General features: G+C 39.3%; 3 protein-coding genes across 5 annotated transcripts; 2 read left to right on the top strand and 1 right to left on the bottom strand.

Annotated features, from left to right (window-relative positions):
* The first annotated feature begins 20,616 nt into the window (after positions 1 to 20,616).
* LOC147612936 (uncharacterized) lies at positions 20,617 to 26,850 on the top strand. Its single transcript, XM_086782126.1, has 3 exons — positions 20,617 to 20,852; positions 26,252 to 26,329; positions 26,427 to 26,850. The coding sequence occupies exons 1-3, from the start codon at positions 20,617 to 20,619 to the stop codon at positions 26,788 to 26,790; spliced, it is 678 nt and encodes a 225-aa protein (XP_086638252.1). The 3' UTR covers positions 26,791 to 26,850.
* A 5,241-nt stretch (positions 26,851 to 32,091) lies between these two features.
* Positions 32,092 to 52,056, bottom strand: LOC147612937 (uncharacterized). Its single transcript, XM_086782127.1, has 3 exons — positions 52,000 to 52,056; positions 32,638 to 32,778; positions 32,092 to 32,521 (listed from the first exon to the last, which is right to left on the bottom strand). Exons 1-3 carry the CDS (start codon positions 52,054 to 52,056, stop codon positions 32,204 to 32,206), a joined length of 516 nt encoding a protein of 171 aa, XP_086638253.1. The 3' UTR covers positions 32,092 to 32,203.
* On the top strand, positions 51,853 to 53,418 carry LOC147612938 (lachrymatory-factor synthase-like). 3 transcript variants are annotated; one of them, XM_086782214.1, is made up of 2 exons: positions 51,853 to 52,188; positions 52,727 to 53,418. In XM_086782214.1, the coding sequence occupies exon 2, from the start codon at positions 52,767 to 52,769 to the stop codon at positions 53,214 to 53,216; it is 450 nt and encodes a 149-aa protein (XP_086638340.1). In that variant the 5' UTR covers positions 51,853 to 52,188; positions 52,727 to 52,766; the 3' UTR covers positions 53,217 to 53,418. The 3 variants fall into 3 exon arrangements, with proteins under 3 accessions (XP_086638340.1, XP_086638341.1, XP_086638339.1); XM_086782215.1 differs by having other exon boundaries at positions 51,853 to 52,148; XM_086782213.1 differs by having other exon boundaries at positions 51,853 to 52,124.
* The last annotated feature ends 18,671 nt before the right edge of the window (positions 53,419 to 72,089 follow it).

A 72,089-nucleotide genomic window follows, 5' to 3' on the forward strand; every position in this document is an offset into this window, starting at 1 on the left:
CAACGATAGCTATTTCAGTCCATCATTCATCTACTAACTATACCACCTCCACACCCAATCCCCCATCTCCAAAAAAGGAACTAAAGATGAAAATGAAAAGTGAGTGCTCAAAGAAATTTAAGCTCAAAGAAATTATAGATCCCAATACCTGCAAGCTTTTACACGACGCTTCCATTGGCCACCTCCAACATTGAGTTCTTCCAATGGTTTGATCTATCTCTTGCGTAATCGAGCACCCAATGGCGTGTCTTTCAAATATTGCAATTTTCTATTGAACTTTTCAAGTTGTTTTCGAAGGTGTGCATTCTCACTCTCCAATGTGAAATTGTTGATTTCTCGAACTGCCAAAATTTTATCCTTCTCCTTAATAGTGTCCTGCATCTTACAAATAGTCTGCTGCAAATGATCAAACTCTTTTTGTAACCCAGCACAAACTTTTGCTTTGTCCTCGTTTGAAGCTTGCAAAGCTGTTGTGATCGATGCCAAGTAAAAATTCGCACCGTCAAGCATTTTTATTCTGGCATCTCTATCACTCAAATGTCTTTCAAAGATACTTTGACATTGGCCAAACAGTCTTTTGCAATATCCAAGCAATCCATTTTCACCCTCACACACAAACTTGAAGAAACTTGTCAACCCAAAGAATGATGGAGATTGAGAGGAGGTTGGATCTGGTGGGTAAATACTACCATCCAACCACCATAGGTCCATATTTTTCTTTCCTTCATTTCGAAGCTCAGTAATGTGGGCTTCGCATGCTGGCCTAGACCAATTTCTCTTACAGCAGGGAGCATAATCGGGTTCTACTTGGAAGTGGATGTCCACCTTTTTCTTCTTTTGCTTCACAGGTTCCATTGCATTGTTCTGTGCTTTAACAACACCAAAAAGCATCATGAACTCACACTTTAACCAAAAAAAACCAAAGATATTACACTTATCTCCCGTGAAGAAGATTGCTTCATTAAAACTAAAAGACAACATCACTAAATAATACCTCCTTGTCCATCAAACAAACTTGTTGGTATCCTGGATGAACCAAAATGTACAGAGTACTTGTAAGCACAACCCTCACTTGAAAAAGGTAAGAAATGGGATTGTTATTCATGCACAAGCAGGTATGGCGCATGAAGAACAAATACTTTTCCATCCTTTTTCAAAACTTGCCGCCTTGAGAAGAAGAGAAAATCAAAAACCTCCCGCTCAAAACAATTCGGATTTGGAGTGGTTGTGGTTGTGGAGTCGGGAAGACAATGAGGGAGACAATGCAAGATGATGGGTTGCAGGGACAAAGTTCGGTTCAAGTTTGGTTAGCAAAGTTGGCTTCGTTACATTCAAAAGTGTAATTAAGAAAGAGAGTGGTGTCTTTTTTCAATAAAATAAGGCACCATAGTGGGAATAAAAAACTATACTTAAGAGGCATTGTTTTGAATTAAAAAACACCCTACATGTCAGTTAATGGAATAAAGAACTCAAAAATGACGCATGTACCATCCAATATTATATGTGGGTTTATTGGCTTGCTTTGTCCACATCACCATCCCAAGGGATCTCTTACAAGGCCCCTTTTTGAGTCCAAATTTTCCCTAATGCTTGGTCCCTCATCCATCGTACCGGAAGCTCACCATTTAAATCGAACCGAGGCTGACCTCGGCCGACCTTGTTACCCGAGATGTCCTCCATTGACTCTCCGTCAGCTGTTGCAACTTTATCACTTAGGTCTCCATGACCTCATTCACAAGATGGTCAAAATGCTTCCCCAGCATTCTTGACATAAAACAGTCGTTTAAAAATAGGTCATAAATACAGTTTCTAACAAACTCTCATCTTTTCACATCGTTCCACATCAATCCACATTACTTAATCCACGTCTAATCATATGTATTCCCATCGTCCTTCATCCATTCTCATCCAATCACATCATATTCCATCTCATCCAATCACATCATATTCCATCGTCCTTTATCCATTCTCATCTAATCACATCATATTCCATCGTCCTTCATCCATTCTCATCCAATCACATCATATTCCATCTCATCACATCTATCCACATTTATCCTCATCCATTCTCATCCAATCACATCATATTCCATCTCATCACATCTATCCACATTTATCCTCATCCATTCGCATCTATCCATATCCACATCTCATCACATTCACATTCATTCACATTTTATCCATTCATATTTACCCCGATCCACATCACATCACATCACATCACATCCATTCACATCACATCACATCCATTCACGTCACATCTCATCCATTCACATCTATCTCGATTCACATCACATCACATTACATCCATTCACATCTTATTACATCCATTCACATCACATCTCATCTATTCACATCTATCCCGATTCACATCACATCACATCCATTCACATCACATCTCATCCATTCACATCTTTTTCGATTCTCATCACATTACATCGCATCACATCTATCTTAATTCACATCACATCACATTACATCCACATCACATCTCATCCATTCACATCTATCCCGATTCACATTACATCACATCACATCCACATCACATCTATCCTGATTCACATCACATCACATCACATCACATCCACATCACACCTCATCCATTCACATCTATCCCGATTCACATTACATCATATCGCATCCATTCACATTACATCATATCGCATCCATTCACATTACATTATATCACATCCATTCACATCTATTTACATCACGTCACATTCACATCCATTCACATCTCATCGCATCTATTCACATCCATCACATCCATTCACATCTCATCGCATCTATTCACATCCATCATATTCATTGTATTCCCATCCCATCACATACATTCTATCCACATCACATCCATACATTCACATTTACATCCACATATATTCACATCACATCACATTTCATCCATATCTCATCCATATTCCCATCCCATCACATACATTCTATCCACATCACATCCATACATTCACATTCACATCCACATTTATTCACATCACATTACATATATTCACATCACATCACATTTCATCCATATCTCATCACATTCACATCCACATCCCTTTACATAACATCACATCTCATCCACATCCACATCCACATCCATTTACATCACATCACATCCTTTCACATCCACATCCACATCCATTTACATCACATCACATCCTATCACATCCACATCCACATCCATTTACATCACATCACATCCTATCACATCAACATCCACATTCATTTACATCCTATCACATATTCTCACATATCTCATTCTCATCTATTCATTCATATCCACATCCATTTATATCACATCCTTTCACATATTCTCACATCTCATTCTCATCTCTTCATTCACATCCACATTCATTTATATCACATCCTTTCACATATCCTCACATCTCATTCTCATCTCTTCTTTCACATCCACATCGATTTCACATTTAGTAATATTTTCTATTTTTGATACCAATGGGACTTTTCTAATATTTCTGCCAATTGCTTGGCCTAGGTAAAGGTTCTTTTTCTCAATTGGATATTTTCATATTTTTTCTTAATTTTCTCAAGTGAAATATATTCAATATTATTCTTTTTGAGTGAAAGATTTATGGGATTTACAAAAATCAATTCTACCCATATTTCCCAATAATACTCAAAATTTCACTTTTGATAAATACTCATAATTTGAATTATGCTAAAAATTACTCTTTTCCCATTTAATTTCTTGGATCTCGAATATCATGGGAATTCCTCTTTTTACATTTAATTGATTGAATTCTAAATGTCATGGAAATTCTTGTTTTCTCATCAAACAAATTTATCTAAAATTCATCTTTTCTTTAATAAAAATATCCATTAATTCAATATACCAAGAATTCCAATTTTACTATTTAAATGATTAAATTCCAAATGTCATGGGAATTCCTCTTTTATCATTTAAATATTTCTCATGCATAAAATAAATTTATCTAAAATTTCTCTTTGAATTTTAATAAAAATATCCATTAATTCAATATGCTAAGAATTTCACTTTTCCCATTTAAATGATTGAATTCCAAATGTCATGGGAATTCCTCTTTTATCATTTAATTAAAATTACCACAATTTTATCTTTTCTTAATTATTTAATTATGCATAAACATTAAAAAATAGTTTTCCATTGAATGTGATGAAAACCATTCTTTTAGCATAGGATAACCAATCCTACAATATGGTAGGAAGTCCTCTTTTCACGTTATGCATAAGAATGAATTATGTATCAATTTCTTAAAAATTTTACCATAGCTCCGTCTCCTATTACTGATAATTTTTAATATTTTTGAAAAGAATAAACTTAGTAATACAATTATGATAGTATAACTATCTTTTAAACTTAAATCCAATTTATGGATTTAAATCATAAGATTATCATAATTTTAGAAGCATAAAAGTATAAAAAGCCACTTTCTTAACCTCTAGCTTCACAAGCCTAGAGTTTGGGTCATAGGAATGACCATTCTTTTGGGGAGAGAGAGATAAACATAAAAAGCATCCTAATTAAGCATAAATGTAAACTTTTCTTAATTATTCATTACAACTCTTAAAAGAAAAGCTTGATTTGCATTATAAACACTTAATTTAGAAACTTCGCAAGCTTGAGAGGGGTTGAGAAATGAAAACATTGAGAATAGTAGAGAAAAACATGAAATTACACCTTACCTCTTGACTTTGCTTGCTTCTCTATCTTAGAAGAAGCCCCCAACCAATCAATTGGTTAGTGTGATGAGAGGAAAGCTCCAAGGATGGTTAGTGTGATAAGAGGAAAGCTCCAAGGATGGTTGAAAAGAGAGAGAAGCTCCACTCTCTCCAAAAGTAGAGGATTTTTAAGGGATAACAGAAAATATGAGTATTTTAATGTAATACTGGCATGGTATAGCTCAAAGATGAGAATACAAAAGAATGAGGGTTTATTTATAAGTGAGGGAGGCCACTAACTGAGTCTAGCTAAGCTCTAGAATTTTCTAGCTTCAGTTTGACTAAATTTGGACAAGATTTGGACCAGTTTAGCTCCCTTTTTGATTTGGTTTGATCCAGGAGAGAGGAGAGATAAAAATATCACAATTTTTTTGAATTAAAAACTCATCCACACGTGTGAAATAGGAACTTACCTTAAAGGTCTCCCCTTCTTACCAAGGTGTCAAACATTCATCATTTCTCCAAAATATCTCATTTTTTAATAATATCTCATAGAACTTTTTTAACTAATAAACCTTGTACTTAGTCAACTCTTCATCTTATGTGAGCATTTACTCATTTTTGGGTATTTTCTTTTATTCTTTGGATTTATCTCATCCAAACACTTGGATTAATCTTATTGGCTCATAGGAACCTTAATTGAACCATAATCTAAAATTTTTTGAAAATCTTGACCCTTAGGCTAAGGTCCTTTATACACATTTTCAATTAATTCCAAATGCACACTGGAAAGTTCTTTTTGAATTTTGTTTCAGGGGAAACCATTTTAGACACTAGGAGGATTTTTATATCCAAAAATATCTCAATTTTAGATTACCTCTCTCTAGACATTTTCTCTCTCTAAGCTAAAATAGGGTAAAACAAGATCTTTCTTTTATTTCAGAGAGGGGAATAATTACAAGAACAGAAGGGGAGGTTCTTACACCTTTACACCTCAAAAGCTGGAGGGAGGAATCTTACATTTAGAAATAGAATGTCCAACAATGTCAAGGATTCTTTTAAACCAACCACAAACTCTCTTTTTCAACTATTGTTTATGAAATAACCATAGTGAAGACCAATGTTATATTAAGTGCAACCATCGGTAATAAGCTCAAGGGTTGCAAACTAATTATAACCTCATGGATAGAACAAATTCCACTCATGAGATATGCCCCCCACCATGACCTTTTATGCACAAGGATTGCATGTACAAGGGCAAACTCCATTACTTAGAACCTCATATCATAATAATAGTGGAATTATGCGGAAAGGTTCTCCTTTCAAAAGAAACTTTGGAAATCCTAGAAATAGTGGAATGGGTGGTAATCACTTTAGGCCACAAGGTCCCATAATATGCTATTGTTGTTGTCAACAAGAGGGGCATATAGCAACTTATGAGCCCAATGAAATGAAACATCAATATTATATTGCGTTATGTAGAGCTTGTAGTGGGGAAGGCCATTATGAACAAAATTGTCCACCACCACTGAAAACCAAGTCTTCAACTATTGAAGATAAGGGTAAATAAGTGGTAAGTGATAGGCCTTGCTCTTTAGTAAATCTTATAGAAATAGAGAGTGAGGACCCCTTCCAAGCTATTAAATTTAAATTCATGCCACACAAAGTAACCTTTGCAATGGAAAAAATGATTAGCATAGTGACTCATAGAACATGAGGTTTCTTCATGCTTCCAATGTTTAGGAGAGTGAGCTTAGTTATACCCTTTGTAGTGGTGGGATAGTCCAAGAAAAGCCTTGCGAGCTTCACATCTTCATCTCTTTTGGTTGTTTTCTGTTGGTCGTTATCTACCGATATCGAGGTGTTACTAGGCTTAACGTTTGCACCCAAACTTATGAGAAATATATGACTAGCTCATCTAGGGTTATAGTTCTCGTTTCTCTAGGCCTAATCTCTTTCTTAATGGTTCTTTGTCTTGGAGGTTATATGTTCCCCTCTTATTGGTTCTAACACAGAGGAAGCCTCTCCCTTTGGCTTTGGGACTCTCTTATTAGGTTATATGTTCCTCTCTTATTGGGTTAATGTGGAGGAACCCTCTCCCTTTGGCTTTAGTCTCCTCTTATTGGGTTATATGTTCCTCTCTTATTGGGTCCAACATGGAGGAATCATCTCCCTTCGGCTTTAGGCCTATGGTTTGTTTCCCCTTATCGAATATAATGAATTGTCCTCTTTCACCCACACAGGGTTTTCTAGTCTTGAAGTGGTTTCCTTAAGATAGTTCCCCACTTCACTTGGCCTCGAAGTCCTATGATCCAAGTTTATGCTAGATGGGAAAGCTCCCCCCTATCAAAACCTTTCCATCCCTCTCACTTCATCAGCCACTCTCCAGATGTATGTATCACCGTCCTCATTAACATATATTGTTTAATTGCCAGGGGAAAATAACGCATGTGAACTAAGGATATATTTGAAAATTTGGGATTCACATCCTGAGAGCATCCTCATCCCTTTGCGTGTTAGCAATACTGAAGAGGTTGCCTTGCACATCCTCATATAGGCAACCTCTTCAAATCTGGACGATTTCAAATCTGGACGATTTCAAATCGACATTGGTGATTTGAAAGGTATAGTTTGCTCTTATTTTAATGTCCTTTTTAGTAATATCTGGGGTCTTTACCCACCTTTATTCCCTTTTATAAGAGAATATATTTTGGTTATTTTGTCGACCCCTATAACTTTATGCTCAAGCATATGGCATTGAAGTCTATTTATTACATAAATTGATTCTTTTCAAGTGCTGAACAACGATCTGGATGCTTACGCAATGATCTAGATAAGGACGATCTGAATCTAGAGGATCTAGAAGTAAAAACCTATTCTAAAAACATAAACCTACTTAGTTACACAAACAACCATAATATACAGCTCCACTCCTACACTATATCACATTTCCTCAACAATTAACCAAGGACTTGCATCCCCGAGGGCAAGATAGAGTGGGAAAGAAAAGAAGATTATTGAATAGAAAGATAGCTCTACTCCCTTACCTCCTCCAAGATTAACTTGATCCCCGACAATGGCGCCATTTATTCAAGTCAGAAACCTTCTTGCTCTCTAGCAAAAGGAATCATAGTGCAAGTGGTTAGACTACCTATCTTGGATCATTGAAGTCCCTTTGGAAGGTTAAAGAATGTAAGAGGTGTGTTAATCCCTCTTTTTTAAGCCCTTTCTCTAGTCAGCCACTAATCAACTAAGAAATCCTTCCTAAGGTAATGGTTAATCTCGAAAGCTTGAGCTACTCTCCCTTTCTACAATCATGCTCAATCACTCTCTCACTCAAGCAAGTAAGCAAGCATACATTAATGTTAGCTTCCATTTGTTGGCCCAACTAGTAGTCCCTAGCCTTTTCAATTATTTTGCATAGGATATCTTTTAGTCTAAGATCAAGATGAAATCCACCACCAAATGCCATAAGCAGTGATGTCATCTAATGAATCAAGTTACATTAATGGCTATATAAGCACTATGTACAAGCTCATTGGATCAATGCAATCATATCCTTTTTTTAAATCATGAATGCCTCACTAGTATTCCCACCTAAGTTTCTAATATGGTATCAGAGCATAGGACTTTTTGTAAAAAACAAAAAAAAATCTTTAGCATTCAATTTTTCGGAGTTTTCTATCTTGGAGTCTTCCACTAAACAAACGCGTGGACCCATCTTTATTGCAGCCCCTCTCGCTAGCTTGCATAGCCCAAGTCATCACCTGCCAGCTACTACCACCCACTTGCATCTCCTCAACTTCCACCCATGGCCTGCCTTCTAACTCGGACCTTGAAGCATATTTAGCTTGTGTAGCGAAAGCTCCTTCAATTGTTTTTCATCTGCACATGTGCTTCACGCACCAACCTCAACATCGCTTGTCCACCTTCAACATCTACTGTGGGCAAGCCCGACCATGTGCCCATTCTGCATAGCGATATCTGCCCACCTCTCTATGCCAAAGCCAACCTACAGCAACTACACGAGATCATCAGCACGTCAGGGCAACCTCCCTCCTCAGGTCACGATGTCTAAAACGTGCACTGTATAGCACATTTTGTGTTTCCCCCAAATCAAGTCAGAATTGCTTCAAACATCAAATCCATGCTACTCCAACCAAATCACGGCTCAAGAGAGCTACCCTAGAGGTTTTGCCACATGCTGACCATGCCTATGCACTCGGATTTATACAAAATGGCACCTAGTAGTAGTTCCAAGCCTTAGGCACACTCAAAAAGCTCCCTTTTGGCTGTAGTGATTAATATTACTAATCTTGAGTTTATGGTGCTTAAAATAACTTAAATCCATTGCTATTTGATGCTTAATCATCCAATTGATCAAATCCCTTGAGCACTATTGAGATTTTGATGCTCAAAGCCACATTTATTTTCTACATGTTCTTGTTGGAGTAATTATGGTTTTCATATTTTTTAAGCAACCTCATTTCCAGAGCATTTGCATAATCTCATGAAGGGGGAAAGATTTAAGGATTAATTAGCTCATTGCAATTCATGTGTAAAGGCTTTTGACACTCCCCTTTAGAGTCTCAAGTGGTAAGATGAGCTGCATTGTTTCATAGCTTTCAAATCCAAGAGCTTCAAGTGTCTCCATGAGGACACCATCAGCACAAAAGTGGGCTTATCCACTAGCTAACTTTGTGCTAGTACTTCTCAGCTTCATGAAGGAATGGAACTTCTTAAGAGCATAGGAGACTTCTTCTTATGTTTGCAAAGAGGATTGTTGAAGATGTCAACAAAATGGTGATGATGATGGGGTGAGAAGATATCAGCAAATGGATTTCTCCGAACCTTATGAAGGTTCTCTACATGGTTCATGCCACCTATATGTATTGATTGTGTTCATGTTTGGTCCTAATTTTGATGATGAATACTATGGTTTCTAGTTCACTCAAGATTTCTTTTTGGGTTCTAAAACCTTGTCTTTTATCTTACATGACCTTGATTATATTCTGGAGAAGAGTACACACACCCAATGTCATTAAGGGGGGACTCTATCCCATTCTTATATCAAGGGGGATTACTTAGGTATAATCCCATGTATTGAGTGTCTTTCATAAGTTTGGCTTCTATTCTTGCACAACATGTGCAAGAATGGCACTAGGGCCATTCTTTCATGGCAACTAAAGCCACTATTTTGATATAAGGGCCTCAAAAAGCACCTCTGAGTTGCCCTAGGGTATGCAAGTATTTCCCTTGGGCCATTCTTGCATGATCCCAGGGCTATTCTCTAAGTCTAAGGCCACTATTTTGATATAAGGGCCTCAAAAAGCACCTCTGAGTTGCCCTAGGGCATGCAAGTATTTCCCTTGGGCCATTCTTGCATGATCCCAGGGCTATTCTCTAAGTCTAAGGCCATTCTTTCATCCTCTTTTGGTCTTAAGGTTGTGTTGGAATGGCCATGGGGCATCCAAGAATGGCCCTAGGGCCATTCTAGCATGGGCTTGGTGGAACACCCAACTTTCTTGCATGCTCATGGGCATCTAAGAATGGCCCCTAAGGCCATCCTTGCATTGAAAATAAAGTCCTCAAAGAACATGTAAGAATGGCCATGGGGAATCCTTGAATGGCCCCATGCCCATTCTTGCATGACCCGATGGCCTCATGGTCATGTTTGAGATGACCCAAGAATGGTCCTAGGGCTGTAAGATTCCTCCCTCCATCTTTTGAGGTGTAAAGGTGTAAGAACCTCCCCTTCTATTCTTGTAATTATTCCCCTCTCTGAAATAGAAGAAAGATCTTGTTTTACCCTGTTTTGACCTAGAGAGAGAAAATATCTAGAGAGAGATAATCCAAAATTGAGATATCTTTGGATATAAAAATCCTCCTAGTGTCTAAAATGGGTTCCCATGAAAGAGAAGTTCAAAATGAACTTTCCAATGTGCATTAGGAATCAATTAAAAATGATATAAGGGACCTTAGCCTAAGTGTCTAGATTTTCAGAATTTTTGAATTATGGTCCAATTAAGGTTCTTATGGGCCGATAGGATTAATCCAAGTGTCGGGATGAGATAAATCCAAATAATAAAAAAAATACCCAAAAATAAGTAAATGCTCACATAAGATGAAGAGTTGACTGAGTACAAGGATTATTAGTTGAAAATTAAGAGATATTACTAAAAAAATGAGATATTTTGGAGAAATGATGAATTTCTCACACCTTGGTAAGGAGGGGGAGACCTTTGAGGTAGGAGCCTATTTCACACATGTGGATGAATTTTTAATTCAAAAACATTGTGATATTTTTATCTCAAACCAAATAAAAAACCAAGCCAAATTGATCTAGATCTTGTCCAAATTCACTGAAGCTCGAAAATTCTAGAACTTAGTTGGACTCAGTTAGTGGCCTCCGTCACCTATAAATAGATCCTTAGTCTTTTGTAAAAAAATCTGTGAGCTATACCATGCCAGTATTACACTAAAATAATGATATTTTCTTCAAAATCCTCTACTTTTGGAGAGATTGGAGCTTCTCTCGCTCTTCAACAATCCTTGGAGCTTTCTTCTCAACATACTAAACCAATTTATTGGTTGTAGGCTTCCTTCTAAGATAAAGAAGCAAGCCAAATCAAGAGGTAAGAAGTCATTTCATGGTTTTCATTAATATTCTCAAAAGATTTCACTTCTCAACCCCTCTTAAGCTTGAGAAGTTTCTATTTAGTTGTTTTTAATGCAAATCAAGCTTTCTCTAAGAGTTTTAATGATTAATCACAAAAAAGTTAATCTTTATGCTTAATTAGAATGCTTTTTATGTATATCTCTCTCTCCCAAAAGAATAGTCATTCCTATCACTAATTCTTAAGCAAATGAATGCTTCTCATTGATAAATTCTTAATTCAAAATCAATCTCTAACCTATTTAAGCTAGAGGTTAAGAAAATGGCTTTTTATGCTTTAATGCTAATAAAATTATGGTAAACTTATGATTTAATTTCATAAATTGGATTTAAGTCTAAGGATAGTTATTCTATCATAATTGTATTACAAAGTCTAGTATTTATGCATAAATAATTAACTTAAGAAAAGAGGAATTTTTTGTTGGATAAATGTAATCCCAACTCCTTAGTCCAATTTAATATGTGGTTGATAGGCTAGTGGTCAGTGGTGGTTAGTGTGTAAAGCCTACAAATGGTTGGTGCATATGGTTCATGCAACTCATGCAACTAAAAATAGGGTAGAGGAGTCTCTAAATAAGGTACAAGTCGTGATCAAGTGATTATGTAAGTTTGGTTCATGTCTAATCACAATTAGTGTCTTCTTGTGTTAATCTCATATGCATATACCAATTTTTGTCCCTCATATTCATGATGTCTTGTACAATCTTTGATCCACCTTGAGTATGTTTTTGATCAATCTTCATAGCTTAGTTATCATATCCAACATTTGGTATCAGAGCTTGACTCAATTAGGTTTAGTTTATTAGCAAAAATCCTAATCAATTTCTTAATCACCATAGCCAGTTTTTCTCAGTTTGAACCACTTGCTGTAGTTTGCTTCCATGTATGCACCTGAGTTGATTCTAGCCCAAGATTTTGATATAGACTCTTAGATTTTCTCCCACGCTTGCTACAACTCGAAGCTCATCGCTCAATTTTGACGCAGCTGTGCGAATTTGTCATCGCCATCAGCGCAGGTCAATTCCTGTTCAGCACAGCAATTCGCCGTCGTCTGTACAAATTGAGCCAATTCCTTTGAGGTGGTGTAAGTCCATTATGTGAAGATTCAGCACACAAAATTTGGAGGCATATGGTCCACTATAGTAGCTACACGCATCGTTTTTTCAGTCACCTCTTTTCTGCAGTTTCTGCTCCAACTACATGGTGATACCTATTTTGATTTATATTGATGATATTTTTATTATTTGGGCTTAAATCATCTATGTGAGCAAGTTCTCAACATTAATCATCATATTTCATCATCATGAGTTCCAAATTTCTCGACAAATTCAACGGAACTGGGTTCCATACCTGGCAAATCAAGGTGAAGGGCTACCTCATGAAGAAAAATCTCTGGAGTACGGTCAAGCCACTTACTGAAGATGAAGCAGGTATTTCTGCTGCAGTTACAAGAGCTACAACGGCTGCACTTCAAGCAAAAGATGAACAAGCACTTGGTATTATCCTTACTACTTTAGAAGATGATTTTATTCATTATATTGATGATGTTGAGTCAGCTGGAAGCTTGGGAATTATTAGAACATACTTTTGGTGCAAAGGCAAAGCATTTACTCATTGTGTCAAGGAGGTTTGTTAGACTTGATTCATGTTTTGTAAGAAGTTGGTTTTAAGGGGGGATTGTTCCCAACTCCTTAGTCCAATTTAATATGTGGTTGATAGGCTAGTGGTGAGTGGTTGGTGTGTAAAGCCTACAAATGGTTTGTGCATATGGTTCATGCAACTCATGCAACTAAAAATAGGGTAGATGAGTCTCTAAATAAGGTACAAGTCGTGATCAAGTGATTATGTAAAATTGATTCATGTCTAATCACAATTAGTGTCTTCTTGTGTTAATCTCATATCAATTTTCTGCATATACCAATTTTTGTCTCTCATATTCATGATGTCTTGTACAATCTTTGATCCACCTTGAGTATGTTTTTGATCAATCTTCATAGCTTAGTTATCATATCCAACATTTTTGGTATTTTTTATTTTTATGCAAAAAGAGAAATTCCCATGATAATGGAGATCCATGTAATTAAATGGAAAAAGAGAAATTTTTGTATATTAAAATAATGAATATTTAATTTAAAGAGAAATTTTAGATAAATTTATTTTATGTATCAGAAAATTTAAATGGGTCCTCAATGGATGAGTCCATGGGTCTTTTATATGAATCTGTTGGTTTACCTTAGTGATCTTCAACAGAGAGTCCATCTGGATTTTTATAAGTGAATATATTTTTGGGTACTATGAGCTAGAAACTATTAAAAACACCCGTGAGTGGATAGGTGGTGACCGTTCTGGTTGCCAATGATGCCATAGGTACACCGATGAAAGAATGATTAGAAATTAGAATTCAACCAGATATTTTGGAGGATTATGAGTGATACTATGGTTTCATTAAAGACAGCTAAATCTGTGAAACACACAATTTCATATTGGGTGTGTAAGTGGTGTGACTATCTTGAAGTTTTCATGAAGCACCGGCTAGGGGGCCTGGAAACTCTTTTCCTAGGTACCCGGGGCAAAAAATAACCAAATTCCTAAATGGATCCTATCACTACAGTGGTTGGGTTGTTGGCTAACCCATGGGACTGGATGGGGTTAGGGTGGACTGATGGATCCCTAAAATGAGACTCAATTCTGTTATGTTACGATAGATGAAGTAAATCTCGGATAGTCCTTGTTCTATGGAAAAGAATCAACGGTTGTGCCTCTGATGAGGAAAAAAGCGTTGATCTCTATGATCCAAGTGCAAGTCTCTTCCTTGATCTGACCATGTGACTCTTGATAGTTTGGTTAGTTAAGACTCTTGACTACAATAGAATAAAAATATCCTAGAGGAATCACCTGTGCTTTTTGGGTGAGGGAAGTTTTTCCGGGTTTGGTTTTGGAATAAACTAAGGGATTAGTCTCTTGTTCGGATATCCGTGTGGTGGGTGAGGTCTCGAGTGAGAGGCTCTGCCCTACACAAGAAGTGCTACTTTCGCTCTGCTAACACCCTCGAATTCGTTGCGTGGAGGGCGTAGGGATCTTTTAGATGGTATCATAGCGAATTGGCTAAAGTGGATCAATCCAGAAGCCAGAAATGTCAAGAATTTATGAAGTGCTAGTAAAAGATTGTAATTTTATGATAAAATTCATACAAATTGATATTCAAAATAAAAATTCATAAATTGGTAATTGGGTCTTCACATGGAAGTACCGCAATTGTATGAAATCCCTGACTTATAACTCCAAGGACCGTGACTACGCGTATATACAGTGGGTATAATTGCAGCTCTTTACTAACAATATATACGAGTAAATCTGAGACCTTGAAGTTATAAGCAAAAATGCTATCCAGAGGATGAATTCGAATGCTGGTAAAATGTCTAGAGAGAGATAATCCAAAATTGAGATATCTTTGGATATAAAAATCCTCCTAGTGTCTAAAATGGGTTCCCCTGAAACAGAAGTTCAAAATTAACTTTCCAATGTGCATTAGGAATCAATTAAAAATGATATAAGGGACAATTAAAAATGATATAAGGGACCTTAGCCTAAGGATCTAGATTTTTAGAAATTTCTGGATTATGGTCCAATTAAGGTTTCTATGGGCCAATAGGATTAATCCAAGTGTTGGGATGAGATAAATCTAAATAATAAAATAAAATACCCAGAAATGAGTAAATGCTCACATAAGATGAAGAGTTGACTGAGTACAAGGTTTATTAGTTGAAAATTAAGAGATATTACTAAAAAATTGAAATATTTTGGAGAAATGATGAAATTTTGACACCTTGGTATAAGGAGGGGGAGACCTTTGAGGCAGGCACCTATTTCACACATGTGGATGAGTTTTTAATTCAAAAAAATTGTGATAATTTTATCACTCCTCTCTCTTGGATCAAACCAAATAAAAAAGGGAGCCAAATTGATCTAAATCTTGTCCAAATTAAGCTAAACTGAAGCTGGGAAATTCTAGAACTTAGTTGGACTTAGTTAGTGGCCTCCCTCACTTATAAATAGATCCTTAGTCTTTTGTAAAAAAATATGTGAGCTATACCATGCTAGTATTACATTAAAATATTGATATTTTCTATTATCCCTTAAAATTTCTCTACGTTTGGAGAGATTGGAGCTTCCTCTCTCTTCAACAATCCTTGGAGCTTTCTTCTCAACATACTAAACCAATTGATTGGTTTGAAGCTTTCTTCTAAGATAAAGAAGCAAGCCAAATCAAGAGGTAAGAAGGAATTTCATGGTTTTCATTAATATTCTCAAAAGATTTCACTTCTCAACCCCTCTCAAGCTTGAGAAGTTTCTATTTAGTTATTTTTAATGCAAATCAAGCTTTCTCTAAGAGTTTTATTGATTAACCATAAAAAAGTTAATCTTTATGCTTAATTAGAATGCTTTTTATGTATATCTCTCTCTCCCAAAAGAATAGTCATTCCTATGACTAATTCTTAAGCAAATGAATGCTTCTCATTGATAAATTCTTAATTCAAAATCCATTTCCAAGCTTGTTAAGCTAGAGGTTAAGAAAATGGCTTTTTATGCTAATAAAATTATGGTAAACTTATGATTTAATTCCATAAATTGGATTTAAGTCTAAGGATAGTTATTCTATCATAATTGTATTAAAAAGTCTTATTATTTCTAGAAATATTAAAAATTATCAGTAATAGCAGCAGCAGCGAAGCTATGGTAATTTTTTTAGAAATTAATACATAACTCATTTTTATGCATAATGTGAAAAGAGGACTTCCTACCATATTCTAGGATTGGACATCCTATGCTAAAAGAATGATTTTCATCATCAATTTCATGGAAAACTAATTTTTAGTATTTATGCATAAATAATTAAATTAAGAAAAGAGGAATTTTTGGTATTTTTATTTTTATGCAAAAAGAGAAATTCCCATGATGAATTTCCATGACATTTGGAATTCAATCATTTAAATGCAAAAAGAGGAATTCCCATGATATTTGAGATCCAAGAAATTAAATAGAAAAAGAGGAATTTTTAGCATAATTCAAATTATGAGTATTTATCAAAAGTGAAATTTTGAGCATTATTGAGAAATATGGGTAGAATTGATTTTTGTAAATCCCATGAATCTTTTACTCAAAAGAAGAATATTGAATATATTTCACTTGAGAAATTTGAGAAAGAATATGAAAATATTCGTCAAGAAAAAGTAACTTTAACTAGGCTAAGCAATTGCCAGAAATTTAGAAAAAGTCTCATCATCAGTATCGAAGTAGAAAAAGCTACTAAATGTGATATGTGAATGGATGTGATAAGATGTGAGTGGATGTGATAAGATGTGAATGGATGTGATAAGATGTGAGTGGATGTGATAAGATGTAAATGTGATGTAAATGGATGTGAATGTAAATGTGATGAGATTAGATTAAGATGTGATGATATGTGAAAGGAATGTGATGATATAAATGGATGAGAATGAGATGTGGACGTGATGTAATGTTGATAGGATGTATGTGATGTGATATGGATGTAATGAACGAGATGGATGTGAATGGATGACATGTGATGTGATGTAAATAGATGTGAATGGATGAGATGTGATGTGAATGGATGTGATGTGATGTGAATCGAGATAGATGTGAATGGATGAGATGCAATGTGAATGGATGTGATGTGATGTGATGTGATATGGATATGGATAGATGTGAATGGATGTGATGTGATGTGAATGGATGTGATGTGATGTGAAATGGATGTGATGTGAATCGGGATAGATGTGAATGGATGAGATGCAATGTGAATGGATGTGATGTGATGTGACATGGATATGGATAGATGTGAATGGATGAGATGTGATGTGAATGGATGTGATGTGATGTGAATGGATGTGATGTGATGTGAATTGGGATAGATGTGAATGGATGAGATGCAATGTGAATGGATGTGATGTGAATGGATGTGATGTGATGTGATATGGATATGAAAAGATGCACGGGGGAAGAGAGCTTGAGCTCTTGCAAGCACACACACACACTCACAAACCCTAATAGAGAACACACAAGGTGAGAGGCTGAAAATCTTCTTCTTCTCTACTCAACACTCAACACACCATATACAAGAATAAGAGTACTCACAATATGAAAGGTACTCAACCAAATACATGCACGGGTTCTCTATGGTGTGAACCCGACTAAATGAGCTGGTGCTATAACTATGCCAGTCTCTAGAATGGCTGTCACACAGCCTGTCATCCCACTGGCCGCATATCACCCAAGATCTCACCAACCATGCCAGTGGTGTAAGTGTGGGGCCTATCCCCCAGGCGGGTCATCAGTGGGCCACCGCCTCACTAGACGAGCTCGATATCTCAACACTCCCCCTCGAGCTCAACTCCATCTCATGTAAAGCTCTGAATCTGCGGAGCTTCTCTGTACCCAATGCTTTGGTGAAGATTCAGAGCTCAAGTAAAGCTCTGAATCTGCGGAGCTTCTCTGTACCCAATGCTTTGGTGAAGATGTCAGCTACCTGATCCTCTGTGCTGACATAAACAAGGTCAAGGTCTCCTGCTAAGACCTTCTCTCTGACGAAGTGGTAGTGAACCTCTATGTGCTTCGTACGAGCATGAAAGACTGGATTCCTGGCCAACTGTATACTGCTAATGTTGTCACAGAAAATAACAACTTGTCTATCCACTGATAGACCCAAATCTGCAAGTAGCTTTCTCAACCAAGATACCTCACATGTTGCCATAGCAGCTCCTCTGTACTCGATAGAGCAACCGTAGGCTGCTTCTTGCTGCTCCAAGTCACAGCAGCACTCCCCAAAGAAAACATAAAAGCCACTGGTAGATCTTCTATCTGAGATACTACCAGCCCAATCAGCATCTGTGTACCCATGTACACATATCTCTGTCCCAGTCTCTCATAGAATAGTCCACAATGCAAAGTAGACTTCACATACCTCAGTATGCATCTCACTGCATCCAAATGCGGTTTCCGTGGAACCTGCATAAACTGACTCACCAACCCAACAGCATAGCTCAAATCTAGTCTGGTGATCGTCATGTAGATCAAACTTCCTACTATGCTCCTGTACATAGTAGGATCCTCCAAGATCTCTCCTGAATCTGCACTCAACTTGCCATTCTGATCCAATGGCACAGAAATAGGCTTACAGCCTGTCATACCATACTTGGACAACATGTCCAAGCCATACTATCTCTGCAGTAATCCAATACCATGTGGTGACCTAATCACCTCAATGCCCAAGAAATATCTGAGCTCCCCCAGATCCTTCATCTCAAACTTCTGTCTAAGCAAGATCTTTACATCAAAGATCTCTGCATCATGGTCCCCCGTAATGATCAAGTCATCTACATAGATGACAACAAGCACAACTCCTCTATCACCATGTCTCACATACAGCGAGAAATCTACATTGGCTACATGAAGGCCAATAGTGACAAGATATTCAGAAATCTTGTCAGACCATGCTCTTGGTGCTTGCTTTAAGCCATACAAGGCTTTCTTCAACCTGCAAACATGCTCGGGGTGACCCACATCCTCATAACCAGGTGGCTGCAACATATACACCTCTTCTTGCAAATCCCCATGCAAGAATGCATTCTTTACATCCATCTGATGTAAAGACCATTGCTTTGACGCAGCCACTGCTATCACAACTCTCACCGTTGCCATCTTGGCAACTGGGCTGAAAGTTTCCTCATAATCAATCCCATATGTCTGCGTATATCCTTTGGCTACCAATCTAGCCTTGTACCTGTTTCTCAGCTCATCTGGCACATGCACATATGCAATGCATCCAAAGACTTTCAGATGAGACAAATCTGGTTTTCTGCCAGTAAACCTCTCCTCTGGAGTTACATCATGTATGGCTGCAGTTGGAGTCCTGTTCATGATGTATACTGCTGTAGAAACAGCCTCAGCCCAATAGCAATGCGGCATATTCTTCTCTTCCATCAATGCTCGCGCAATCTCAGCAATGTGCCTGTTTTTCCGCTCAGCAACTCCATTTTGCTGCGGAGTGTATCTGCATGTAAACTGTCTCCGAATACCATTCTTCTTTAAAAATTCAGAGAACTCATTGGAGAAGTACTCTCCCCCCCCTCCATCTGACCTTAGGCACTTTACATATTTCCCTGTTTGCTTTTCAACTAAAACTCTGAAATTCTGAAAGTGAGTGAACACCTCACTCTTCTCTTTCATGAAATATACCCACACTTTCCTTGTGTGGTCATCAATGAAAGTCACATAATACCTGCAGCCTCCCATAGATATGGTCTTCGTAGGACCCCATACATCTGAATGCACAATATCTAGTGCATTTCTGCTCACATATCTGTTACGTGGAAACACATGCTTTGTTTGCTTCCCAAATTGGCATGCTTCACATATTTTCTGCATACCTTCCACTTTAAATTTTGGCAACCCTGTCACAATTCCTTTTGTTTGCATAGACTTCAATCTCTGCACATTTACATGTCCAATCCTTTTATGCCAAATGTCTGTGTCTGCAACAATTCTTGAACCATTTGCAAACATCGCAGCACTCATTTCAGGCATGTCTACATTCAATGTAAACATTTTGCCCACTCTATTGCCTTTTGCAACCAACCTGCACTTGTCTTTAAAATCTTCAACATAACACCCATCAGGGTTAAACCGAACCTGCAAACCCTGCTCAATCATCTGGCCAACTGAAACCAGATTCTTTGTTATGTTCGGTACATGAAGTACATCTGCAAGGAGGCATCCATGTTGTCATACCAAGTACGCAATCAAGGTAGCATTCTAATAGTTATCACATTCTTGGTTTCTTTTCTATGTGCGAATAGATATTCTTGACATTACTTCTATTGCAGACAAAGCTACAGAAGATGATTGGGCATTGATGTACATGAAATGCTTGAAACTAAAGACACAAAACAAGGTAAGTTTGGTGGTTTTGCTTGACATCATTGGAGTTTGTGGAATATCCCTCTGTAATGTGCCAGCTAACGAAGGAGGGGAGTTCTCTTCTAATGCTTTTGTGCGGTTTTGTGCGGAGCATGGCATCAAGCGGGAGCTAGCCAATACAAGGTCGCCTTCAGAGAATGGAGTGGTTGAATGAAAGAACCGAATTGTGGTGGAGATCACGAGGATGATGTTGGAGCATCGCGACCTTCCTCATCCACTTTGGGGAGAGGCTGTGGCTACGGCTGTCCATATCCTCAACCGATCTCCGACGTGCACTGCCTAAAATGACTCCGTTAGAGGCTTATTTTGGCAGGAAACCAGATGTCTCCCGTTTCCGTGTTTTTGGAAGTAATGCCTATGTTCCAAATAAGCAGAGAGGGAAGGATACAGCTCTTGTTGCCACCGCTTGTAATGAGGAACCAATTTCTTACGTTGATGCACTGGAGGATGACCATTGGGTGGCAGCCATGTGTTCGGAGTTGGACTCCTTCCAACCTTCCGCCTCCAAAGAGACACCAAGGTCCCAACCACAAAATCTAGAGTTTGGAAGTTTCAGTAATAAAGGAAGACCTTTTTCTCAAAGCTCTTTCTCAGGAACTCTGGCTCTTTCAAGAATGCAGAGGGAAGAGCTTCGAAGTGAGAATAGGTGCTTCGGATGTCAAGGGTTTGGTCACCAGCTCAAGGATTGCCCATCTCCTTCTGTGGGCCAAGGAAGCTAGGGTCCCAGAATAGGTATGCATGGTTGCATAGTCAGCCAAAATGAACTCCCTTTTTCCCTAATGACCAGCCTCGGTTTGATTTAAATGGTGAGCTCCGATACGATGGATTAGCGACCAAGGAAGCGGCCTATGAGTGAAGGGCTAGGTGACTTGCGAAGGATCTAGAGGGTGCTGACTATACGGTGCTCGGGCTCTGGGTCGCCGAAGATACCCACGCGTGTGTCGAGGAAGATATTGGAACAAGGAGTAAGATTTGTTTGTTGCTGAATTCGGGCATGGATCTGGTTGATTGACCTTGCTAGTCCTCAATGGATGAGTCCATGGCTCTTTTATATGGATCTGTTGGTTGATCTTGCTGATCTTCAATGGAGAGTACATTTGGATTTTTATAAGTGAAAATATTTCCAGGTACCATGAGCTAGGAACTATCAAAAAGGCCCCTGAGTGGATAGGTGGTGAGCGTTCTGGTTGCTAATGATGCCATAGGTACACCGATGAAGGAATGATCAAAAATTAGAATTCAATCGGATATTTTGGAGGATTATGATCAGTGATACTTGTTGAAATATACAAGTGAATAGGGTGTGTGCAGGAACAAGCCCTTAGCTAGAGGCTATAACAGAGAATTTGTAAATGTGAAAAGGTGAGACGAATCTACTAGGAGAGAATAAAGGGTAGCATGAGAAGATTTAGGAGGTGTGGAGATATTCTAGGAGAGATGGAGAGAATCAAGCAAAAGAGGTGAGCAAAAGAGGTGGAGTGAATCAAGGAGAAATCAGTGGGATTAGATACTTGGATGTAAACTCTATAAATTGAGACATTGGCCTAATGAGAATTTGCTGGTTTTTGATTATCCATGCCTACATTAAGTTATTAGTTAATTACTCACTAATCATGTCTTAATTATCATCTAATCTCTTTGTTAATGATGTTGATTCTAGCATTTGATCCACCATAGCTCATCACATTGTTATAATTTTAACATGGTATCAAAGCCTAGCCTAGAATCCATCAATTTGTGAGCCCATTATCTTGCTAATCACCACGCTAATTAGGATAAGTAGATAATGAATAATTTTTCCTCTTTTTCAACTAACCCTCTACCCCCAGCTGGTGGAGGAGCTCTATCTCCTTACATGCATCAAATTAGCCCAAATGCTTCTAGCCCAACACAGCTAACTTAGTTTGCTTCAGCCCATCAAGATAGACCTGCAAACCGCCAATGCAAGGCTGCTGAAAATCGTGAATTAGGAGGCACCATTTTTCTGAGGAGAATTTGATATCTCTGCTGCTCCAGATCAAATGGGTCTAATTCCTCTTAGCCCTAGGGGTTTTCAAGCATGCTCTACAAGCTGGTGAAGTCAGAATTTAATTTGATCAAGTCTACAGTGAGATCCAAGCTCTTCATCAAATCTGCAGGTGAATTTGGTAAAACAGAGATTAAGCATTCAATATTTGGTCAAATCTTGTGTTTCTTGGCTTAATCCTCTACTAGACTAATTGCTATTGATGGCCTTGAAAGGATTTGCGCTCATTTGAACTCTAAGGCCTCAGATCTGGTCTCCCCGCATACTCTGTTTTTTACACACAAAATAGAGGATTGATTTGCTAATCAGTGTGATTAATCAATGCTAATCACTGTATTTTGGTACAATTGGGTGGTTGCAAGATGAGGTTATCTAGTTTCATGTCGTGGGCGCCCTTGGCTTTAGCTGAAAAACAGGTATTTTTTCAAGAAGAATAGCCAATCTCTCATAGTTAGCCAAGGAGTTTCACTTCAAGGTCTTCTAATGAAACATCATATGCAAAGTTGGGCACCTAAAACTATAATCTGATCAAATATCCAATAATTGCAAATCCCCTTTTCTTTGGGAACCAAGTTTGTATACAGGCCCTGTCCTAGGTTTAGACAGGTATAGTGAATGTGAGTAAATTGCCTATAACTTTTACATTATTACTCATATGATGTTCCCACTTTGCATATCACAAATACAAATAACATAGAGCTTAACTTGATTTATCGAGTAATTTTTGATGTGTTCTACTATTTTCTATATTATTTAAAAGATATTAGAATTATTAAAAAACATACTATTTTATCCTCCCACCACATCTACCATTTAAAATGCTCAAATTGTATGGATCTAGTGATGATTAGATTGGGAAAGATTAGTATAATGTGGGTATAAGGTAAAATTACAAATTTAACGGTTTGATTTTTGTAGATTTACTTTGGAAAATTTATTATGACTGTCAGAGGCCCATTAAATCAATAGTAATTTAATTCTAGAAAATTAAATATTGAATATTTCAATCTAAAAACTCAAGAGATCAATACTCTTGTTGCCATGAATTTATTAAAAAAAATTAGCTTGATTTGAGTATGGGAAGGTCCATTTTCAATCCTCCCAAGTGAAAATTCCCATATTGTGTCCACTCTCCCCTTTTCAAGTCTAAAACCAATCCTAGTTAGGTTTGGAAATCTAGGCTTGGTAAACTTCACAGCTTAGGTTTCATTCCATGTGTGAGGCTTGGGTAGGCCCAAACCTTATATATGCATGCCAGTTTATGTCCACGTGAGCATCGAGAGGATCCACATAAGCAGCTTGCCACCTCAGCTTGCCACCTCCACCCTCCATGTCAACATGGTCAACCTAGTTGACTCCCCACCTCATCATCCTAGTCATCATTCATGCCACATCATCTTGCCACCTTTGCATGCCACCTCGCACATGGTGACATGGCATGTCACATCATGGAATTGCCACATCAACCATAATAGTGCCACATATCAAGAGAATGCCACGTGTTATGCACGCTTGTGACACGTGGCATCTCCTTCCCACCTCCCCTCTTTTTTCAAAAACATATTTTTGGAAAAGTTAATTTAGTAATTTAGAGAAATAGAATATAGAAATTTAAATAATAAAATATATGTAACTTATTAAATAAAAGAATTTAAAATCACTAATTTTAAAGGATTATATTTTGGGATTAGATCAATAAAAATATTATTAAAGATCATATTATTAATTTTTAAAAAAATAAATTTTTTAATTTTATATTTCTTGAAATTTTTTTATGTAGAATAAACCTTTGAATAAAATTTGAAAAAAATACTTTATTTAAAAAAAGCAGTTATATAATTATAAAATAAAAGATATCTTTAAAGATATATTTATATATCTAGTAATGATAAATATTTAGACTTGTTAATAAATATTATAAATAATATCAATTTTTAAGTGGATAATAGTTTATCTTTAATTATCTTTATGTTTATCTTAGTTATCCAATCAATCTTAGATAGGAAATCCAATGAGATTTGAAGTGGATAACCTATTTTTCCTATATAATCACACATCTCTAGTACTATCCCACACTTATCTCTAGTACTATCCCATCATTGAGCCTTTATAATATTTTCTCTCTTAGCTTCCTTGAGAATGGGTTCTCAAAGTCGTAGGAGTCGGAAAACGTGATAGGACTAGACTCCCCCCCATCCACCAAGTTCAAGAGGAGGAGAGGAGAAGGGTAGCTCGTGAGAGAAAGAGAGAGTGGAGAGCACGTCAACGAGCAACACCTTCCGTTTTGTGGCGATGATCCAAGCCTTGCTCCTCCTCTTCCACTTCCTCTCCCTTCGCCCTCTTCCCCCCCACTACCCCTTAGTTTAGATAATCCACATGAACCTGCCCTTCTTGAGTCCTCTCTTCTACAAGAACCCACCCCCCTCCTTTGGGCGCCCTTCGTGTGGATAGGAAAGAACTATCAAAGTCAGGGGCACATCGTCGTGCCCATGCAATCTTCCATTCCTATTTCAAAGACCTCACGTCTTCATCACAGGCATGTGTGCTTGATGCTTTGATTGATCTGCCCAACATGGCCAACTGCAGGGCGCTTTCCGACATTGGAGGTCGAAGAGAGAGGAGAGCTGGCATGGCGGTGCTACAAAGTGTTCGTCATTCCTAATAAGTAGCTCCCAAATGAAGGGTAAGGTTAGTGCCACATCTCGCATCCTTTCCATAGCACCACACGCACTTAGAGTTGGGTCTATTAGGCGACAAAGTTTAGATGCCAATGAGGTTGGTGCTATGTGGGCGAGTAGTGGTCGTGTAGCTAGGCATGATCGCCTACTAGATGAAACCACTAGAACCTTGATAGAAAGTTTTTGGGAGGAGAATTGTCGTGCATCGCCAGTTTTCAAGAAAGCTTTGCGTAAGAGAGTGACAAGAGGAGTGTTCATTGAGCACAGTGCTTGCTTTCTTGAAATGTCCCAAACTGAGTTGTATTCTCAGTTTGTGGCTTCGTATCCAGAGCTTAAAATTGGGAAAAGGTCATTTGAGGGGTGTAAGCCTTGGTTTGTGAGGTACTCACGTCAGCGTGACACATGTTGTTGTCGCTACCATGTTGAGTTCAAACTTTTTTATGATGTGTTCCGTTCTCTTAGTGGGCATAGAGAGTTGCCTCGTAGTCCATGTGATTTCATCCACTCTCTTTTGTGTGCACACACGGAGGATGCCCAGTTCCATAGGATGCCTTGTGTGGAGAGCAATTGCACATCATGTGGTTCACTTGCACATCTACAGATGGTAGATCTTGATGCAAGTGACCAAGAGATAGTGGCATGGCAACGTTATGAGTATGTGACACACCAGCTCCAGAGTGGTGGACAGTCCAGGAAGTTGCAGCTCGTGGACAAACATACACCACGTTGTCACTTCACAGCCACATTTAGGGAGCAGATCTACCCCTACATACGGCACAGTCATTGTGCCAAGTGGCAGGATCGTCAGTTCCGAGCATGCCTAGCAGAGTTTCCTATTGGTGTGGTCGTCTCTGTGATTGATTTTGCAGAGAACTACACTTTCACACCTTTTCAGGAGATACAATCTGAGTATTACTTCTCAGAGCAGGTAATGGTTATATTTTGTAATATTTGTTTTATGTTTGAGCTACATTACTTAATTGATTTTTTGTGTCCTAAACGTATGTATTGCTTACCTCACCAGGTTGCTATTTTGGTCCACATTAGCTATCGACATGCAGAGGCTCATGTAGATGGGATAGCGAGTACCCCCGAGACCCGTGTCATTATTCGAGAGTATCATTTCTATATCAGTGATGATCGTTCACATGATGCACATTTTGTGCAACACTATTTTCGTCTCCATGACGATTTTTTAGGACATTGTGGGATCAGACATGTCCAGCGATGGGTTTGGTCGGATGGTTGTGGCGTACAGTTTAAGTCATCACGTCAATTCTATTGGCTCTACAGGTAGTACTTATGGCTTTCTTACATTTACAATTAAACTAAATTCACTAGAACATCTTAAAGAAAACAATAACTAAGACTATCTTTTATGGATTTATAGGTGGCATGTGCAGTCTAGTATCCCAGTGATTTGGTCATTCTTTGAGACTGGTCACGGGAAGGGTGAGCATGATGGTACGGGCGCGTGTGTGAAACGTGCCTTGAGGCGTCATCAGCTGCGACAGGATGCTCAGCGGTTCAGAGATGCGGGCCACGTAGTCGAGTGGTGCTCCCAACATTTGTGTGGGAGTGCAGCATCATCGTACCCCAAACGTGATGCTCGGATTGTCAGGAGATTTTTTTGGCATGTGGATGGTGGCATGATTGACCGTAGAGCCTCCCATGATTGTGACACAGTACCTGGCACCTTGGGCTTACATTCCATCAGGAGCACGTGCATGGCGGCCCCCACGATTTACACATGACGGTTTGCATGCTTCTGTGGAGCATGTATGGATGGCGATTGGTCACATTGTGCCTCGAGAGGATGGGCAGATGCATGGATACAGACATTCCTCTCCCCCGAGCATCCTTCACATCCAGTGGTGTCTGATGAGCACACAGGTCCTGCGTTCATGGTCAGTTATGATGACCTGACAGATTTGCTACAGGAGGGTGATGTATTTGCTGTTACTGCCAGTGAGGGAAATAGCGAGGGAGTAGACTACTATCTGATGAGTTGCACTAGGCCAAAGTGCATGTTTGACCAGGATACAGTGGATGATCATGGGTTTTCTTATGACGCCCAAAGCATGATTGTGGCAGGCCGGTTCTACCAGCAGATTCGACTTCATCGGAGGGGGAGTCTTGAGTTCCAGCAGTGGAAGTGGGAGTTAGAGGCATTTCAGTTCTCTCATCTAGTGGTTGCTACCAGGCTCACTCTTGTTCGAGTACAGAGCCGAAAACACAGTTCTCACCCTCGTTTTCGGCTTCGAGTGGATGACCATGAGAGAATTCTAGAGCAGTTGAGAGCTAGAGAGGGTGCTGCTGACTAGATCTCTATCTTGATAGTGACTAAACTCAGACTAGCTGGGTTAGCTCACTTACATTGTACTTAGATTTTTGGGCAGTGACTAACCTCAGACTAGCTGGGGTAGCTCATTTTCATTCTGATGTACTTATTTGATGTTTATATCATTATGAGTTTTCTCATTATTGAGTATCATTACATTTTAGTTGATGTTCTTGATTTTATTATATTTTTTAACACTTTGGCTATCATATTGTTTGTTGAAAATCTCCATGCCATCGTACCCAAACATGCTCTGATGGGGACCAAACTTTGCAAGCATGGGGAGGGGACCCACCCCCACATGCTTGCAAAGTTTGGTCACAATCAGAGCATGTTTGGATTGGTAATTAGCGCCCAGTGCGGGTTTTTGAAGTCTCTTGGTGCTTAAGAGGCCATGGAAAATCCGGGCCTTCCCCATACCATCGTACCCAAACATGCTCCGATGGGGACCAAACTTTGCAAGCATGTGGGGGTGGGTCCCCCCCACATGCTTGCAAAGTTTGGTCACAATCAGAGCATGTTTGGATTGGTAATTGGCGCCCAGTGCGGGTTTTTGAAGTCTCTTGGTGCTTAAGAGGCCATGGAAAATCCGGGCCTTTCCCATACCATCGTACCCAACTACTAGTTTTTTATCAGAGGCGAGTCCCCAAGAAACTACTCGAGTACTGGCTAAAGCTGCTCTTCGGGGTCGAATCGATCGGTTAAAGGGATTAAAGGATTTTGAGTCCTTCACTTTCTTCATTTCTCAAAAGAGGAGGGATAGGATTTTGAGTCCCATCTGAAGGATTTTGAGTCCTTCACCTAGTCCTTCACTTTCTTCATTTCCAAAAGAGGAGGGATAGGATTTTAGGTCCCCCGTTATTAGGGATGTAGCATCCAATTCCTACTTTCCGTTGATGAGGCTACCACTAAGGAAGTTGCTATACAATCGATCATATTTTAATAATGTACATGGAAATTTCATCTCGAAAGAGAGCGTACACCGATTATCTTTCTGTCCAGGTGCGGGTAGTCCGCATCTTCACAGACATGTCTATTTCACCGAGTCTTTCTCCGAGACAGTGCCCAGAAGCTACGGGAAGTACGCCCGGTAGCATAGATACCCAATCTTGGGTGAAATAGACGCCGCGGCTACGGTCTTTTTCAATATAATCGTCACGAAGCAAATCGACAAAGCCCAAAGTGACTTCGCGTTCTCCCTCTAGTTTGCCTACTACTGATTCCCCAAGCCTCCACTCTCTCTCCCTTTTGCAGCCGTGCCGTCCCTCTTGCTATTCCCGGACTGGACGAATTATTCGAAGAAGACCACCCCCACATGCTTGCAAAGTTTGGTCCCCATCGGAGCATGTTTGGATTGGAAATTAGCGCCCAGTGCGGGTTTTTCAAGTCTCTTGGTGCTTAAGAGGCCATGGAAAATCCGGGCCTTCCCCATACCATCGTACCCAAACATGCTCCGATGGGGACCAAACTTTGCAAGCATGTGGGGGTGGGTCCCCCCCACATGCTTGCAAAGTTTGGTCACAATCAGAGCATGTTTGGATTGGCAATTAGCGCCCAGTCCGGATTTTTCAAGTCTCTTGGTGCTTAAGAGGCCATGGAAAATCCGAGCCTTCCCCATACCATCGCACCCAACATGCTCCGATGGGGACCAAACTTTGCAAGCATGGGGGGGGCCCACTCTCACATGCTTGCAAAGTTTGGTCACAATCGGAGCATGTTTGGATTGGTAATTAGCGCCCAGTCCGGATTTTTCAAGTCTCTTGGTGCTCAAGAGGCCATGGAAAATCCAGGCCTTCCCCATACCATCGCACCCCAACATGCTCCGATGGGGACCAAAATTTGCAAGCATGTGGCGGTGGGTCCCCCCCACGTGCTTGCAAAGTTTGGTCACAATCAGAGCATGTTTGGATTGGTAATTAGCGCCCAGTGCGGGTTTTTCAAGTCTCTTGGTGCTTAAGAGGCCATGGAAAATCCGGGCCTTCCCCATACCATCGTACCCAAACATGCTCTGATAGGGACCAAACTTTGCAAGCATGTGGGGGTGGGTCCCCGCCACATGCTTGCAAAGTTTGGTCACAATCAGAGCATGTTTGGATTGGCAATTAGCGCCCAGTCCGGTTTTTTCAAGTCTCTTGGTGCTCAAGAGGCCATGGAAAATCCGGGCCTTCCCCATACCATCGCACCCAAACATGCTCCGATGGGGACCAAACTTTACAAGCATGTGGGGGTGGGTCCCCCCCACGTGCTTGCAAAGTTTGGTCACAATCAGAGCATGTTTGGATTGGTAATTAGCGCCCAGTGTGGGTTTTTCAAGTCTCTTGGTGCTTAAGAGGCCATGGAAAATCCGGGCCTTCCCCATACCATCATACCCAAACATGCTTTGATAGGGACCAAACTTTGCAAGCATGTGGGGGTGGATCCCCCCCACATGCTTGCAAAGTTTGGTCACAATCAGAGCATGTTTGGATTGGCAATTAGCGCCCAGTCCGGATTTTTCAAGTCTCTTGGTGCTTAAGAGGCCATGGAAAATCCGGGCCTTCCCCATACCATCGTACCCAAACATGCTCTGATTGTGACCAAACTTTGCAAGCATGTGGGGGGGACCCACCCCCACATGCTTGCAAAGTTTGGTCCCCATCGAAGCATGTTTGTGTACGATGGTATGGGGAAGGCCCGGATTTTCCATGCACTGGGCGCTAATTACCAATCCAAACATGCTCTGATTGTGACCAAACTTTGCAAGCATGTGGGGGGGGACCCACCCCCACATGCTTGCAAAGTTTGTTCCCCATCGGAGCATGTTTGGGTACGATGGTATGGGGAAGGCCCGGATTTTCCATGGCCTCTTAAGCACCAAGAGACTTGAAAAACCCGGACTGGGCGCCAATCACCAATCCAAACATGCTCTGATTGTGACCAAACTTTGCAAGCATGTGGGGGGGGGGACCCACCCCCACATGCTTGCAAAGTTTGGTCCCCATCGGAGCATGTTTGGGTACGATGGTATGGGGAAGGCCCGGATTTTCCATGGCCTCTTAAGCACCAAGAGACTTGAAAAACCCGGACTGGGCGCCAATTACCAATCCAAACATGCTCTGATTGTGACCAAACTTTGCAAGCATGTGGGGGGGATCCACCCCCACATGCTTGCAAAGTTTGGTCCCCATCGTAGCATATTTGGGTACGATGGTATGGGGAAGGCCTGGATTTTCCATGGCCTCTTAAGCACCAAGAGACTTGAAAAACCCGCACTGGGCGCTAATTACCAATCCAAACATGCTCTGATTGTGACCAAACTTTGCAAGCATATGGGGGGGACCCACCCCCACATGCTTGCAAAGTTTGGTCCCCATCGGAGCATGTTTGGGTATGATGGTATGGGGAAGGCCCGGATTTTCCATGGCCTCTTAAGCACCAAGAGACTTGAAAAACCCGCACTGGGCGCTAATTACCAATCCAAACATGCTCTGATTGTGACCAAACTTTGCAAGGATGTGGGGGGGACCCACCCCCACGTGCTTGCAAAGTTTGGTCCCCATCGGAGCATGTTTGGGTACGATGGTATGGGGAAGGCCCGGATTTTCCATGGCCTCTTAAGCACCAAGAGACTTGAAAAACCCGCACTGGGCGCCAATTACCAATCCAAACATGCTCCGATGGGGACCAAACTTTGCAAGCATGTGGGGGGGACCCACCCCCACATGCTTGCAAAGTTTGGTCCCCATCGGAGCATGTTTGGGTACGATGGTATGGGGAAGGCCCGGATTTTCCATGGCCTCTTAAGCACCAAGAGACTTCAAAAACCCACACTGGGCGCTAATTACCAATCCAAACATGCTCTGATTATGACCAAACTTTGCAAGCATGTGGGTGGGTGCCCCCCCATGCTTGCAAAGTTTGGTCCCCATCAGAGCATGTTTGGGTACGATGGCATGGAGATTTTCAACAAACAATAGGATAGCCAAAGTGTTAAAAAATATAATAAAATCAAGAACATCAACTAAAATGTAATGATACTCAATAATGAAAAAACTCATAATGATATAAACATCAAATAAGTACATCAGAATGAAAATGAGCTACCCCAGCTAGTCTGAGGTTAGTCACTGCCCAAAAATCTAAGTACAATGTAAGTGAGCTAACCCAGCTAGTCTGAGTTTAGTCACTATCAACAGCAACCCAATCAAAATCGTCATCTCTAACTGCTGGTCGACGTGCGCGTCGAGGCTGCTGTGCACGTCGAGGAGGCTGTGCCGGTTGCAGGGGTCATCGAATGTCTGTGGGGAGGTCTACCTCAAAGGCAGGATCGTGAGCTGGTGCCGGTGTACTCGGGAGCTCACTAGTCCCAAAAGCTGCTATGGCCCTCTCTCTCTCTCTACGTCATGCTAATGCAAGACGCCTATGTCTGTAAATCCAAAATCTATAATCTGCAATGGTGCATGTCTTCCACTCTGCTCGTGTAAGCTCCTCTGCTGTAAGGACACGCTGCTCATGAGAAGCAGCACTGCTGCTAGCACCATCACCCGATGTGCCGCTAGGGCCAGCACCACCCACGCGCTCATATGCTGTGACCTGGCTCTCATGTAGGACTCTCTGGTAAGCGTCGAACTCATGTGAGCTCCACTCTATCTCAGGAGGCACCTTAGGCTCCTGGGCTCTATCGTTGAAGGCGTCGAGTCCCAAGTCCATAGCTGATGTAAAGTCGACAGGCCTGCCAGTCCTGGCATCTACTCGAACGAGGCCTGGGTGAAGATCATCGATGCCCAATACCCTGTACGTCGCTAGGTCGACGCGTGCACGGCAGGAGGGGCATGCTGAGAACCGGACTAGCTCCTGGGTGATGCAAGACAAGTGGAAAATATGTCCACATCCCAGGGCATATCCACCTGTACTATCAATGTCCTCGATACATAAAGAGCAGCACGCATCACGTAGGAAGGGTGGTGCATCCTGCGGGAGAGGTCGTCGAAAAACCTCTGTGAGACAGGCCGTGGATATAAAGGTAGGTAAGGCACTGTCACGTCCGAGGATCTACGATACTCTCGAACATGCAGCATCAGCTGCTCTGCCCTGTGCTGGGCAATCTGCTCCATAATCTGATGATGCTGTGCCTCAGCTCTGGAGCTCTCTACCTCGGTCCGAGCCTACGCAAAAAAGTAAAGCATTAAAATAATTGATTAGTCTCTCATTAGGTATTACTTAAAGAAATTTATAACTTAGGAACTTAATTATAACTCTTTTACGTGCAAGAGAAACCTACCTGCTGGATGTCGGACTCTCTCAGATGCTGTGCCTCTGCAGTAGCTGCCTCTGCCATCTGTAATGCAGCTCTGAGGCGGTCAATCTCCGCTCTCGCCTCTACCAACTCCTGAGTGAGCCTCTCAGTGGTAGGTGTGGGAACCTACGTGACACAATCAACCATGCTGCTCATGTAAAAATATAGAAAAGTATATATAAACATGAAGATAAATGACCAAAAAAACTTAAGACATAATATATATGTAAATACCTCCACATCTGTCGTCGGTATAGATCGTGAGAATAGGCGCACCACGTGCTGGATGCTCTCCGTGGTACTCCGTACGTCAATGCCGACCTGCGTGCCAAGAGCCTCTACTGTCGACAATGGCACAAATGAAGGATCTGTGGTAGGTGCTACACGAAGGGCTGGTGGAGGCCGCCTACCCTGGTCCTGGAGACGGCCTCGGCCAGCACCACCACCCGGACGACGATGGCTGGTGTAATCCACCTCCTCCCCTAAGACAAACTCCGCATATAACTGCTTTGCGAAGTATATGGGAATCTGGCGGTTGTTCGGCATCCTCCCATATGCGGCAACATATCAACTATAGATATGTGCCGCCATATGAGGATGCGAACACCGCGAAATAGTGAGGGGCTTGCCCGCCCCAGGCCTCATCCCACGACTATCGAGGAAAAGATTTAGGTAGGCTCCATCCCTAATAGGAGCAAGATCACAGACCTGACGATATGTCAGGCCATGTGACACAGGAGCAGCGCGATGGTGGGCTATCCACTCATCTACATAAACAATATCGTGAAGGCTACGAAGGGACGCAAGCATCGCCTCCAAGTCTGCCACGATATGTAATGTAGACGGAGTGTCTCTAGCACTCCTACGGATAGCCGCTAACTCGCGATCTATCTCCACGATGAGGTCCGCAATAGATGAGCGGTCCTCCTCGTGGCCCTCCTCGTGTGACTCCATGCTAAAACCTAAGCCAAATGTGAAGGGTCCAATGTGAAGGGTCTAATGTGAAGGGTCTAATGCTTAGTGCTAAGTAGCACTAATGAAGCTAAAAAACAAAGCTAATGGGCTCACTAATGCTAATCCAAATCAAGAGAGCAAGGAGAGTGAAAACGACTTGTGACAATGAGGCAAAAAAAAAAGTTTTTCGGTTTTATAACCTCGATCGAGGTTCGGTAACATCATGCAATTTAGGGTTTGCAAGATTAACGCTCTGGATATTAGGGTTAGTGCAGCCAAGATACACACAGGTAATTTTAGGGTTGGGGAAGGATCGATGGCTGAGATTTGATATTACTATCTCGTTCGAGGTACATGGACGGCCACGATTTAAAGGCATTACCACGACAAGGTATCTCGACGGTCAAGATTCATTATATACCTCGATCGAGATATTTAAACGATCGAGATCGCATCTTCCAACGTACGTGAATGGACGGTATAGATTGCGTTTACGTATCTCGATCGAGATAATTAGACGGTGGATATTGCATCTACGTATCTCGATCGAGACATTTGGACGGTGCAGATTGTATCTCTGTATCTCGATCGAGATATTTGGACGGCTGAGATTTGATCTCAGTATCTCAATCGAGATATGGGGACGGTGGAGATTGTATCCCATTACCTCGAACAATGAATGGTCGCGATTTGATGTAAATTTCTCGTTCGAGATACGTGGACGATGGAGATGTGCTAGTCAAATATGCCTAGGGGGATACAGCATGGCCCTGATGTGGATCCGAGTGGCATAGATATCTCGATCGAGATAATGTGGTGGCGGTGACATGTATTGGTGACATGGATGACGCCTGGAAACCCGGACCTGCTAGCGTGGCATTAGTTGGCATCTCGATCGAGATATGTCTATTTAGGCTCGGGAGACACGTGTCGTCTTTTAATTCGCGGCACTATCACGATCGAGGTACTCCGCCCGAGATGCATGGATGTCCCAATTTTAGAGAGAGTGAACGAAAGTGAGTACCCTCATCTTGCAACCACCCAATTGAGGGTTCAAATTAACCATTAGTATCTGATACAGATCCTTATAACTTCAGATTGAAATTCGGAGATGGTTTGATACTCCAACCATTCCGTACAAATTGGTTATCCTTGATTTAATGTAATTTGGTAAAATTATGCTGATAAATTTATGGTAATCCTCATTTTGCATTTAACCCTTGGTTAATGCCTACAAATCACACTCAAATTCAAGATTATTCATAGCCAGAGTTGCATTTGGGAATGTGCATAAGAATGAATGCTATATGCATTATGTATTGGGCACATTACATCAGTGTAGAAATGGGATCAGACACTACCCTTGTCCAGAATAAGGTAAGACCTCCCACATAGATTTGGGTTTGTATTGCAGAATGACACAAGATAAACATCAAAAGCCCAAAAGAACTGTCAACAAAATATTTAAACATGTTGCTCACATGGAGCAAGAACTGACGGACAAGCTCATGGCCCCCCAGCCATGAAAGAAGAAGAACATCTCTTTCCAAGAGGAGGATCCACACCAAGAAGAAGAGCTAGAGGAAGCATTGAAGGAAGACATGGACATGTGAAGAGAAGCTACTAGAACAAGAAGACTGAAAGAAGAGGAAGACATGGACGCGTGAAGAGAAGCTACCACCACGACAAGAAGATTGAAGACAAGAGAAGATGTGAGGTTCCAAAGAGTAAGGAGCCATGTGAAAATCTCTGAGAGAGAGAGAGAGAGAGAGAGAGAGAGAGAGAGAGAGAGAGAGAGAGAGAGAGAGAGAGAAACCCCACAACCCCCAATGTAACCTGCCCCAATAGAGTAAAACCACCTTTGAGCCACCGATGATGTAGGCCATGTGGTAGATGTATGTGCGAGCACTTTAGTCAAGGTCACAGGCACTTATAGTAGCCTTGGACACATAGAGAGAGAGAGTGTCAAGGACTATGAGTTTAGGGACTTGAGACACTGGTCGCGGACTATCAAGTACGGAGGAAACTTGGTATAGGGTCCAAGTGTGCTAGGATTGTTCACTTGAGGGGAGGTGTGCTAGGCACTGGTCGCGGACTATCAAGTAAGAGGGAAACTTGGTATAGGGTCCAGGTGTGCTAGGAGTATTCACTTAAGAGGAGGTGTTGAAATATACAAGTGAATAGGGTGTGTGCGGGAACAAGCCCTTAGCTAGAGGTTGTAAAAGAGAATCTGTAAATGTGAGAGAACCTGTGAAAAGGTGAGATTTACTGGGAGAGAATAAAGAGTAGCATGAGAAGATTTAGGAGGTGTGGAGATATTCTGGGAGAGGTGGAGAGAATCAAGCAAAAGAGGTGGAGTGAATCAAGGAGAAATCAGTGGGATTAGATGCTTGGATGTAAACTCTATAAATTGAGGCATTGGCCTAATGAGAATTTGCTAGTTTTTGATTATCCATGCCTACATTAAGCTATTAGTTAATTGCTCACTAATTACGTCTTCGTCTAATCTCTTTATTAATGATGTTGATTCTAGCATTTGATCCACCATAGCTCATCACATTGCTGTAATTTTAACAATACTATGGTTTCATAAAAAGATTGTTTTAAAGACAATTAAATCTGTGAAAAAGGCAATTTTATATTGGGTGTGTAAGTGGTGTGATTAGCTTGAAATTTGCATGAAGATCCGGCTAGGGGGCCTGGGAACTCTTTTTCTTAGTACCTGGGACAAAACCTAACCTTGATTGAGGAAAAAAGCGTTGGTCTCTATGATCCAAGTGCAAGTCTTTTCCTTGATCTGACCATGTGACTTACGAGTTCGGTCAGATGAGTTTGGTTAGTTAAGGCTTTTGACTATGTTAGAATAAAAATATCCTGGAGAATTTGCCCATGCTTTTTGGGCGGGGTAAGTTTTTCTGGGTTCGATTTTGGAAGAACCAAGGGATTAGTCTTTTGTCCGGATATCTGTGGGCGAGGTCCCGAGTGAGAGGCTCTGCCCTGTGTAAGAAGTGCTACTTCCGCTCAGCTAGCACCCCCAAATTCCTTGCACGGAAGGGGCAAGGATCTTTCAGCTGCTGCTGGTATTAGAGCAAATTGGCTAAAGTGGATCAATCGAGAAGCCAAAAACTTCAAAAATTTATGAAGTAGCAGTAAAAGATTGTAATTGTGTGATGAAATTTATACAAATTGATATTTAGAATGAATATTCATAAATAGGTAATTGGGTCTTCAGATGGAAGTACCGCAATTGTATGGGATCCTCGACTTGCTTGAGGCCTAGACATGATGGTATTTACCTTATAAATCCAATGACCGTGTGACTACCCGTATATACCGAGGATATAACTCCAGCTCTTTACTCTGGCAGTATATACGAGTAAATCTAAGACCTTGAAATTATAAGCAAAAAAATACTATCCAGATGATGAATTCGAATTCTGGTTGATATGATTTTAGAATTATGGTTGAGAATTGATGATTTGATTTGGATTCTGATTGAAAGATAATGATTTTTGAATTCTAGTTGAAAGAAGATAAGTTTAACAAAGCCACAATGAGGATGAATCGGACGAATCCCAGTGATGATGATAATAACTGGAATGATGATTGTGACTTTAGCAAATCACTCTGAGATTAGTGGATTGTGCTGACAGATTGCTACTATTATTAACACTTGACCCAGTGGATCAAGTTAACGGATTACAAATTAAAAATCTGCATAACTGAAATTCCCATGGAGGAAGGTTTAGATGGAATTTTTGGTCTAATGGACCATTATTGTGTTAAGGATATGAATGATATGATCTCAATGAATTATTATGTGATAATGAGTTCTATATGAAGGGATCTTTATCCTAGGATTCTGTTGGGTTGACCAGACTATAAGGAACAACAAAATCAGTTGGACCTTAAGGGAAAGAGTTTGTCCTACGAGATGGGGACATCTCACGTTTTTTAAGTGGGGTAGGATTTAAGATTCCTCCCTCCAACTTTTGAGGTGTAAAGGTGTAAGAACCTCCCCTTCTAATCTTGTACTTATTCCCCTCTCTGAAATAGAAGAAAGATCATGTTTTACCTTGTTTTGGCCTGGAGAGAGAAAATGTCTAGAGGGAGAGGTAATCCAAAATTGAGATATTTTCGGATATAAAAATCCTCCCGGTGTCTAAAAAGGTTTCCCTTGAAACAAAAATTCAAAAAGAACTTTCCAATGTGCAATTGGAATTAAATGAAAATGTGTATAAAGGACCTAAGCCTGAGGGTCTAGATTTTCATAAATTTTTGGATTATGGTCCAATTAAGGCTCCTATGGGCCAATAGGATCAATCCGAGTGTGGGGAGGAGATAAATCCAATGAATAAAAGAAAATACCCAAAAATGAGTAAATGTCCACATAAGATGAAGAGTTGACTGAGTACAAGGTGTATTAGTTAAAAACTATGAGATATTACTAAAAAAATGAGATATTTTGGTATAATGATACATTTTTGACACCTTGGTAAGGAAAAGGGGGGACTTCAAGAAAGCGCCTATTTCACACATGTGGTGGAGTTTTTAACTGAGAAAAATTGTGATGTTTTTATCTCTCCTCTCTCCTGGATCAAACAAAATAAAAAAAGGAGCCAAACTAGGTCCAAATCTTGTCCAAATTCAGCCAAACTGAACCTGGAAAATTCTAGAACCTAGTTGGACTTGGTTAGAGGCCTCCGTCACCTATAAATGATCCTTAGTCCTTTGTAAAAAAATCTGTAAACTATACCATGCCAATATTACATTAAAAAATGATATTTTTTATTATTCCTTAAAAATCCTCAACTTTTGGAGAGAGTGGAGCCTCTCTCTCTTTTCAACCAACCTTGGAGCTTTCCTTTCAACACACTAACCAGTTGATTGGTTGAGGGCTTCTTCTAAGATAGAGAAGCAAGCAAAAACAAGAGGTAAAGTGTAATTTTATGGTTTTTCTCTACTATTCTCAAAGTTTTCACTTCTCAACCCCTCTCAAGCTTGAGAAGTTTCTAAATTAAGTGTTTATAATGCAAATCAAGCTTTTCTTAAGAGTTATAATGAGTAATTAAGAAAAGTTTACATTTATGATGCTTTTTATGTTTACCTCTCTCTCCCCCAAAGAATGGTCATTCCTATGACCAATTCTCTATTCAATTGATGCTTCTCATGGAGAAATTCTCAATTCACAAATCAAACTCTAGGCTTGTGAAGCTAGAGGTTAAGAAAATGATTTTTTATACTTATATGCTAGTTAATTTTGGTAATCTTATGAGTTAAATCCATAAATTGGATTTAAGGTTAAAAGATAGTTATACTATCATAATTACATTACTAAGTCTTATTCTTTTCAAAAATATTAAAAATTGTCAGTAATAGCAGTAAAGCTATGGTAAAAATTTTAAGAAATTGATACATATTTCATTCTTATGCATAACCTGAAAAGAGGACTTCCTACCATATTCTAGGATAAAATATCCTAGGCTACAAGAATGATTTTCATCACATTCAATGGAAAACTAATTTTTAAGGTTTATGTATAATTAAATAATTAAGAAAAGAGAAAATTATGGTAATTTTATTTAAATGATAAAAGAGGAATTCCCATGACATTTGGAATTCAATCATTTAAATAGGAAGAGTGAAATTCTTAGCATATTGGAATTAATGGATATTTTATTTAAATTTAAAGAGAAATTTTATATAAATCTATTTTATGCATGAGAAATATTTAAATGATAAAAGTGAAATTTTCATGACATTTTGAATTCAATCATTTAAATAGTAAAAGTGAAATTCTTAGCATATTGAAATTAATGGATATTTTATCTAAATTTAAAAGAGAAATTTTAGATAAATTTATTTTATGTATGAGAAATATTTAAATGATAAAAGAGGAATTCCCATGACATCGAAATTCAATCATTTAAATGGAAAAGTGAAATTCTTGGTATACTGAAATTAATGGATATTTTATCTAAATTTAAAAGAGAAATTTTAGATAAATTTATTTTATGTATGAGAAATATTTAAATGATAAAAGAGGAATTCCCATGACATTGGAATTTAATCATTTAAATGGAAAAGTGAAATTCTTGGTATATTGAAATTAATGGATATTTTATCTAAATTTAAAAGAGGAATTTTAGATAAATTTATTTTATGATAAAAGTGGAATCCCCATGACCTTTGGAATGCAATTAAATAAATGCAAAAGAGAAATTTCCATGATATTTGAGATCCAAGAAATTAAATGGAAAAAAGAGAAATTTTTAGTATAATTCAATTTATGAATATTTGATTTTTGTAAATCCCATGAATTCTTTTATTCAAAAGAGGAATATTGAATATAATTCATTTGAGAAATTGAGAAAGAATATGGAAATAGTCGTCGCGCCTCGCAAAAAAGAACCTGTATCTAAGCCAAACAATTGGCTGAAATTTAGAGAAAGTCCCATTATCGGTATCAAAGTAGGAAAATCTACTAAATGGGAATAAGATGTGAATGGGATGCGATAGGATGTGCATGGATGTGATAGTATATGTAAATGGGATGTAAATAGATGTGATAAGGTTTAAATGGGATGTGATAGGATGTGAATAGATGTGATAAGATGTAAATGGGATGTGATAGGATGTGAATAGATATGATAAGATGTAAATGGGATATGATAGGATGTGAATGGATGTGATAAGATGTGAATGGGATGATGTGATAGGATGTGGTGTGATGAAAATGAATATGGATGAGATGTGAAGTAAATGGATGTGGATGTGAATGATGAGATGAGAATGAGATGAAAGGATATGTGAAAGGGTGAGATGGGAAGTAAATGGATGTGGATGTGTATGTGAAAGAATGCGATGTAAATGGATGTGGATGTGTATGTGAAAGAATGTGATTTAAATGGATGTGGATGTGTATGTGAAAGAATGTGATGTAAATGGATGTGGATGTGTATATGAAAGAATGTGATGTAAATGGATGTGGATGAGATGTGATGTGATGTAAGGGGGGATGTGGATGTGGATGTGGATGTAAGGGGATGTGGATGTGAATGTGATGTAGATGTGGATAAGATTTGATGTAATGTAAAGAGATGTGGATGTGAAATGTATGTCGATGTGGATGAGATGTGTGATTTTTATGGAATTTGTTTTCACTGTTACAGTGAGGAAATGATTCTCATGTGCTTTCGGACCATTTTTCAAGAGGGAACCACCAATTGGCATTGAAGATGATTTGTCAGATGCATGTTTATTTCAAATCAACGTAGTTCTTGAGTGGAGCTTAGACATTGTGAATTTTTTGACCAATGGTTTACCTTTCAATCCTAAGTGTCCTAGAAAGAATAAGCCCATAGGCTTGTTAAATTATCTACACCTTTCCAACTCATTGTAGGATAATTATATAATCTTGTTAAGGATGGAATCTTCCATCACAGATACGTCATAGAGTTGGATTATGTAGATGTGCTTTGAGGAAGCTCACATTGGAACTGGAGGAGGACATTTTGTTGCTAAATCCATATCCAATCAAGAGTTTTAGGTGGTTAGCAATGTAAAGAGATGTGAATGTGAATTTGATGTTGATGTGGATGAGATGTGATGTGATGTAACGAGATGTGGATGAAATGTAAAGAGATGTGGATGTTAATTTGATGTTGATGTGGATGAGATGTGATGTAATGTAAAGAGAAGTGGATGTGAATTTGATGTTGATGTGGATGAGATGTGATGTGATGTAACGGGATGTGGATGAAGCATTTTGACTGTCTTATGAATGAGGTCGTGGTGGAGACCTAAGTGATAAAGTTGCAATAGCTGACGGGAGAGTCAACGGAGGATGTCTTGCGTAGCACGGTTGGTCGAGGTCTTGACCAGCCTCGGTTCGATTTAAATGGTAAGCTTCCGGTACGGTGAATGAGGGACCAAGGAAGCAGCCTATGAGTGAAGCGCTAGGTGACCTGCGAAGGATCCTAGAGGGTATTGACCATATTTGGTGCTCGGGCTCTGGGTCGCCAAAGGTACCCACGCATGAGGCGGTGGACACTGATGACCCGCATGGGGGAAAGGCCCCACACTTGCACCACAGCATGATTGGTGAGATCATGGGTGATATGCGGCCCCGTGGCTCTTTTATATGGATCTGTTGGTTGATCTTGTTGATCTTGTTGATCTTGTTGATCTTCAACGGAGAGTCCATCTGGATTTTTATAGATGAAAATATTTCCGAGTACTATGAGCTTGAAACTATCGAAAAGGCCCTTGAGTGGACAGGTGGTGAGCGTTCTGGTTGCCAATGATGCCATAGGTACATCGATGAAGGAATGATTAGAAATTAGAACTCAACGGGATATTTTGGAGGATTATGATCAGTGATACTATGGTTTCATAAAAAGATTGTTTTAAAGACAGTTGAATGTGTGAAAAAGGTAATTTCATATTGGGTGTGTAAGTGGTGTGACTAGCTTGAAATTTGCATGAAGATCTAGCTAGGGGACCTAGGAACTCTTTTCCTTGGTACCCAGGACAAAACCTAACCAAATTCCTAAATGGATCCCATCACTACAGTCGTTGGTGGGCTAACCCATGGGATGGGGTTAGGCTGGACTAATGGATCCCTAAAATGAGACTTAGTTGTGTTATGGTATGGTAGATGAAGTAAATCCCGGATAGTTCTTGTTCTATGGAAAAGAATCCACGGCTGTGTCTCTCGATGAGGAAAAAAGCGTTGGTCTCTATGATCCAAGTGCAAGTCTTTTCCTTGATCTGACCATGGGACTTACAAGCTCGGTCGGATCAGTTTGGTTAGTTAAGGCTCTTGACTACGTTAGAATAAAAATATCTTGGAGGATTCGCCCGTGCTTTTTGGGCGGGGGAAGTTTTTCCAGGTTCGGTTTTGGAAGAACCGAGGGATTAGTCTCTTGTTCGGATATCCGTGAGACGAGGCCCCGCGAGTGAGAGGCTCTGCCCTCCTACGCAAGAAGTGCTACTTCCACTGCTAGCACCCCCGAATTCGTTGCACGGAGGAGGCAAGGATCTTTTAGCTGGTATTAGAGAGCGAATTGGCTAAAGTGGATCAACTGAGAAGCCAGAAATGTCAAAAATTTATGAAGTAGCAACAATAAAAGGTTATAATTGTTTAATGATTTTCATATACAAATTGATATTTAGAATGAAGATTCATATATAGGTAATTGGGTCTTTAGATGAAAGTACCGCAATTGTATGGAATCCCTAACTTGATTGAGGGCTAGACATGATGGTATTTACCTTATAATTCCAAGGACCATGACTACCCGTATATACCGAGGGTATAATTGCAACTCTTTGTTGGCAGTACTTATATATACGAGTAAATCTAAGATCTTGAAATTATAAGCAAAAAAATGCTATCTAGATGATGATTTCGAATGCTGGTTGATATGATTTTAGAATTTTGGTTGAGAATTGATGAGTTGATTTGGATTCTGATTGAAAGATAATGATTCCTGAATTCTAGTTGAAAGAAGATAAGTTTAACGAAGCCACAATGAGGATGAATCGGACGAATCCTAATGATGATGAGTAATGATGATTGTGACTTCAGCAAATCACTGTGAGATTAGTAGATTGTGCTGACAGATTGCTACTGTTAACACTTGACCCAGTGGAGCAGGTTAAGGGATGACAAATTAAAAACCTGCATAACTGAAATTGGGCCATGGAGGAATGTTCAGATGGAATTTTCGGTCTAATGGACCATTATTGTATTAAGGATATGAATGATATATTCTTAATGAATTGTTATCTGATAATGAGTTCTATATGAAGGGATCTTTATCCCATGATTCTATTGGGTTGACCAGACTATAAGGAACCCCAGAATCAGTTGGATCTTAAGAGAAAGAGTAAGTCCTCCAACTGTGAGATGAGGACATCTCGCATTTTTTAAGTGGGGTAGGATGTAAGATTCCTCCCTCCAGCTTTTGAGGTGTAAAGGTGTAAGAATCTCCCTTTCTGATCTTGTAATTATTCCCCTCTCTGAAATAGAAGAAAGATCCTGTGTGACCCTGTTTTGGCCTGGAGAGAGAAAATGTCTAGAGGGAGGTAATCCAAAATTGAGATATTTTTGGATATAGAAATCCTCCCAGTGTCTAAAGTGGTTTTCCCTAAAACAGAAATTCAAAAAGAACTTTCCAATGTGCAATTGGATTTAATTGAAAATGTGTACAAAGGACCTTAGCCTAAGGGTCTAGATTTTCAGAAATTTTTGGATTCTGGTCCAATTAAGGTTCCTATGGGCCAATAAGATCAATCCAAGTGTGGGGAGGAGATGAATCCAATGAATAAAAGAAAATACCCAAAAATGAGTAAATGCCCACATAAGATGAAGAGTTGAATGAGTACAAGGTGTATTAGTTAAAAACTATGAGATATTACTAAAAAGATGAGATATTTTGGTATAATGATACATTTCTGACACCTTGGTAAGGAAAAGGGGGGACTTTAAGAAGGCGCCTATTTCACACATGTGGTGGAGTTTTTAACTCAAAAAAATTGTGATATTTTTATCTCGCCTCTCTCCTGGAGATCAAACCAAATCAAAAGGGAGCTAAACTAGGTCCAAATCTTGTCCAAATTCAGCCAAACTGAACGTGAAAAATTCTAGAACCTAGTTGGACTTGGTTAGAGGCCTCCCTCACCTATAAATAGATCCTTAGTCCTTTGTAAAAAAATCTGTAAACTATACCATGCCAGTATTACATTAAAAAATGATATTTTTTATTATTCCTTAAAAATCCTCAACTTTTGGAGAGAGTGGAGCCTCTCTCTCTTTTCAACCAACCTTGGAGCTTTCCTTTCAACACACTAACCAATTGATTGATTGAGGGCTTCTTCTAAGATAGAGAAGCAAGCAAAAACAAGAGGTAAAGTGTAATTTTATGGTTTTTCTCTACTATTCTCAAAGTTTTCACTTCTCAACCCCTCTCAAGCTTGAGAAGTTTCTAAATTAAGTGTTTATAATGCAAATCAAGCTTTTCTTAAGAGTTGTAATGAGTAATTAAGAAAAGTTTACATTTATGATGCTTTTTATGTTTACCTCTCTCCCCCCCAAAGAATGGTCATTCCTATGACCAATTCTCTATTCAATTGATGCTTCTCATGGAGAAATTCTCAATTCACAAATCAAACTCTAGGCTTGTGAAGCTCGAGGTTAAGAAAATGGTTTTTTATACTTATATGCTAGTAAATTTTGGTAATCTTATGAGTTAAATCCATAAATTGGATTTAAGGTTAAAAGATAATTATACTATCATAATTACATTACTAAGTCTTATTCTTTTCAAAAATATTAAAAATTATCAGTAATAGCAGGAGGGGAGCTATGGTAAAATTTTTAAGAAATTGATACATAATTCATTCTTATGCATAATGTGAAAAGAGGACTTCTTACCATATTCTAGGATGGAATATCCTAGGCTAAAAGAATGATTTTCATCACATTCAATGCAAAACTAATTTTTAAGGTTTATGTATAGTTAAATAATTAAGAAAAGAGAAAATTATGGTAATTTTATTTAAATGATAAAAGAGGAATTCCCATGACATTTGGAATTCAATCATTTAAATAGAAAGAGTGGAATTCTTAGCATATTGAAATTAATGGATATTTTATTTAAATTTTAAGAGAAATTTTAGATAAATTTATTTTATGCATGAGAAATATTAAATGGGAAAAGTGAAATTCTTGGTATATTGAAATTAACAGATATTTTATCTAAATTTAAAAGAGAAAATTTAGATAAATTTATTTTATGATAAAAGAGAAATTCCCATGACCTTTGGAATGCAATTAATTAAATGCAAAAAGAGGAATTCCCATGATATTTGAAATCCAAGAAATTAAATGGAGAAAAGAGAAATTTTTAGTATAATTCAATTTATGAATATTTATCAAAAGTGAAAATATGGGTAGAATTGATTTTTGTAAATCCCATGAATTCTTTTCTTCAGAAGAGGAATATTGAATATAATTCATTTGAGAAATTGAGAAAGAATATGGAAATAGTCGTCGAGAAAAAGAACCTTTATCTAAGCCAAACAATTGGCAGAAATTTAAAAAAAGTCCCATTATCAGTAGTATCAAAGTAGGAAAAGCTACTAAATGGGAATAATATGTGAATGGGATGCGATAGGATGTGAATGGATGTGATAAGATGTAAATGGGATGTGATAGGATGTGAATATATGTGATAAGATGTAAATAGGATGTGATAGGATGTGAAGAGATATGATAAGATGTAAATAGGATGTGATAGGATGTGAATAGATGTGATAAGATGTAAATAGGATGTGATAGGATGTGAATAGATATGATAAGATGTAAATGGGATGCGATAGGATGTGAATGGGATGCGATAGGATGTGAATGGGATGTGATAGGATGTGAATAGATATGATAAGATGTAAATGGGATGTGATAGGATGTGAATAGATGTGATAAGATGTAAATAGGATGTGATAGGATGTGAATAGATATGATAAGATGTAAATGGGATGCGATAGGATGTAAATGGGATGCGATAGGATGTGAATGGGATGTGATAGGATGTGGTGTGATGAAAATGAATGTGGATGAGATATGAAGTAAATGAATGTGGATGTGAATGATGAGATGAGAGGATATGTGAAAGGGTGAGATAGGAAGTAAATGGATGTGGATGTGTATGTGAAGTCAATGGATGTGGATGTGTATGTGAAAGAATGCAATGTAAATGAATGTGGATGTGTATGTGAAAGAATGCAATGTAAATGGATGTGGATGTGTATGTGAAAGAATGTGATGTAAATGGATGTGGATGTGTATATGAAAGAATGTGATGTAAATGGATATGGATGAGATGTGATGTGATGTAAGGGGATGTGGATGTGAATGTGATGTAGATGTGGATGAGATGTGATGTAATGTAAAGAGATGTGGATGTGGATGTGAAGTGGATGTGGATGAGATGTGATGTGATGTAAAGAGATGTGGATGAAAGTGGATGTGGATGAGATGTGATGTAATGTAAAGAGATGTGGATGTGAATGTGATGTGGATGTGGATGAGATGTGATGTGATGTAAAGAGATGTGGATGAAATGTAATGTGATGTGGATATATGTGGGTGTGAAGTGATAGATGTGAATGTATGGATAGATGTGGAGATAGTCGTGCATGTGAATGATTGGATGGATGTGGATGAATTAGATGGGATGTGTATGAATGAGATATGATGTGGATAGATGTGGACGGATGTAATGTGGATAGAATGTATATGATGGAATGGGGATACAATGAATGAGATGAATGTGAATGGATGTGATGTGATGTGACTCGGGATAAGTGTGAATGGGTGAGATGTGATGTGAAATGGATTTGATGTGAGATGATGTAAATTGGGATAGATGTGAATGGATGATATGTGATATGAATGGATGTGATGTGATGTGAATCGGGATAGATGTGAATGAATGAGATGTGATGTGAAATGGATGTGATGTGAGATGATGTAAATGGATGATATGTGATGTGAATGGATGTGATGTGATGTGAATCGGAATAGATGTGAATGAATGAGATGTGATGTGAAATGGATGTGATGTGATATGATGTAAATTGGGATAGATATGAATGGATGATATGTGATGTGAATGGATGTGATGTGAATCGGGATAGATGTGAATGAATGAGATGTGATGAGAATGGATGAGATGTGAATCGGGATAGATGTCAATGAATGAGATGTGTGGTGAAATGGATGTGATGTGATGTGATATGGATCGGGTAGATATGAATGGATGAGATGTGAATGAATGTGATGTGATGAGATGTGGATATGGATAGATGCGAGTGGATGTGAGTAGATGTGAGTGGATGAGATGTGATGAGTATAAATGTGGAAAGATGTGATGAGATGGAAAATGATGTGATTGGATGAGATGAAAAATGATGTGATTGGATGAGAATGGATGAGAATGGAAAATGATGTGATTGGATGAGAATGGATGGAGGACGATGGGAATACATATGATTGGACTTGGATTAAGTAATGTGGATTGATGTGGGACAATGTGGAAAGATGAGAGTTCGTTATAGAAATTGTATTTATGACCTGTTTTTAAATGACTGTTTTATCTCAAGAATGATGGGGAAGCATTTTGACCGTCTTATGAAGAATGAGGTCATGGGAGACCTAAGTGATAAAGTTGCAACATCTGACGGAGAGGCGACGGAGGACGTCTCGCGTAGCCTTGGTTCGATTTAAATGGTGAGCTTCCAGTACGGTGGATGAGGGACCAAGGAAGCGGCCTATGAGTGAAGCGTTAGGGGACCTGCGAAGGATCCTAGAGGGTGCTGACCATACGGTGCTCGAGCTCTACGTCGTCGAGGAAACCCACGCATGCGTCGAGGAAGATATTGAAACAAGGAATAAGAGTTGTTTTCTGAATTCGGGCATGGATCTGATTGATTGACCTTGCTGGTCCTCAACGGATGAGTCCATGGCTCTTTTATATGGATCTATTGGTTGATCTTGCTGATCTTCAACGGAGAGTCCATCTGGATTTTTATAAGTGAAAATATTTTTGAGTACTATGAGCTAGGAAGTATCGAAAAGGTCCCTGAGTGGACAGTTGGTGAGCGTTCTAGTTGCCAATGATGCCATAGGTACACCTATAGGAATGATTGGAAATTAGAATTCAACCGGATATTTTGGAGGATTATGATCAGTGATACTATGGTTTCATAAAAAGATTGTTTTAAAGACAGTTGAATCTGTGAAAAAGGTAATTTTATATTGGGTGTGTAAGTGGTGTGACTAGCTTGAAATTTGCATGAAGATCCGGCTAGGGGGCCTGGGAACTCTTTTCCTTGGTACCCGGGACAAAACCTAACCAAATTCCTAAATGTATATCATCACTATAGTGGTTGGGCGGTTGGCTAACCAATGGGATTGGATGGGGTTAGACTGGACTGATGGATCCCTAAAATGAGACTCAATTTTGTTATGGTACGATAGATGAAGTAAATCCCGGATAGTTCTTGTTCTATGGAAAAGAATCAACGGCTGTGCCTCTCGATGAGGAAAAATGTGTTGGTCTCTATAATCCAAGTGCAAGTCTTTTACTTAATCTGACCATGTGACTTACGAGTTCGGTCGGATCAGTTCGGTTAGTTAAGGCTCTTGACTAAGTTAGAATAAAAATATCTTGGAGGAATCGCCCGTGCTTTTTGGGCGGGGGAAGTTTTTTCGGGTTCGGTTTTGGAAGAACCGAGGGATTAGTCTCTTGTCCAGATATTCGTGGGGGGCGAGGCCCCGAGTGAGAGGCTCTTCCCTGCGCAAGAAGTGCTACTTCCACTGCTAGCACCCCCGAATTCGTTGCACGGAGGGGGCAGGGATCTTTCAGATCTCGAGAAGGTAAAGGTAGCTGCTCATGGGCCGATGAGAGCTCACATTATATACTTAGGAAAGAATCTTAGAACTTCATTGAAGTCAAACAATTTGCAATAATATATTAAAAGAAGAGGCTCTTTCTTTCCATCTTAGCATTTATTTATGCTTAGACGATAATGAAATTGATGTGCAAAATCTTGACACCATTTTTTATATATAAAGAGAATATATAATTAGTGCAATGTAAGAATATTTTATCCTTTTGTCAACAAGCTACTACATGTCATTATTTGTTTTTGTTGTAGCCTTGTTTATTTTATGTGTGATGTGTAACTTATTGTTCATGAATTAGAGAAATGGAGCGTTCAATTTCATCTTCTTCTTCTTTTGAAAAACTTGGAAAACTTATACCTTTCTGGTCGAGTCTATTAAAAAGCTTGTACCCTTTCAGTTTTCTATCAAAAATAATATTGAATATTTCACACCCAAGAAAGTCAAGTTTTTTCAAGTCCTTTTGTTCACAAAAGGTAGTTTTTAAGGATAATAGTTTTTTTTGACATGCTTGAAGAATTCAAAAAATTAAGAGAATCTTTCAAAGATTTAGAATGGTACCCATAATTTGGGGAATGTTACCTAGTTGATTGGAAAGAGGAAAGAAATTTTTAATTGTTAGTCTCACTCATCGATATGAATTGTTGAATCAAGGAGGCTCTTATTCATGGTATTGATTATATAGTATATAACCTTGCAAAGAAGTCATTCCTAAGAGTAGGACATCCTATACTTAATTAAATCAAGGAATTTTCTTGCAATATTATTCACATTTATAAGTGTGCTATTTTTTCATAGCTAAATACCATAATGGCTATTTATAAGTGTACTATTTTTTTGTATTTAAAAGTGTGCTATTTTCATAGCTAAATACCATAATGGCTATTGTAAAATCCCTATATATTTCTTGAAATGCTACAACGCCAATTTTTATTAATTATTATATAAAAATAATTGTGTCTATTTATTTTTACATTTGTAAGTGTTGATTACATATCTATTTCTGATGCATTTAATCAACACTAATATTTTCTAAAATGCATATTAACATTTTGATGCATCAAATCTTGAACTGGTTTGAAAAGTAAAGTTGTGTTGTAATTTATTATGTTCAAACATTAGAAAATTAGTAATTGGGTTTTTTTTTTAAGTTTTTTAAGTATCCTTAATGACTTTATGCCTCTTTGTTTGATTAGATTAAGGATTATCCCATTATTATGCCACGTGGCACGAGATAAAAGTCCCCTTCACATTTTTTCCTAAAGGGAAATTTGAAGTGCAAGTGCAGTCCAAAATATGCAGACACACCACTGCATATATATCATTTTTAAAGTATAGCGTGCCAAACGGCCAATGGGTTTTCAACTTATGACATCATAGGTTACTGAACACGCTATCCAACTAGCTTTTGCTTGCTTGTAAACCTCTCTCATATTTTAAAAATCTAGTTATATATTATTAATTTTGAAAGTATCAAGTTGTCATGTTAGTCCTAGCATGATGACAAACGCATGTTTAGGTAGTCAAGGGGTTGTTGCACATGCATTTAGGAGTAGTTACTCGTAAGCCCTTGTACATGTAAGGGTTTTCTTTTTGAACTATGAAAGATTCCGCTACACATCTAATAATTAACAAATTTCCACAAACAAATACTTTTACTACAACATTAAGTATAATGAGGAATGTGTGCATAGTCTTGAGTGAGTCGATACTTGATAAATTTGAGGATGCCCCAATATTTGGACTCAAAGAGGCTTCATATATACGTATACCCAATGGTCCCTTACATGTATTATGGTGGAGAGGCCATGCATGTACGGTCATGAGTGGCTGCAAGCTAACAATGCAAACTGACAAAAGGACCCCAAATACTTATTCAAAAGGGGGGTCAATGAGCTAGCTAGTTGGAAAGGCATTTAAAGATTTTGGAGTTGGAGCCATGCATTCTCAAGACGTTGTATTATTTCATTGGGTGAGCTGTTATATGGAGGATTAGTTAATCATGCATGTGATGATCCCTAGCAACAACTGGGCACTCGTTCAAGTTTAAAAATAAGACTAGTAGTTTAAAATACAGAGGGTGTAATCATGCATTTACTAGTCTACATCTTGGATCTTGTACAAGGTGTAATTTGGTTGGGGTTCTCTTTGGGTAAACTACAATGGAAATGACAGGTGTTGCATGTTATGAGGTGGTTGGACACTTATTTGGGGAGAAGGACACTTATTTCTGGTATGCGCTCGAGATTTAAGGAATCTTTTGGCCGTTGTGGGTACAGATTTACATTAATAAAACATCCAAGCAAGATTTAAGGAATCTTTTGGCCAGTGTGGATCCAATTTTACTGATGCAAAACATCTAGATAGCTACCGTGAAACGATGAAACAACACACATGTATGGTCATGGATGCGAGAGGCTTTTGAACTATCTAGAGGAGACCTAGTGTTTGGAAAGGGAGAATTTTTAAAAAAAAATAGGAAGAGGTAGAATCCATGTTGTGTTTGGTAGAGTTATAGCCAGCAAAGTGGATTATTATATTGAAGGAAAGGTGGTGAAATGGGGGTGTTGTGAAGGGGTGGCAAGACACATATTGGGAATGTGGTGGGAGGGTCAATAATAATGCAGCCGTGTTGAGTTAGGATATGAGATGGGAAAGGGCATGTGGGGTATACGGGGTGTGCTCATAGCGGCCGCATTAGCTTGCGTTTTTTTTTAACGTATAAAGTGGTGGTGCAGACGAGACAGCAGGCGACGGGTGCACGAGCTTCGAGAAGCAACAGTAAGCAGACTGCTGAATCACTGATTACCCTCTACGCTCTGGTCTCGAGGGTCAAAACAAAAAGAAAAGCATGCCTTTTGATAGCGTAGATGTCCAGAGTGGGATCTGCTAATGCGTTTGCTTTAACATATAAAGGTTGCCTGTACTCCTCGTAGTTTAGTGTGGTACCTGCTTTCATCTCTTCCTTCCCCACCCATTACCTACAAGCCTGCAGGTTATACATGGCCGTCCCCATGTCTAGCTGCTCTTCCGCTACAAGCTCAAGGTGATCTCACTGCGCAAACTTAAGGCAAATGCTCAGTCTCTTCATGTAATTATGTATTCAATTTGTAAGTTCCTAGCGCTGTGTGTCTGTCTGTGAGCTCCTCTCTGTGTGTGTGTGTGCGTGAGAGAGAGAGAGAGAGAGAGAGCTCCTCTGTGCGTGTGTGTGTGTGAGAGAGAGATAAAGAGAGCGAGAGAGAGAGAGAGAGAGCGAGAGAACTGTGGATTATCTCTAACAAACTTTCAAGATATAGTTTGGAAGTAAGCACTCATAAGTTCTCATGTAAGTTCGTGTCTGTGGGGAATCATGTCTGAGGGTATGTTATGGTAGTTTGACGGTGAACGCAGTTAATCCCTCACAGTTAATCCTACTGGGTCATCTCGCACAGTGCGAATTGTGTATCAATGCTAAAAAATCTTGAAGGTTCATGGTAGATACTGTAGAGCTTGGGGCCGAGCTTGGTGAATAAAGCTCGTCTCTAACAGTTGGTGCACGTGTGGGGAACGTTGTGTGTGTATATGTGTGTGTGTGTGTGTGTGCGCGCGCGTGTGTGTGTGTGTGTTGGCGGAAGGTCACTGTGGATCATGTCTGATAATTATGGGCAGGGCTGAGACTGATCACAGCAGCAGCAATGGCAAGTGGGTGATGACGGTGCGAAGGCACATATCGGCTTGTCCGGAGCAGGTGTGGGAGCTGGTGGGTTCATTTTGCGGGATGAAGAGGTGGATTCCGAGCATGGAGGTGTGCGAGCAGGTGGAGGGGGAGGAGGGGATGCCGGGGTGTGTGAGGTACCTTGCCGGCGGAGGCAAGCGGGAGGACGGCTCGCCGGAGCGGTGGGTGAAGGAGAAGCTGCTCTCATGGCACGCGGAGGAGAGGCACTTCACCTACACCATACTAGAGAGCAGCTACGACCTCCAGGGCTACGTCGCCAACCTCGCCATCTGCGACGACGTGCAGGACGGCGGCGCCCTCGCAGTCTGGAGGTTCGAGGTCAATCCCGTCCATGATCGCCCGCGAGAAGAGCTCTTCTTCTTCCTCACCTCCATCTTTGAACGCATGATGATTAGCTTGGAAAACACAGTCGTTGCTCAATAATATATATTGATTGTAAATTATTCCTATTAATGTATATTTATATTGATCATGCATGGCTACTTCCAAGGCTCCTTAGGAGTAATCATGTAAATCTACAAAATTAATCAATGAAGCTTGCATGGAGTCTCCTCAAATGGGGTTTTGCAATGTGGGAGTACTATAATCTATTTTCAACATAATTAATTCACACTTAAACAACCAATTATTGTTTAATCACCCCATATGAGATTATGTTTATGCACACTTAAACTACCAATTATTGCTTAATTACCGAAGAGATTTTGGATACGCCCATATTCTTCTCACCATATCATGTTCTAATTTCTAACCTCACCAAGTCTTAGAGTCGTTATATTGATTACATATTGTGTTTGCACAAAAGTGATAGTTTAGTAGTAGTACAAAAATGTTATTGGAGCCCTCATCACTTTCAGAATAGAAGGGGGGCCAAGGGATGCATAAATGTCATTTCAACTCATCTATCAAGATTTGTTAATATGATTGTTGACTTTAAGGACAGAACGACCAATCATATTATGAATTTTCCAAAAAAGTTGGGCAAGCAAGCATTAAAACTTTTTCAAACTCAATTCAATAGAGATCTGATAATGCTAAGGTGTTGCAAGTCTACTTGTCCAGTGCCCATCACTAAATTATAAGTTGGGAGATAGGTTTGCATACCTAGAGAGTGACTTCAAATAAAATTTTATGAGAATTTGTACCTACAATAGGTTGTGAGAAGGGAAATGGCCCAATATATTGAAAAACGGGTTAGTAAAATAATGGAGGCCATGTTTCATTAATGTTGAAGTGTCACTACAATTATTGCCCTTCTACCTTAGTGCACATCCTTTTATCCTACATCAAAAAACGCATGGAATGGTTTTCAAATAGCTACATGGGGGACTCTTTGTTTTTTGTTTTTTTTGCTAGGAGATACACACAGTTGTTTTTTACCTCATTGCTTTGTGGAGTTTGTGGGGTTGAGGGGGACAAGACTGGGACCGGCGGACTCGGACCTGCCCCCCTACAGAGAGAAGGAACGACCTTAACCATTGCGTGGTTGTTTTATGCTTGTTAAGAGAGAGAGAGAGAGAGAGAGAGAGAGAGAGAGATCGTTTTAACATTTTTGTCTAAAAGCTATGTAAGAAAGAAGCATCACATGTTTTTTACGTTACATCTTGGGAAAGCTAAAAAATAACCTGTTTATGAAAGTTGATCTTAATAATGAAGCATGGTTTTTTTTCACTTTGGTATAGGATTTCAATGGAAACAAATTATGCCTTTACTCATATAACATGATTTCAGCGGAAGCAAATTATGGTACACGATTTCAGTGGATGCATGGTTTTTTTCCACTTTGGTATAGGATTTCAGTGGAAGCAAATTATGCCTTTACTCATATAACATGGGCAAGTCCTTGTGTCTTTATAGTTTTGTTAATTCCAAACAAGTCATAATGCATCATTATATTTTGTAATTATATTCTGGAAGTGGTAAGACTTACTTTATAGAATCACTCTCTTAATGCAAGGCCTCTTGTGTCTCTCTCTTTATCTCTATCTCTTCTTTGCAACAAGTGAGTGGCCCATCATATTTTAAACTCTCTCTCTCTCTCTCTCTCTCTCTCACACACACACACACACACACACACACACACACACACACACACACACACACACACACACACACAACGTTTATCTTTGTCAAGTCATTTGTGTCCTATTTCTTAAATCCAATACATGTCATTAGAGAGAGGAGAAGTGGGAGAAGAGAGAGTTAAAAATAAGAAAGTAGCTAGAACATTGATGGAAGGCCAAAGATGAACGTTTAAATGGAGCTCTCTCACAACAATAGAAGGGGATCATAGCCACGTGAAGAGGAGAGACATAGCTAGGATGTGGAGATCTCCACAATCATTAAAGTAATCTCAAGCTCTTGTGTTTTTTGTTTTCTTTAAGCTTTCTAATTGAAAATAAACTAATTAATAACATGTTTTGTGTTCACAAATCTCTCACCTCTTCACCCTCTTCTCCCTTCACAAAAAAACTCTCTTTTCCCTTTACAAGCAAGAAAACCATCTCTCCATAAGCATTACAAGCAAGCTTAAGAAAATCTCAAGCAAGACAAAATGATTACATGTTTTATTTAGGGTTTGCGAGTCACCTTAATGTGCTCTCTTTTCCTTATGTTTCCCTCTTCTCTTTCTCTTGTATGCATGCATTAATAGTTCACTTAAGTTGTTCGAAAAAAGCTTTATTATATCTTTTTATTTTTATGGCTAGGTTAAGGTAAGCGGCCCATATCTTTGGCAAGGAAACCTAGATCTTAGGCTTCTCCAAACTCCCTCAACTGCCCGTAAGCTTTTAGCAAGAGGTAAGCCCTTGAACACTTATAAAGCTTGGTCACCATCAAAGTACATTTATTTACAATGTGCGTGCCAAGACACTTAGTTTTCAATGTGATGGTCTTAGAGAGCCTACTCAAAATTTGGCCTTTGGTCCGCACATTGCAACTAAATACACTTTGATGGTGAACCAGAATTTTCAAGTGTGCCAATATGAGGTCCATATATACACACTTGTAAAGTTTCATCACATCAGAGTGCAATGTGTGACCCATTTGTCTTGTTTTCAATGTGTTGTGGTCTTAGAGAGTCCCCTCAAAACCTTTGTCTCGCACATAGCAACCAAATGTTCTTTGATGATGAACAAACTTTTTAAAACTGAGGGTGGGGTCCACATTTACACACTTAAAAGTTTGGTTACCATTGGAGTACATTTGGTTACAATGTGTGTGCCAAACGCTTAGTTTTCAATGTGTTGTGGCCTTAGAGAGCCTACTCAAAATTGTTGAGATATCGAGCTCTAGTGAGGCGGTGGACACTGATGACCCGCCTGGGGGATAGGCCCCACACTTACACCACTGGCATGGTTGGTGAGATCTTGGGTGATATGCGGCCAGTGGGATGACAGGCTGTGTGACAGCCACTCTAGAGACTGGCATAGTTATAGCGCCAGCTCATTTAGTCGGGTTCACACTATAGAGAACCCGTGTATGTATTTGGTTGAGTACCTTTCATATTGTGTGTACTCTTATTCTTGTATATGGTGTGTTGAGTGTTGAGTAGAGAAGAAGAAGATTTTCAGCCTCTCACCTTGTGTGTTCTCTATTAGGGTTTTGTGAGTATGTGTGTGTGCTTGCAAGAGCTCAAGCTCTCTTCCCCCCTGCATCTTTTCATGGTATCAGAGCCTGGTTCGTGCTAAGGGCTGAGCTGCAAGCAAGAGAACCACAAGAAGCGGTACGAGGGTAAGAGCTACAACTACTCTTCCCTATTGTGTTGGTGACTACACCCTTGTCGGGAGCTCTACGGGAGGCACCGGCAAACGATCTCCGATTGAGGAGCTTTCTTCGCGGGAGTGAAGCTATAGGGCAACAATACAGTCCTTTGGACTCCAATTTTCGGGCCGAAAACGCGTTTCGGGCGCGTCTGGACCTCCGTTTTTCAGAAAGCAGGCGATTTCGAGCACTGCGGGTAAGTCATCGATTCTCTGCAAAACTCTGTTTTAAGAACTGCAGGAAGACAGATTGACTGTGCAGACACTGTGGGTGCTGCAAAGAGGTCTACAGTTGCCATTGGGTGTATGTATGTGCATTGAAGTCACTAGTTGTGACATTTAAGAGTACTGCAGTACCGCTGTGCAGAAAATACAGCATTTGTGCAGAAAAAACCAGAGTGCAGTTTCTGGTAAAATTGTGTGTTTGGCAAGATGTCTAATGATGGCATAACACAGATTGTGGCTGAGAAGCTGGATAAGAATAACTTCCATGCTTGGAGGTTCAGGTTGACGAATTTCCTGATGGGAAAAGGCTATTGGGACTACATAGAAGGTGAGCATGAAGAGGCACCGGAGATACCGGACATAAATCCTACTGCTGCAGATGTGAAAGAGTTTAAAGACTGGAACCAAGGAGCCAGGAAGGTTATGTATTGGCTATCCATTAGTATACAGGACACCATGATTGGGCACATTCAGGATGCCAAGTCCCCCAAGGAGGCGTGGGACACCTTGGTAAAGCTTTATGAAACAAATACCAAGGCACGTAAGATACAGTTGAAGAATGAACTTCATACTGTGGAGAAAAAGAGCATGTCTGTGAATGACTATGCGTTGAAGATAAAGGGTATTGTGGAATCCCTTGCATCTATTGGTGTGTCAGTAGATGATGATGACAAGGTGGAAGTCTGTCTACATGGTCTCGGGCCACAATACAAGGCGTTTAAGACGTCTATCCAGACTCGGGAAAACATTCCCAACTTTACAGATTTGGTGTCTATGCTGATTATCGAAGAGAAGAACTTGGGTGAAGACCAACAGTCTTCACAAAGCAAAAACAGTTCAGAGCAACAGGCCTTCTACACGAGTTCAGGAAGAGGACGAGGTAGAGGAGGCCGTGGACGCGGTCAAGGAGGTGGCCGAACAGGTAATCAGAATTACGGCCAACAGCAGCAGCAACAACAACAGTCCCAGAATCAACAACAACAACAACACGCAGGTGGAAGAGGCAAATTCAGAGGCAGGGGGAGTCAAAGAGGCCGTGGAAATTGGCAAAGGCAATATAATGATGCACGTGAATGCTACTATTGTGGTAAGCCAGGACATGTGCAGTCAGAATGTTATAAGAAGCAGGCTGACATGCAAAATGGGAAAGTGCAGGCTTGCAGCAAAACAACTATGCATCCTCAAGCAGAAATAATGAGGACAATGAAAGGTTGTTTGTTATGCAGCATGTTGTAAATGCCATGTCTGAAAATGTTGATGCAGCACAAAAAGATAATGTATGGTATGTGGATTCAGGTGCTTCGAACCACATGACGAGTCATGGGGAGTGGTTCAAGGAGATGAAGAACCCGGAAAGACCAGGTTTTGTGGAAACAGGGGATGACACTGCTCATCCAATTGCCCACGTTGGAGATGTGCCATTATCTATGCAGGATGGCAAAGTGAAGTACCTTGCAGATGTACTTCATGTACCGAACATAACAAAGAATCTGGTTTCAGTTGGCCAGATGATTGAGCAGGGGTTGCAGGTTCGGTTTAACCCTGATGGGTGTTATGTTGAAGATTTCAAAGACAAGTGCAGGTTGGTTGCAAAAGGCAACAGAGTGGGCAGAATGTTTACGTTGGATGTAGACATGCCTGAAATGAGTGCTGCGATGTTTGCAAATGGTTCAGGAGTTGTTGCAGACACAGACATATGGCATAAAAGAATTGGACATGTAAATGTGCAGAGATTGAAGTCTATGCAGACAAAAGGAATTGTGACAGGGCTGCCAAAATTTAAAGTGGAAGGTATGCAGAAAATATGTGAAGCATGCCAATTTGGGAAGCAAACAAAGCATGTGTTTCCACGTAATAGATATGTGAGCAGAAATGCACTAGATGTTGTGCATTCAGATGTATGGGGTCCTACGAAGACCGTGTCTATGGGAGGCTGCAGGTACTATGTCACTTTCATTGATGACCACACAAGGAAAGTGTGGGTATATTTCATGAAGGAGAAGAGTGAGGTGTTCACTCACTTTCAGAATTTCAGAGTTTTGGTTGAAAAGCAAACAGGGAAATATGTAAAGTTTCTAAGGTCGGATGGAGGGGGAGAGTACTTCTCCAATGAGTTCTCTGAATTTTTGAAGAAGAATGGTATTCGGAGACAGTTTACATGCAGATACACTCCGTAGCAAAATGGAGTTGCTGAGCGGAAAAACAGGCACATTGCTGAGATTGCGCGAGCATTGATGGAAGAGAAGAATATGCCGCATTGCTATTGGGCTGAAGCTGTTTCTACAGCAGTATACATCATGAACAGGACTCCAACTGCAGCCATACATGATGTAACTCCAGAGGAGAAGTTTACTGGCAGAAAACCAGATTTGTCTCATCTGAAAGTCTTTGGATGCATTGCATATGTGCATGTGCCAGATGAGCTGAGAACTAAGCTGGATCCAAAAGCTGAAAAATGTGTGTTTATTGGATATTCCCTTGAGCAAAAGGGATACAGGTGTTATAACCCTGCTACACGTGAGTTGAGGGTAAGCAGGGATGTTGTCTTTGATGAGATGAGCAGTTGGTATGCTGCTGAAAAAGAAGCTATTGGGGCTTATGTGAGTGGAAGTGTGGTTGCACAGAATGCAGGTCAGCAATCACAGTCTTTGAGTGGACCAGGAGAGTCCTCATCTAGTGGGTCTATTAATAGACCATGGAGTGGCAGGCTGCGTCATAATACCAGCCCTGCAAATGTGATTAGTACATCACGTAAAGGAAAAGAGAAAGTGGTTGAGTCCCTTGGTATGCCTGACATTTCTGCAGGGCATTCTCATGTTGATGGAGAGTCTAGTGGCTCAGATATGAGCCTTGATGAGGAGCTTAGGATCCCAGCTATGAGAACACCTGGTGTAAAGAAGGCTATGCAGAGATTTACATATGATGGTTATGTGGCACATCATTATGCATATATGGCAAAAGTTGTGCAGGTTGTAGAGCCCACATGCATTGATGAGGCTGTTGGAAATGTGTGTTGGGAGAAAGCTATGGATGAGGAGATGGATGCACTATATGGAAATGAAACTTGGGATTTAGTGCAATTGCCTGAAGGCAAGAAAGCCATTGGATGCAAGTGGGTGTACAAAGTTAAACATAACAGTGATGGAAGCATAAACAGGTACAAGGCTAGATTGGTAGCCAAAGGATATGCGCAGACATATGGTATTGATTATGAGGAAACTTTCAGCCCAGTTGCCAAGATGGCAACGGTGAGAGTTGTGATAGCAGTGGCTACGTCAAAGAAATGGTCTTTACATCAGATGGATGTAAAGAATGCATTCTTGCATGGGGATTTGCAAGAAGAGGTGTATATGTTGCAGCCACCTGGATATGAGGATGTGGGTCACCCCGAGCATGTTTGCAGGTTGAAGAAAGCCTTGTATGGCTTAAAGCAAGCACCAAGAGCATGGTCTGACAAGATTTCCGAATATCTTGTCACTATTGGCTTTCATGTAGCCAATGCAGATTTCTCATTGTATGTGAGACATGGTAATAGAGGAGTTGTGCTTGTTGTCATCTATGTAGATGACTTGATCATTACGGGGGACCATGATGCAGAGATCTTTGATGTAAAGATCTTGCTTAGACAGAAGTTCGAGATGAAGGATCTGGGGGAGCTCAGATATTTCTTGGGCATTGAGGTGATTAGGTCACCACATGGTATTGGATTACTGCAGAGACAGTATGGCTTGGACATGTTGTCCAAGTATGGTATGACAGGCTGTAAGCCTATTTCTGTGCCATTGGATCAGAATGGCAAGTTGAGTGCAGATTCAGGAGAGATATTGGAGGATCCTACTATGTACAGGAGCATAGTAGGAAGTTTGATCTACATGACGATCACCAGACCAGATTTGAGCTATGCTGTTGGGTTGGTGAGTCAGTTTATGCAGGTTCCACGGAAACCGCATTTGGATGCTGTGAGACGCATACTGAGGTATGTGAGGTCTACTTTGCATTGTGGACTATTCTATGAGACTGGGACAGAGATATGTGTACATGGGTACACTGATGCTGATTGGGCTGGTAGTATCTTAGACAGAAGATCTACCAGTGGATTCATGTTTTCTTTGGGGAGTGCTGCTGTGACTTGGAGCAGCAAGAAGCAGCCTACGGTTGCTCTATCGAGTACAGAGGCCGAGTACAGAGGAGCTGCTATGGCAGCATGTGAGGTAGCTTGGTTGAGAAAGCTACTTGCAGATTTGGATCTATCAGTGGATAGACAAGTTGTCATTTTCTGTGACAACATTAGCAGTATACAGTTGGCCAGGAACCCAGTCTTTCATGCTCGTACGAAGCACATAGAGGTCCACTACCACTTCGTCAGAGAGAAGGTCTTGGCAGGAGACCTTGAGCTTGTTTATGTCAGCACAGAGGATCAGGTAGCTGACATCTTCACCAAAGCATTGGGTACAGAGAAGCTCCGCAGATTCAGGGCTTCGCTTGGTGTACATGAGATGGAGTTGAGCTCGAGGGGGAGTGTTGAGATATCGAGCTCTAGTGAGGCGGTGGACACTGATGACCCGCCTGGGGGATAGGCCCCACACTTACACCACTGGCATGGTTGGTGAGATCTTGGGTGATATGCGGCCAGTGGGATGACAGGCTGTGTGACAGCCACTCTAGAGACTGGCATAGTTATAGCGCCAGCTCATTTAGTCGGGTTCACACTATAGAGAACCCGTGTATGTATTTGGTTGAGTACCTTTCATATTGTGTGTACTCTTATTCTTGTATATGGTGTGTTGAGTGTTGAGTAGAGAAGAAGAAGATTTTCAGCCTCTCACCTTGTGTGTTCTCTATTAGGGTTTTGTGAGTGTGTGTGTGTGCTTGCAAGAGCTCAAGCTCTCTCCCCCCCTGCATCTTTTCAAAAATTAGGCCTTTGGTCCACACATCGCAACCAAATGCACTTCGATGGTGACCAAAATTTTCAAGTGTGTATATGAGATCCACATATATACAATGTTAGTCACCATTAAAGGACATTTGGTTGCAATATGTGACCCATTTTCTTGGTTTCAATGTGTCATGGCCTTAGAGAGCCCCCTCGAAATTGGGCCTTTGGCCCGCACACTGTAATCAAATATGCACTGATGGTGGTGACCAAACCTTGCAACAGTATATACACACTGTTAAGTTTCGTCATCATCGGAGTACATTTGGTTGCAATGTACATACCAAACACTTAGTTTTTAATGTGTCGTGGCCTCGGAGAGCCCCCTCAAAATTGTTCCTTTAACCCACACATTGTAGCCAAATATACTCTGATGGTGACCAAACCTTGCAAGAGTGAGGGTGGGGTCCCTATATACACACCACCGAAGAGGTTTCATCCTCGAAACCATTGATATGTACAACCATAATCCGCATGGATGGAGTATATATTAATGGATTCATGTCAAACTTCAAGCTCATGCTCATATATTGCATGGAAACCAAAACTACGTGTATGGGTTGTTGCAAGATCAGGGCGACTAGGACAATGCTTGGAGAGAAAATTTTTAGGGGGACAAGGTACTTCAAATGAGATCAAGAAATTCTATTAGTGTCTCATCCTTTCTCGATCTTGCCTCATATTAGCTTTGCATTGTTGCAAGAGTGCATCCAACTTTTCTATCTCCTTGTTTGCATTAGGATTCACCCCCTCTTGAACCATCATTGGAATATTCACTTTGTACCCATAGAGTGCCTCAAAAGGCGACTTGCCAATGCTCTCATGATGCATACTATTATGAGAAACTCGGCAAGTGACAACCACTCATCCCAAAAACCTTGTGTATCATGGCAATAATGCTTCAAGTAAGTCTCCACCTAGTTGTTCACCTTCTTGGTTTGTCCATCGTTTTCAAGGTGATAGGTGATGCTAGGTGTAAACCTCAAAAAATTTCCTCCAAAATGTCCTTATAAACTTCACATCTCGGTCACTAACAATTTGTTATGGCACTCTATGTAACTTGAACACATGATCCACAAATTGTTTTGCAACCAAAGATGTTGAAAATTTGACCTTTGAAGGAATAAAATGTGTTGCTTTTGTCAATGAGCCCCACCACATATATGCTATCCCATCCCCTCCTTGTGTGAGGTAGCCTCATGATGAAATCTATATAATTATGTGTCCATTTGCCATCGGGAATGGGGAAAGGCTGAAGCAAACCACCGGGCTTATGTGTGGGACCCTTATTTTGTTGACAAGGTAAGCAACTTGTCACAAAAGCATACACATATTTCCACATTCCTTTCTAATAAAAACTCTTCCACACCTTCTCAAAGGTCTTAAACAGCCCCATGTTCCCCGATAACGTGGAGAAGAATGAGTCTCTTCTAGCACCCTCTTCTTGTAGCTCGATGTATGCACAAGGTAGACTTTGCCTTTGTAGTAGATGATTCCATTACGAAGCTTTGCCACATTGGCGCCACTTCCTCAATAGATACTCCTCTCGGATATCCAATATCCAATCTTTATGTACCTTTGAAATTGCCATGCATGTGCATGCCCATATACGTGACAATGCATCCACCACAACATTCTATTTCCCTTTCATGTAAGAGATTTCGAAATCATAGTTTTGTAATGAGCCATCCATCTTCTTTGCTTGGGAGATAGTGAGGTCGAGACAAAAAATATTGAAGTACCATATGATCACTCTTCACACAAAGAAGTGCACCCATAAAAGTAATGATGCCACTTCTTTATTTCACAAAGTATTGCTAACATCTCTTGATCATAGACAAGCATAGCCATCTCTTTCTCATCAAGCTTCCGGCTCTCAAATGAAATTACTCCATGATCTTGAAACAAAGCAACCCCGATGCCTCTTCCACATGCATCGACTTAAACCGTAAATGGCTTTATGAAGTTTGGGCATACAAGTATAGGGGCTAATGTGAGCATTCCCTTGAGCTCTTAGAAGCTCTTATCGACTATGGCATCCTTAAAAAAAGCCTCTTTCTTAAGCTTTTCGGTGTAACAGGAATTCTAATATGAGTATATCGTTTGATGAACCTCCTATAAAATGATGACAAGCCTAAGAATCCCCTCAATTGAGTGGTATTTGTAGGCATGGACCAATTCTTAACACATTCCACCTTTTTAGGATCCACCATGACACCTTCCTTGCTCACTATATATCCAAGATACTCAACCTTTTGTGCCATAAATGTACACTTGTTTCCTTTACATACAAGTTGTTGGCTCTTAAGGCATCCAAAACAGGCCTTACATGCAACAAGTGCTCCTTCCCCCCTTGCTATATATCAAAATATCATCAAAGAACACGAGCACCCATTTATAGAGAAGGGGTCCAAGCACTTTGTTCATTATGGCCGCTTGAAACATTGCCAGTGCATTGCACAACCCAAACCGCATAACCAAATAGTGGTAGAGACCCCTCTTGGTCCAAAATGCCTTTTTGTACTCATCACCTTCTTTGATCTTAATTGGTGATACCCCGATCTCAAATCAATCTTGGAGAAGGAACATGCACCCTCCAAAGTCATGAATCCTTGGAATAGGGAATCTATTCTTGATTGTAGACTTATTCAAATCTCTATAGGCGACAATCTTGATACTCAGCACATGAGTTCTGTCACTGTAATCTCATCATTCCCATGCATGAAACTCATATACCCTTGCTGTAAATTCATGTGAAATAATCCAAGAGTTTCCAAAAATCACAACCCAATATGATGTCAATGGGACCCATATCCAAGACAAGTAAATCAGATTTGCAAGTGTAAATTATCAATTGTGGAACTAAATCTACATTCTTGTATACCCCTTTTTTTCCCATTAGCCACTTGAACTTCATGCCACATAATTTGAGACTACACATAGACCTCTTGTTGACAAAACTATGTGTACTCTCACTATTAACCAAAACATGTGCTACTCTTCCATTAATACCCTCACCATCGGCGGTGAACCCCCCCTCCCCACGGACGATCAGGCTATCTGCTCCCCTTTTCACAAAGGGAGGACATGTAAAAGAACAAGATACTTTTTTTGTAGTGTATTGCCATAAGTGAAATGAGGGCCAAGTGGTGATAGTAAATTTTTGGATTGGAAAGGTGCCTAGTTCAAATCTTAGTGGATGTAAGATTCCTCCTCAGCCTGAATATTGAATAAACTTTTACCTCAATCTCCTATAATCATTCCCTGTTTTTGAATATAAGAAAATATTATTTTTTCTTGTTTTTATCTAGAGAGAAGAAAAATTCTAGAGAGAGATAATTCAATATTGAGATATTTTTGGATATAAAATTCTCCTAATATTAAAAGTATATTTTCTTGAAACAGAAGTTCAAAATAAATTCTCCAAGGTGCATTAGAAATCAATTAAAAATAATATAAAGGACCTTAGCCTAAGGGTCAAGATTTTTAGAAATTTTTGGATTATGGTCCAATTAAGGTTCCTATGGGCCAATAGGATTGATCCAAGTGTTGGGATGAGATGAATCCAATGAATAAAAGAAAATATCCAAAAATGAGTAAATGCTCACATAAGATGAAGAGTTGACTGAGTACAAGGTTTATTAGTTAAAAATTAAGAGATATTACTAAAAAAATGAGATATTTAGGAGAAATGATGAATTTTTGACACCTTGGTAAGGAAGGGGAGACCTTTGAGGTAGGTGACTCCTCCACATTTGTGGGAGGGTTTTTAATTCAAAAAAAATGAGATATTTTATCTCTTCTCTCTCCTTGATCAAATTGGATCAAAATGAGAGCTAAACTGGTCCAAATCTTGTCCAAATTCAGCCAAACTGAAGCTGAAAAATTCTAGAACTTTGTTGGACTCAGTTAGTGGCCTCCCTCACCTATAAATAGACCCTCATTCTTTTGTATTATCATCTCTGAGCTATACCATGCGAGTATTACATTAAAATAAGCATATTTTCTATTATCCCTTAAAAATCCTCTACTTTTGGAGAGATTGGAGCTTCTCTCTCTCTTTAACAATTCTTGGAGCTTTCTTCTCAACATACTAAACCAATTGATTGGTTGGGGGACTTCCTTCTAAGATAAAGAAACAAGCTAAACCTAAAGGTAAGAAGAATTTCATGGTTTTTTTGTTAATATTCTCAATGATTTCACTTTTCAACCCCTCTCAAGCTTGAGAAGTTTCTAATTAATTATTTTTAATGCAAATCAAGCTTTCTCTAATAATTGTAATGAATAATTAAGAAAAAGTTAATCTTTATGCTTAATTAGAATGCTTTTTATGTATATCTCTCTCTCTCAGAAAGAATAGTCATTCCTATGACTAATTAGAATGCTTTTTATGCATATCTCTCTCTCCCAGAAAGAATAGTCATTCTTATGACTAATTCTTTAGCAAATGAATGCTTCTCATTGAAAAATTCTTAATTCAAAACCAAACTCTAAAGCTAGTAAAGCTAGGGGTTAAGAAAATGACTTTTTTATGCTTTTATGATAATCAAATAATGGTAAATTCTTATAAGTAGTTAAAAAACTACTTTAAGTGTTTCTAAATGTAAAAGAGATATTCCTATCATTTTAAGAAAAGAAGAATAGTAGAAATAGCCTAATTTAGTAGATTAATTATAATTAAGATTATGATTATGGCTAAATTTATGTTTTAATTCTATAATTTGGATTTGAATTTATGAATAGTTCTTCTATCATAATTGTATTACAAAGTCTTATTCTTTCTAGAAATATTAAAAATTGTCAGTAATAGCAACAAAGCTATGGCAAAATTTTTAGAAATTAATACATAACTCAGTTTTATACATAATGTAAAAAGAGGACTTCCTACCATATTCTAAGATTAGTCATCCTATGCTAAAAGAATGATTTTCATCACATTCATGAAAAATTAATTTTTAGTATTTATGCATAAATAATTAATTAAAGAAAAGAGAAATTTTTGGTATTTTTATTTTTATGCAAAAAGAGGAATTCCCATGATAATGGAGATCCATGTAATTAAATGAAAAAAGAGAAATTTTGGTATATTAAAATAATAAATATATTTATTTTAAAGAGAAATTTTAGATAAATTTATTTTATGATAAAAGAGGAATTCCCATGACATTTGAAATTCAATCATTTAAATGGTAAAACTGAAATTCTTGGTATAATTAAAATAATGAATATTTTTATTTAATTTAAAGAAAAATTTTAGATAAATTTATTTTATGATAAAAGAGGAATTCCCATGACAATTGGAATCCAATTATTAAATGAGAAAAAGAGGAATTTTAAGCTTATTCAAAAAAATGGATATTTGTATTTAGTTAAAAGAAAAATTTTATGGTATTCAAGTAGAGAAAGATTTGAATTAATTTTTGGTGACAAAAGATAAATTTTCACCATAATTCCACTTAGAGAATTAGAGTTGATAAATTAAATTGGTAGAAAGAATCTTTAGATATTTATGTAGATAATTCACCACATTGATATTTTTTCAAAATGAAAGAAGAGTATTTTCATTAAAATCCGATATTATCATGTAAAACCATTTCTTAATCTATTATAATTAAGAAAGAATGAAATTCATAAAGTTAGAATTTTCTTCGGTTAGAAGTTCAGTAGATGTTTATCTGAAGAAAATCCTTGGAATCAAAGCTAGAACTAAACCGAATGATTTTGGTTAGTAGACCACGACTATGAGAGGGACGGTCAGTAAACTACTTGTCCATCTCTCAATCAGTTTACTTGTCCATCTCTCAATGTGAATCACTCTACCTAAGGTTATGGTAAAAATTTGCACTTGGTTTAAGAGTGAGGGGTTAAGGCAAATGGGCCCAACTTCAAATCGAGTATCTGACATTTAAACCTAAAGAAAAAACAAGTCAATATATGGGTATATGTCTTCCACTTGGCTTGGGCATGAGATGACAGCGACGTGCGGTAGGCCCAGCCCCAGCTTCATTTTCAAAGTGCTCTTCGCATCAGCTGCGCAGCAGTGCTGGTCTTATGATAAGAAAGAATCTTCAGTCTAATTCTACGTCAACGGAGACCAGAATTTGGATGGCGCATGATGCCCATTGCCTACAAAGGCCGGCACGGGCAGACCATACCCTTAAAGTCCACTACTCTCTGTATGGGACCAGTACCAGAAAGAGAAAAAGACCAGATATTCCTGCGCATGACCGATTTCTTCATGGTGCTTAGTGCTCTCATGCTCTGCTGCAGCAATAATGACCCCAAATTCGCGCATTATAAGAGCCTACAAGTGTTATCGTGGTTGGCGCAAAAACAATGGAGATTGATCATGAAAGCTGCGAGAGAGTCTTTTGCGTGATTGTGACTCTGGGTTGGTTGCGAGAGAGTGTGTCTTACGCACAGGTATTTAGCCATGGTCAAAGTGGGTATCGTGCAGTGAGTGTAGCTGTCCCATCAGTTGCTAAAAGGTGTTGGGCGGGTGGTCACTATGGACCGATGAATGGCCATGGCCTTTAAGGAAATGCCCTAACTACTATGCTTGTAGCACAAGGTTGTTCTGTGATTAGGGCGTCAATGAAAACATGGGAATGGCCAAAGAGCCAATCACCTCATTGGCTTCAACAACTATGCTGATGGAGTTGATATTCCAAATCTCCAACCATTCTTTAGAGATTTTTCCAAATTTCTTTTATAAATGTTTACCACACCCCCCCCCCAAAACAACCCTCCCTCTCTCTCTTTTATCTTCTTTTTTTTTGTTTAATTAGAGAGTAGTTAATCACTTTATTTTTTTTAACTACACAATTTATGTTTGCCTTGCAATAAAAACAACGAAAATCGTAGGGAAAAAGAGTAAATTGCTTTGCCTTTTCTCTCCTTCACTCCACACATCCTTTCTTTCCCTCCTTGTCTCTCCCTCTCAAACAAGGAAAGCCTGTCCAAGACAAGTTCCCTCTCACCTTAAAAAAATCTCTCGTGAATCTTGTAATCAAACCTCCCACCTTTAAAAAATATCTTGTCAGTCAGTCTCTCTCTCTCTCTCTCTCTCTCTCTCTCTCTACATGCACAATAGACATGTGTGTGTGGAGTTTGTGTGCATGCAAGCACCCATATAAGTGCATGTGCATGTATGCATGTGTGTGTGGGAGGCACCACTTTCTTCCCAACTATAATCACCTTCAATGGGTAAACTTTCTAAACTATCACAATAGTAAAAATTACACCCCATGTAACAAATGTTAGATTTTACTACCTCCATTAAATTTGAGATGTAAGTTGTCACTAATTATGAGCCCTATTTGATAAAGGCACAAAGATTGAGTGCTCTTTCAATTGTGGGTTTTCAAAAGACACCCTATTTGATAAAGGAATAAAGATTTGAGTGATTTTTCAAGTGCATGTGTTTCTTTTGCTAGGAAAGTGGAGGATTTATTTTAGGTTTTTTAAGAGTCATGGACATAGGGATTTTTCTTTAAGGTTCCAAACATCCAAATCACAATTCATGGAGATTCATGGTTTTTTCTAACTCTAACACATAAATGCTAACCTCACACAATTAAGTAATTTCATGTCCTTTTTAGTTATTTATTTTGTAAAATCTTTAAAACTTGTAAATCAGCATTGAGGAATTAATTTTTAGCTAAAGCCATTTTTATGACTTAATCACATGGGTAAATTTCATTTACTAAATTCCAACCAGAATATGTGAAACTATTTTTCCTCTTGCTAAGGTTATGAAATGACTTACTTGTCTAGGAGAGTACATAATCATGGCATGGAGTCCTTCATGAAGCTAATTAAATTGATCAATGTTTTAAACCCAATAAGCACACAAACTAGGGTATTCCTTCTTTTTCATTGGTATCTCTAGGTTGAAAGAAAGAGATTTGCTAGACAGTTAAGGATGTTCAATATTTTGTAACATTTATAAGCATGTTAAAGAACATTGTGGTAATGGTGATTCAATTGAATATTTTTCATGCAATGACCCTTGAAGTTGTTTCAAGAATTGGATGAGAGAATGACATCTAGAGGCAATTGTTAGAAACGAATTTTCTCAATGCTCCACGAGTGATGTGCTCTATTTGTAAGGTCCCGTACATGAGGAGTAGTTGTTATGGTGAGCACACCCAAGCACCCTGTAGTTCCAAGTTTAGACGCTGGATGGTAGGATGGTAGCCAAAACATGGCTAGATGGCTAGGAGATGTCTTATGTAGGCTTGGCACTCTACCAAGTAAGATGCATGCATGTTCACACTCGAGCACACCCAATAGTTCCCAATTTAGACACTGGATGGTAGGATGGTAGCCAAACTCTGCTAAGTAAGATGCATGCATATGCAAGCTATATGACTATATTTTTTGAAAATTGGATAGTAAACGAGGATGTGCTATTCTGTTTGAAGGTCGAGATAGTCTCAGATAGCCATGGGACCTATGCCAATGATAACATGACTTTGTTATAGTCTAATATGATCCCAATCAGATGATATGGTCCACAAGTCAAGGATTGACAACATGGCCAACCTATTTCCATGTCGACCATGGACACTATATATAGCCATTATTAATCATCGAATGCATTATGCTTAAGCACCCTTGTAAGCAAGACATCCTTCATTGGATAGTCTACCAAACTAGTATATATATATATATATATATATATATATATATATATATATAGATACTAGTTTGGCAACCTTTATTAATCATCGAGTTCATTGTGTTTTAGCACCCTTGTAAGCAAGACATTCTTCATTGGGTTGGTCGACATGGTCTACCTATGTGCATGTCGACTTTGAACACTGTATATAGACTAGTTTGGTAGCCTTTACTAATCATTCATTGTTGTTAATCATCAAGTTCATTGTGTTCAAACACCCTTGTAAATAATGTTAAGAATGCAAAAGCTTAGAATTAATCATGGTGGTGCACATAATTAACAAGATTAATTAGGTTAAATTATACCACACCAAAAACTCCACTATGAGAGAGAGAGAGAGAGAGAGAGAGAGAGAGAGAGAGAGAGAGAGAGAGAGAGAGAGAGAGAGAGAAAGTACCACACTCTATCAATCTCTATTGCAATATGTTATGAACCATACAATGAAACGCTTCTAATATAGATAGCCTCTAGTCCCCTCTAGCCCAAACTCTTTTACACATCATCAGATGAATGCCATGTGGCAATCCCTTTTCCACATTCCTTTATGTGGCTGTCACCATTTACACAATAGTGGCAAGTCCTTTTCCACATTCTTTTATGTGACTCTCATGAGCCATTTACACAATATCTCATGTGGCATTCTTCTCTTTCCACAACTCTCAAGATAATATCTTGCCCCCTTATGGTGCGTTTGCACACTCAACTAAATAGCCCGATCTTTATTTTACATTGCACATTTCAACACCCCTCCTTAATGTAAAATTAGATGTGTGAACTAGCCATCTCTCCAAACGAATTTGACCAACTCACCTCTCAACCTCGACAATTTGGCATTGCCAATCGCTAATCCCTCTCAATGCAAATTTGGAGTGTTTAACTACCAATCGCTAATCCCTCTCAATGCAAATTTGGAGTGTTTAACTAGGTTGTGTGCATGTGTTTAACTAATCTAGACTCCTCAAGTCTATCTCAAGCACCATTTTTCTTGGGTAGAGCCATCCAAGTTCTTTTTGGACACCCATGTGCTCAAGAAAAGGAACCAACCCATCAAATGCATCGCTCATGTGTGCACAACTCAACGCACACCACATTACAAACCGTTTCGAGCACCCACAAGCTCGAGCAAGGGACCTTCATAATCTGGGTGAGAAAATACAATCCTTTTTATGCATCAAGGCAAGGGTAGGGCACCCGTCTAATGTGGTCAAAGTCCATGGCTTTCGTGAAGCCGATATCTACCCGATTTTTCAGGGCTAAGGAGAGATTTTCTAAAAAACAAGTTTCAAACCTTTCCAAAAAACTGCATGTGAGTAACCTCTTATATGGGACACCTTTTACACTAAATATTTTAAATATTAAGGCTTATTAAAACCTTATCTTTTTTAGGTTAAGGTTTTCACTCACACCACAGAATAAACTAGATTACACTGAGTTTGTTGTCATCGATGCTGCTCTCTCTTGCTTCTACACAAGCTCCTTTGTTTTCCTAACTTTAGAGTTGTTGATGCTATCACTCAATGAGATGTTTCTTTCCTCTCTTTGTTACTCTAAATAAACCAACTATCTCTATGCTCCACATTGCATAGAGCTATCATGGCATGTTGTCGTTTTGCCTCTCATCCATGTTCCTTTTAGTGTGAGGCTTGAGCACAATAAAGGTGTCCACTTGGTGTTTCTCTTATAGAAGCAAGCTC

The sequence above is a fragment of the Cibotium barometz genome, chromosome 44, assembly GCF_041138505.1.
Source record: "Cibotium barometz isolate CiBa-2024 chromosome 44, ASM4113850v1, whole genome shotgun sequence".
NCBI classification, from domain to species: Eukaryota; Viridiplantae; Streptophyta; class Polypodiopsida; order Cyatheales; family Cibotiaceae; genus Cibotium; species Cibotium barometz.

Excerpts from the sequence above, each read along its gene's own strand:
- LOC147612936 (XM_086782126.1), top strand. The coding sequence starts at position 20,617 with ATGACTCCGTTAGAGGCTTATTTTGGCAGGAAACCAGATGTCTCCCGT. Across the intron at positions 20,853-26,251 it reads GCCTCCAAAGAGACACCAAG|ACATGTCCAGCGATGGGTTT; the intron begins GTCCCAACCACA and ends TTGTGGGATCAG. Across the intron at positions 26,330-26,426 it reads CAATTCTATTGGCTCTACAG|GTGGCATGTGCAGTCTAGTA; the intron begins GTAGTACTTATG and ends ATGGATTTATAG.
- LOC147612937 (XM_086782127.1), bottom strand. The coding sequence starts at position 52,056 with ATGGGTGGGGAAGGAAGAGATGAAAGCAGGTACCACACTAAACTACGA. Across the intron at positions 32,779-51,999 it reads CTAAACTACGAGGAGTACAG|GTTCCCACACCTACCACTGA; the intron begins GCAACCTTTATA and ends TGTGTCACGTAG. Across the intron at positions 32,522-32,637 it reads GAGAGTCCGACATCCAGCAG|GCTCGGACCGAGGTAGAGAG; the intron begins GTAGGTTTCTCT and ends TTTTTTGCGTAG.
- LOC147612938 (XM_086782213.1), top strand. The coding sequence starts at position 52,081 with ATGGCCGTCCCCATGTCTAGCTGCTCTTCCGCTACAAGCTCAAG. Across the intron at positions 52,125-52,726 it reads TCTTCCGCTACAAGCTCAAG|GGCTGAGACTGATCACAGCA; the intron begins GTGATCTCACTG and ends AATTATGGGCAG.